This window comes from Elephantulus edwardii, unplaced genomic scaffold (genome assembly GCF_000299155.1).
Source record: "Elephantulus edwardii isolate Elephantulus edwardi_28Jun2011 unplaced genomic scaffold, EleEdw1.0 scaffold00006, whole genome shotgun sequence".
Lineage (NCBI taxonomy): Eukaryota > Metazoa > Chordata > Mammalia > Macroscelidea > Macroscelididae > Elephantulus > Elephantulus edwardii.
The window spans coordinates 30,589,254-30,660,476 of NW_006399756.1; the positions used below are offsets into that span (position 1 = coordinate 30,589,254).

Below are 71,223 nucleotides of genomic sequence, written 5' to 3' on the forward strand. Positions count from 1 at the left end.
CATTTCCTCAGGAGAGAAATGGGAAGTATCCTGTGTGGTTCACAGCCTTGAAAACCCACTGGAGAATCAGTTGTGAGTCAGTTGCAATTCTAAATAGCAATCAGTTGAGTTGAATTGAAAAATCCTAATTCTGTAGCTTCATGGGTTGTTTTGGAATTGATGTTTTAAACAAACTCTCAGGGCTAGAAAACACTGTTAAAAAGTATTTTGAGGTGAGATCAGTTAGATTGGGCAGCTTTTATTATATGGTGGAGGGATTTGGACAAGATGACACAGTAACTCATGAATTCAGTAAATATTTATGGAACACCTACTGTGTACCAGGGTCAGGCTGTAGTAGGGGTTGGGGATACAGCAATGCTTTGATTTGCCTTTAGGCAGCAGGGAGTTATTGTGGGTTTTTGAACAGCACAATGACATAATGAAGGGTGGGTCTTTAGGAAGATTAATCTGGGAGTAGTCACTGGAATGAATTGGAGAGAAGGGAACTGAAAGCAGGGAGGCTGCTGTGTCTGCAGTTGGCTGCCCAGTGCTACCTCTGCAGAGATAATCAATGTCCTGATGGTAGCTGGTGTGTTTGTGTGCACTGACACGAACCTTCCCTACCAAGCCCCAGGGGCTGTAGGCTGGAGAGGGCACGTAGGGCTGGTGTGAGCACTAACTTCACTTCAGGAGAGCAAGAAGCACAGTGTGGCTCTTCCATTTTTCAGTTCTGTAAGCACATCACCCTTTCTCCTCCCCTTGAGCTGTGTTCTCTGACAGCTGTTTGTTGGTAAAGTCAGCAGCCCCTAAAGCACGTCCCAGCCGTGTCTCCTCTGTGCTTTCCCCCACCGCTACTCCTGCACGCCTCATTTGCTAGGCCACTTTAGTGGTAGAACCATTAGAGGCTGAGTGACTTAAAGGAGATTGAGTCTGTCTCGACCCCGAGAGAGAGTGGGATGGATGGATGCATCACGTCATTTAGAAAGCTCTGACTCTCCCTCCCCCTCTGTCACGAACAGTGCAGGCACCACTTCTCTTTACTATTTAGGCTTTTTCTCTGCCTTGGGCTGAGTGGGGAAAGGAATGCTGCTCCAGCCATTCTAGCCCAGCTGGGTCTGACCATAGGCACGGCACGTACCTGTTTACCATGTGTGATTAACTTAGAGTGGGGTGAAGTCATGCACTGACTTCCATGTCTGTTCTTGCTGACCTGTGTTTTTTCCCTTAGGGGCCAAAGCAGTATCCTTATAACAATCTGTACCTGGAACGAGGCGGCGATCCCAACAAAGAGCCTGAGCCGGTGGTTCACTATGAGATCTGAGCAGGCTTCCTGGGCTCTTATGCCCCCTACCTAGGACTCTCTGATTCTTAGAGATTAACCTTAATGAAATCTCTAATAAAAGTTAGTGCTGTGGTGTCTGTGCTTCATTTACCCCAAAACACCTACTGCTGTGAGGAACCTCATCCCTTTTTTCTTTTCTGTCTACTGCCTGGGATCCCTCCCTTCTTTTCCTGTTCTGTGATTAAAAAGATAGGAGAGTGGGGGAAGGGTAAACACAGGCAATGATCAGTGGCTCTTTCTGGGGCTCTGAAGATGGCTGAGGGTTCGGTGGTGCAGCAGGTGGGAAAAGCAGTGCAGCCGAGCCAAGGTAAAAGGAAGACGTCTTCCTGACTTCTCCAGTGGGACGAGGTTTATTTCCCAGTAAGAATCTTAATAGCAATAGTCTTAAAACGTAGTTTAACATATTCCAATAACAGTATAGGGTAAATAGAGTTTCTTTCTGGACTGGCCTAGGGCTGTAACTGCCTCTCTTTTTATTTCTGTTATACGTATTCTTTATTCTGGAGCAACTTCTGAGTCACAGCTTCTTAATAAGTTTACATTACCTGTATTATTTGTGAACTAAAACACAGTTCGGCGAGTTACTACTGAATCCATGCATAGTTGTCGTTGCCTTGATTCATCTAGGTTCTAATAATGGCCTTATAAAGGACCCAACTAAAAACCCATTGCCCCTGCCTCAGAATGGAGTAGAACTGCCTCAGGGTTTCTGACTTGAAGGCAGTGAGAGCATCTTTACAGAAGCAGACTATCACATCTCCTGTGGAGTAGCCATAAACAAAAACTCATTGCTGTTGAGTTAAAGCTGCCCCAAAACTGACCTTCCAGAGGGTTTCAGAGACTAAATCCTATTGGGAAGAGAATGATATTTTTCTCCCTTGGAGCAGCTGGTGGATTCAAACTGCCTGTCTTTGAGTTGGCAGCACAGCTCCTTATAGTGGGTTCAAACTGCTAACCTCTGATTAGCAACTGAGCATTTAACCACTGTACCACCACCAGGGCTCCTTTAAAACAAAATCCTGTTATTGAGCATCTACTTAGCAGGATCTGTTTTAAAGTGACCCTTGTTCTCTGCCCAATTCCTTTAAAGATCTAATCGGAGGACCTGAAAACAATCTGCACTAATCCTGCATTCCCTATACCCTGCTGAAGTAGGTCCATTTAGGTTAGTATTCTTTAGTCATGATCCAGGGAGGGAAAGACATCTTGCTGAGATGTGCTGAGTGTCTCTCTTTGAAGTCCACAAGTCTTGAGTATATGACAATCATTTGTTAAACTGTGTGTCTAAAATATCTCAGACACTTGTAGGCCTGGGGGATAAACTTGACAAAAATAATTCAAGTAGTTAACAGGAGGCCAGCAGTTAGGAAGGATGATGTCAAATGGGATAAGTTGAGAATGTATTTTTTTTTTAAAAAACAACAAAACCCATGCTCTGTTTGAAATGGACTTTGGTTCAATTTTTTTTTTTCTTTTCCCTTTTGGAGCACTCCATCAGTGGTGGTTCTGCCTCATTTCATAAGGTGGTTTTCAGTCCTCTCAATATCCACTATTAATGGTTCTAAGTTCAAGAAATAGTTACTGGGTGTTTAAAAGATGAGAAGTGTGGGCCAGGCACTGATAATAGTCTAGATTGTCTTCTGACTTCAAACTTCCCCCTTGGGCTGTTAACACCATAAGATAAATGATGCCCCATCTTTGGAAGTTATCTCAAACAAGAATACAGTAGAATTAAATGAGTGTTTTGAATGAAATAACGAGTCTAAGAACTCCAGCTCCCTACAGGACATTTTTATTTATAGGACAATTCAACACAAGAACTATATGATCTTAACCACCACTTCCCACCTCAAATTTTCTAGTTCTATTAACACCATCATTTTTATAGTCTCACCGGGTCAAGGCCATAATAATTGAACTTCTTTTAATCAGTCCCAAGAGGCTCAGTTCTCTACAATCAGTGCCAACTATATTCCTCCAATCTTTCATCACCTGTTAACCTGATTTCTCTTGTCTCTAAATTCAAGCCCCTGCCTCCAGCTCTGCTATTAAGAGTTTCCATAGTGCAAGCTTCAAAATAACAGCCATGAGCGCATCCCTACTTAGGTGTTTCAGTCACTTCTAGTTATCGGAGATAAACTGGCTATTCTACAATCTGCAGCCAGCCCTTTCCTCTAACCGCAGCCTTTGATTCTTAGGCAGTGGGAGACATAAGGCCTAACCTACTGCCATAGAATGTAGTCCTGATTTATAGTGAACCTATAGGACGGAGTGATACGGCCCCGTATTGTCACAAAAGTTTATGGACGCAAGTTGCCATATATTTCTCCCTTATGGGGGCCAAGGCCCTTTATTAGCTGATCAGGTGCCCTCTGCCTCGCTGGAACGTGATCTGTCTTCTCGCAGCTCCAAGAAGTAACACCTGGCCCGTATGCCCGAAGCATTCCAGAAAATTCAGTAATTCTCGCCCTCCGCATACCTATAACCTTTAAGATCAGCCAAGTTTTAGGACATCAACCCTGAGCTTCAGGGTTACTCACTGCGGCTTATTTATGGCCTTAACTGTTTTTAACGTTTTCAAGCAAGATTCCACCGAGAGTTCCTGCGGCTTGGATGGAATCTTCTCACTCTTTAATAACTAGGTATTTTTAGTGTGCCCCACCTCCAAGACTAGTTTAAATAGAAGAGACCAGAGTTTACTGGGCGCAGGATCTGACCCACTGCAGTCCCGGGGCAGGTGAAGGAAGCTCTATGAAAAGCTGTTTTACGAAGACACATTCTTCTCTACGGTTCCGCGCTAGTCTTCGCTTATCCCGCGCGCGCGTGGGCAGCGGGACCCGGCCCGGCCGCTGTGGAACGGTTTTGACCCTCTGCAGCCGCCGTCCACAAGCGCCCCGCAGAACCCTAAAGCCCTTGGAAAGGGCGAGCTCCGGCTCACCGCCTTTGACCCCTGACCTGGGCTCTCCAAACAGGTTGGTGGTCATTGCCTGTCTGGGGGTCCTGAGCGGAGAGTTAGACACAGAGCGGGGAAGCCCGCGCTCCCCTTGGCTTGCAGAGTGCTGGGAGGAGTTCGCTCTGCTCTTTATCTAGACCCCTGCCTCGGTGTCCGCTCCAGCGCACCCTTGGGGCTCTCTAATTGGTGACCCCCTATATGCGCCTTTGCTTTGCATTTGACACCATGCCACCTGCTGTGCTAGGGTGCCCCCACTTGGCAGTAGCAACTGAGCGCTGCTTGAGTGTGCCTCCCGCGCTCCCACCCCGACCTGAACCGGGCCTGCAGTGGCCCGTCTGCGTCCTGGCCCGGCGGACAGGACGGTCAGTGCTGACAGTGGCGTGGCGCTAGAGGGAGAGGGCAGGTCGACAGAAACCGTGCAGACCCCTCTACCCACGGCCTGCACTGCTGGCGTTCACAGGCGCCCTCCCTGACTGCACGCGTCTGCTTGGCTCTTGGTTCTAGTTCCCAGGGCTGCTACTAAGGTCCACACGTTGCCTCTCCCTTGATTGACGTCGACAGAGCATTTTGAGGCACAAGTGCTTTTAAATAGAATTAAGGACCCATTTGCCCAATTCCCAGACTGTCAGGGATTTGATCACTTTATGGAGTTAAGTGTAATGGTTAAAAATATTGGCTTTGGGGGCTGATTGGGCGTCACAACCCCGCCTACGCAATTGCTTTAAAACTGGGATAATAGTAGTCACCTTGTAGAGCTGTAGTGAGAATTAAGTGACATTTTGCAAGTCGTAAGTACAGTGCAAATCGCAGCGTCCACTTTTATCTTTAAAAGGTTCTTTCCTCACTTGTAGTGCAGTGATTAAAGTGCGCAGCTGCCTACTAAAAGGTAAGCAGTTCGACTCCTTGGCAGTGGGTATATATATATGTATGTAATGTATATAATTCCCCCCAAATGCGAAAATGGCTGTGACCAGCAGGTGGCACTGGTGACCGAAGAGTGTAGTGTGCTTACACATCAGCATTTGTGATGTATCTTTACACCCGTCCTTAGAGGTCCAATGGGGAGATCTTGGCTTAATTAATAGCCCTAAATTTTCCACAGACTGGAAAGCGCCTTAGAGATTAACCCTTTCGTGACCGCTTTATTTTCCACTTAGAATTTCTTTTTGGTTTTTCATTAATGGTAAATCAAGAAGCGTTTCCGAAATCTGTTATATTTTCCATGAGGCACATGGGTTCCTCTGGACTCAGAGATATGATTGTGTGGGACACACTTGTTACCCAGGGCTTGAGAGAAGATCACATGGGACACCTGTGCCTCTCTGGAGTAGGATTGTTGTTATGTGTACCATTGAGTTGGAACAGATTCACAGCTGCCCCTCCAAAGGGTTTTCATTGGCAGTAAATCACATGGGAGGAGACTGCTCATCCTTAATGAATTGCTGGTGGATTTGAACCATGGGTTCAATCATTGGGTTGACAGCACAATTTCTTATCACTAAGCTACCAGCCCTTAGTAGGGTGCATTTGGTGGCCTAATGGGTAAGGAGTTGCACCCAGAGGCAGGTGATTTGAATCCATTAGCTCTTTTGAGGGAGAAAGATGAGCAATCTCCTCCCATTCAATTTGTAGTCTGTGATAAACCCAATGAAGGGTCAACCAGCAGTTAGAGGGTTGTTTGTTGTTGTTTTTTTTTTAAATGTCTCTCTTTTAAATGTCACCTCCCAATGAAAACCCTTTGGAGGGGCAGCTGTGAATCTTTTCCAACTCAATGGTACACATAACAATCCTACTCCAGAGAGGCACAGGTGTCCCATGTGATCTCTCAAGCCCTGGGTAACAGGTGTGTCCCACACAATCATATCTCTTGAGTCCAGAGGAACCCGTGTGCCTCATGGAAAATATAACAGATTTCGGACACTGAACAGGCTCCTAAGTTTAGGGTGCTTGAAAATGCAGTATTTGTGTTAACATAGAATCAATGTGAGAAAGTCAATTTTTTTAGTAACTGCATGTTACTGCTGTGTACTTTCAAGTTGGAAACAACTTATACCTGACTCTACTGTAGGATTTTAGAGGCAGTTAACCGCAGGGGAGGAAATTGCCCATTCTTTTCCTGTGGAGCAGCTGATGGATTTGAACTGTGTTTCTTCGGGATTGCAGCGTAGTTTCTTACACTTAGGCCACCAGAGGTCCTTATGAGTAATGCATAGGAACCTGGAAATGTACTTATAAAGTTTTATCTCTGAGTTTATTTTTTAAAAAAAGCTGAGAGAGACCAAAACTTGCAAAATCGGACCTCCAGGATGCATTACCTCATTCAATATCTTATAAAAACAGTAATTGTAGCACCTAGCCACTTCTTCCATTTCCCACAGTTGTAAAGGTTCTTTCCTGACAACTTTATGTGTGCCTGGAAAGTAGTTATGTGCTGTTGACTCCACTACAACTCATAGCAACCCTGCGAACAACTTCTCTGAATCTTGCCCTAGCCTGTGCTCAATAAACCCCAGAATGTTGTGAGAGGGTTGGGTAATACTAACTCCTATCTTTGTTAGTGAGATTGTCTTAACTCTGGTTTGCTCAAATAGTTCACAGGGGGTCCCACTCGAATGTAGTGTTTCCTACCCCCATACCCTTTCTGCCACTTTGCTAGATTATTGTAATTAGATCTTGAACACAGATTAGGTTGGAAATGGATGTCTCCATTCATTCATTGACTACCTACTGTATTTTATTGTTGTTGTGGTTGTGTATCATAAAGTTGGAACAGAGCCCATAGTTGACTCTTCAGTGAGTTTTCAGAAGCAGTTAATTGCAGGGAAGGAGATTGCCTATCTTTCTCCCCCATGGAGCAGCTGGTGTTTTTTGAACCATGTGCCTTTGGGTTAGTAGCACAATTCTTTACCGCTAAGCCACTAAAGGGAGCTTTGATGGCCTAATGGTAAGACACTTTGCAGCCCTCCAAAGGCATGCAGCTCGAGGTCACCAGCAGCTCCGTGGAAGAAGGGTGAGCAGTTTCCTTTGGGGTAATTAAAACCTCTGAAAACCCGCTGGAAGGTTAGCTATGAGTCAGTTCCAACTCCACGGTACTCAACCACAAGAATCTACCGAATTTCCTACTGTATTCTAGATGCTAGTTATAACATAGGGAACTTTGGTGGCCTAGAGTATGAAGAGTTGTGCTGCTGACCCAAAGATCGCATCTCTCTGGGCTTCACCTTGAACACAGTGCTAGCTCTCCAGAAACTTACATATTAGAAAGAAAAACATAATAGTATATGTTGTTGTTGTTGTTATGTGCCGTTGAGTCACCTGCGACTCATAGCGACCCTATGTACAACAGCCCTAAACTCCACTCTGTCCTGTGCCAATCGCACTGTCTCTGACACTCCCATCCCAATTATCCCAGTCACTGAATCAATCCACCTCATAGAGGGCCTTCCTCTCCTGCGCCGTCCCTCCACCCTCCCAAGCATGATGTCCCTCTCTAAGGACCGGTCTCTCCTCACAACATGTCCAAAGTAAGTTAGACGGAGCCTCAGAATCCTTGCCTCCAAGGAGCCACCCAGTTTAACCCTTTCCAGGGCAAATCTGTTTGTTTTCCTAGCAGTCCATGGTATTCTCAATACTCTTCTCCAGCACCACAGCTCAAAGGCATCAATTCTCCTTCTATCCTCCTTGGTCATTGTCCAACTCTCTGATGCATAACAGGTGATTGCGAAGACCATGGCCTGTATCAGATGCACCTTAGTCTCCAGAGAGACACCGCTGCTCTTCAGCACTTTGGAGAGGTCCCTAACAGCAGACTTTCCCATGGCAGTGCGCCTTTTAATTTCCTGGCTGCTGGTGCCAAGACTGCTGACTATGGAGCCAAGCAAACTAAAGCTGTGTACAATCTCAATCTCTTCACCATCCATCCTGATGCTGCCAATTGGTCCAGTGGTGAGAATCTTTGTCTTCTTGACATTGAGCCTCAATCCATATTGTAGGCTGCAGCCCTTGACACTCTGCAGCAGGCGCTTCAGGTCCTCCTCAGTTTCAGCAAGCAGGGTTGTGTCATCCGCATAACGCAGATTGTTGATAATTCGTCCACCCATCTTGACCCCACATTTCTCCTCATAGAGCCCATAGTATATACACAGTTATAAATTTCTGGGCACAAAAAGACCTCTAAGGTGGTGGGGTTTTTTTGTTTTGTTTGTTTTTATTATTATGTGCTGTTGAAGCATGCACTCTGAGGTTGATTTTTATTGGGTGGTCTGGAAAGGCCTCTGTGAAGGGGTGGAAAGTCCAGCCTAGTACAAGAGTGCCAGCCATGCAAGGAGTGAAAAAAATTGGGTGTGGGTACTCCATGAGGTGCTGCCAAGTGGGGTTTTAGCTTCTAGCAACCCCAGGTGAGAACACAAAACTTTTCTATTGGGTTTTCTGTCTTTTAATCTTGATTTTTTTGGTTTTTTTCCTCAGCTAGGTCTTTCTCCTACAGAGCTGCTAGGTGGGCTCAAACTGCCAACCTTTTAGTTAGCAGGCTAGTCTTAACTATTGTACCAACAGGGCTCCTTAGGGAGCGGCATTTGTAAAGGCTCTAAGGTGGGGAGGTAACCCAGGAGAAACCAAGTTCCTCCTTGGAGGCAAAGATTTTGAAGCTACATCTCAGATACTTTGGGCATATGGCCAGGAGGGATCAGTCCTTGGAGAAGGACATCATGTTTGGAAGGGTGGAGGGACAGTGCAGGAGAGGAAGAGGTGGGATGAGATGGATTGACACAGTGCCTGGGGTCATGGGGGTAAGAGAGTTGGAGTTAGTGAGACTGGCTCAGTATAGGGCAGGCTTCAGAGTTGTTGTACATAGGGTTGCTGTGAGTTGCAGGCAACTAGACAGCACATAGTACAGAGTGACCAGGGCAAAATGAGTAAGGCAGGGAAGTAGTACAAGATAAAGAGAATGATAGACTGGAACCTTTGGGCAGGGCAGGGTAAAGAGTTTTCATTTTATTTTGGATGTGGTAGAAGTCATTGACGATTTTCAATATGAGCACGCCGAAATCCCAGTACTCACTTTAAAAGCTTACTCCTGCTATGTAGAGAATGAATGAGGATGGCAGCATAAAGGGGAGACAACTGGTTAGAAGACTATTACAGTTTTCCAGGGAAGAGATGAAGACATCTTCAAATAGAGTAATGGCAAGAGAGGGAGCAAAAAGTAGATTAATATACATTTAGGAGATAAAATCAGAATAACTTAACCATTGATTGAAAAGAATTGGAGAGAAAGATGGCAAGGGTCACTTTCCAGTCTGAGAAATTGAGAGGTTTTATCAAGCTGAAGAAAACTGGAGGGTAAAGAAGGTATCTGTGGAAGAAGGCAGAAGGATAGAGAATTCATTGACTACAGTCCACATTTTTCGTTTCTTTGTTATGTAAAATTTCAGGTAGAAATACCTGATTAGGAGCTAGGAGCTCAGGAAGGAGATTTGTGTGGGCAATTTAAGTGTTTGAGACATTAGCACATAATTCATATTTAAAGCTAAGAGAATTGATGAGATCACTGATAAGTTACCTAATGATTGTCTCCCCACTGGACCTGTGGCAACCAGCATGGTTGGTTATCCTTTTGAGTTTAAAGTGTTCGATTTTTGTTAATGGGCTGTCCTTACAGATCTGCAAATTCTCATGTATCTGCCACCCTGTGTTGCCCTGAAATTCCCCATCCTGTGGTGGAGGGAAAGACACAGGATCCTGATCCACAGATGTTCTCTGAAAGTGGCCTTTAGCTTGCTGATTTCTGTTTCCAGTGAGCTGAGGGCCATGCCCATTTTCTGCCGCATACAGGACAGATCATGAAGCTGAAAGAACTCGAGCGACCAGCTGTGCAAGCATGGAGCCCAGCTAGCCAGTACCCTGTGTATCTGGCAACAGGTACAGGGCTACTGTGGGGGAGGATCCACCGGGGACCCTTACGTGATGTGGAACTTAGTACCCAGTGTTCCCACCAGGCACGAGGAAGCTTTTGGATCACAGACGGACAAGAGATAGCTTTCAGCAAAAGTCAGGGCATATCGAGTGTTTGGAGCACTTTGGGGTGACCTTGGAATATGACCCAAAGCTAGGCACCTCATGCTCCCTTGCTTTCTTCAGTTACCATCGAGAAAGAGTACATCTTCCAGTCTTCTCTTTTTTTTTCTATAATTATATTTTATTAATTTTCATAAACATTTACAGAGATTTTGGGCTTCCACTCATTCATTGTTGCATTATTCTCTCTACCCTCCTCCCAGTTTGTTCTTGTCCAAATGCCACAGTGCTTGTCAAAGCCAGTTCTGATTAATCTTCTTTGTCAGTGTATCCTTTGCCATTCCCTATCACTCCTCCCTGAGAGAGACTTCACCCTGAGTCATAAGGAAAAGGGGATGGCGTATTCTCTTAGCTACTTCCTGCTGAAAAGGGACGCTGTGGGTTTCAGGGTGAAGATCTTCTCTCACTACTCTAAAGGGCCCCTTTGGCAGTAGGAAACACATAGACTATTATGGAGATTGATTTTGGAATTCAGATGCACTCTTATTGATTGTGCTTGGCTGTACATGTACATATCCTTGAAGATGTATCATGGGGGTGTTGCAACCTAGAAGACACAAATTTGACTAACAAGTTATAAGTACATGAGTCCAAAAATTATGGAAAAGTAAAAGAAAAGATTCTTTCATTGTTTTACAAACCCTCCCCCAGGTCCCCTCCACCATGCAGCCCTCGCTCTAGTCTCCTGTGATGACAGAAATACCCAGTTACATCTCTCTTTTAAACGGTTCTCTCCCTCCTCTGTTTCAGTGCAGTATACATTATTGAACCCATCTTACTCAGTCTCTCCCCAACCCCAAGGACAGTCCCATTCTACAACAGTGGCATCATGTAATATTTGTCCTTTTGTGACTGGGATATTTCACTCAGCATAATGTTCTCCAGAGTCAACCATTTTGAATAATATTGCATGAGTTCCTTGTTTTTTAATGCAGCATAGTATTCCATTGTGCGAATATACCACAGCTTCTCTAGCCATTCGTTTGTTGATGGGCACTTAGGTTGTTTCCAACTCCTTGCTATTGTACATCTTCCAGTCTTCTCTTGTTCATCATCTTCCTCTCCACACCTTCACCCTTTTATACCTCAAATTCTCACACATGCATCCTTGCTTATGTGCTGTTTCTTGCCTTTTCTTATGCCCAGGAACATCCGCCCAGCAGCTAGATGCCTCTTTTAGCACCAACGGCACACTGGAAATCTTTGAGGTTGATTTCAAGGACCCCTCTCTGGACCTGAAATGCAAGGGAGTCCTTTCTGCTTCGAGCAGGTATTATGTATGAACTATTGATGGGTGGATAAGCAGGGCGTATCGTGATGTGGAGCCAGGGGAGGAGTGTGGCTTTTTTTAGAGCTTCCAGGAAGACAAGTGTGGGAAGAAGGAACTTTGCCAAGTTGTAGAAAAGTTAACTCTGGGTTAACTTTGTAAAATCGTCCTTAAAAATAGCCACCCACCTCTTTTTGGTCAGCCACAGCAGTTGCTGTGTCAGACATGTGATAGGAATGCCTCACACATGCCTGGACCCACGTGGACCTGATCACTCCTTGAACCCAGAGATTTGGCTTTCTTCCTTGGCTCTTGTGAAGATAACCACCTTACACAATATTTCCCTTGACTGCCAGTGAGGAGGACGAATGCCCCTTTCCTCATTGCTGGCAGGCACTGATTGGATGCTCATTAATTCTCTGGCTTTGCCAGATCTCTAAGACTCAGTACTGTTGTTTATTGAGAACAAATCTGCATGGCAGGTACTGTGCGAGGGGTGATATCTTACTCATTCTTCAAAGAATGAGTTAAGTACCTCTAGCCCTGTTTTCCCCAGGAGACAAATGCAACTCTAAGAAGTTGCAGTTTAAATCTAGGCCTGTCTGACTCCAAAGCTTACTTTTTTCCTATTCTTCAGTTGTTCATGAATAGGTTTTATGAAGGCAAGACAGAATTACTGTCTAGAGCAACAGTGTCGTAAGTTTTTATACCATTAGGGAGAATGTGAAATTCATAGTATCAAAGTTATATATTCAGTATGAATGATACACATATATGACTGTTTTTTGGAAGCATGAGTGGCATCCACTTCCTAAACAACATGCCTCCGGAAACTCAATGAACTTTGATAAATGTCAATGGTTGTAGAGGGGCTTTCAGGCCTTTTGTTCATAGGGTCACTGTGAGTCGTCCTGGACTCGAAGGCAATCAACAACAACAACAACATGACTGTTTTAATAAAGTTTCTGTCTTTTAAAAAGTATAACTAGAAATCCTTTTCTTGATGTATTTTCTTTCTTTCTTAGCTTTGCCAATGAGTTGTCAATTTTATCAGTCCTTTATTTTCCACTCAATTATATTTTAAAAAACTATTTTTTTAATTGTGATTTTACAAAAGTTTACAAAAAAGTTGGATTTTCATTCATTCACTGTTGCACATTTTTCTCCCTATCCACCCCAGTTCACTTAAAAAAAAAAAAATCATTCCTTGTTGTATAATTTCCTCCTCCCACCACCTCTCCCCTAGTCCACTTTGCTGTGCACTTCTTATTCTGGGCTGTTGTCATACAGATAATGCCTAATCATATACTCCTTTTAAACAGTTCTTTCCTTCATCTCTTCCAATGCAGTGTTCATTATTTATCTCCTCTTTTCTTAGTTTCCCCCCAACACTCATGTCAGTCCTGTTTTATAATAGTGGTATTATGCAGTATTTGTCTTTCTGTGACTGAGATATTTCACTTAGCATAATGTCCTCCAGGGTCATCCATGCTGTATAATTTTTTATGAGTTCCTTGTTTTTCAGCGATGTGTAGTATTCTATTGTGTGAATATACCATAGTTTTTCTTTTCATTCATTTGATGGGCACTTGGGTTGAGTCTGTCTCTTTGCACAGCAATAAAAAGCCTCTATCTGTTTGGGTGGCAGGTCTGGTTTTTTAAGGGTATAGTCCTAGGAGTGGAATTGCTGGGTCAAATGGTATTTCTATTTCCAACTTTTTAAGAAAGTTGCCATACCATCTTCCATCGTGCTTGCACCATTTAACACTCCCAACCTTGCCAGCGTTCAAAGAATCAACTCCTCATCTTGTGATAATACCATTTGTTTTTCTATTCCATTTAATAAATACTTTTCTTACATCTTGATGAATTATCTTATCTACTCACTTCTGAAATTACTTGGCCTAGACTACAACTATCCATCTGATGACCATTGACCTGCCTAGGCATTTTTCAGTCTATTTTAGGTAGCAGTTAAGACGTTTAGATAGAAGCGCTCTCTTCTTTCTTTTTCACAGTTTAACTTAAAAATTGGTTGCTATTCTTCTCCCTTTATTGAGCCCCTTATTTTAAGATACCCACCTCCATCTCGGTCAGCATATGTTGTTTAATGAGAGTATCTCATATTGCTTTGTGGTCCCAGCATCTGTGTCCCCTGGCCATTAGGCCCTAATGGATTTACCAGTACAGATGATCTATTCCTAACCACTTGCCCACTTCTAACCTGCAGGAACTTTGAAAGTAGACTAAATCATACAATTGACACTATTGATAATAATTCATGTCTACTTTCTCTTTCTACACTTTGTGTTCAAGAATTGATTCTCATTCCCAGAGACCTAAGAAATTCTCTCTGATGCACTTCGAGTAGGGCTGATCTGAAGCAATCATCTTGGACGCTCCAGGGTCTGAGACACCCATCTCTCTCTTTTTTTTTTTTTTTAGCCCAGGTTAGATCATTTCCTCAAAGGTTAGTCTCACAAACTATTGGCTGCAATTAGCAGTTAGTTATTATGCAGCCTCCTCTTTTTTTTTCCTGTGTGGTATAGTGGCAAGCACAATTGCTTTTCTATAACACTAATAAAGCTGTATGACTTTGGTTAACTTTAGTTACATGACTAATTTGATTTTCTCATTTATGTGAAAAAAAAAAGAGGTGGTACAGGTGGTTTCAAAAGACTTAAACCTTTAAGAGCTCTTTGGTGGCCTAATGGGTAGGAGCTGTGCTACCAACCCAAAAGCACATGATTTGAATCTTTAAGCTGCTCCACAGGAGAAAGATGGGCCATCTGCTCCTGTCTGATTTACTGCCTCTGAGGACCTGCTGGAGGGTCAGCTGTGCATCAGTGCCGATTTGAGGACGCATACCACCACCACTCTCAGTCCTTATGTTCAGCCTCCTCTTTCTTTTTCTTCTTTATGTCTCTTATTATTAACTTTTATTGTCATTTGTGATTCGAGCTAAACTTTACTGAGAAAACAGGTGTTTCATCCAACAATTCATACAGACATGTTGTTGTTGTTAAGTGCTGTTGAGTCACCTGCGACTCATAGCAACCCTACTACGTACAACAGCTCTGAAGCCTGCTGCCCTGTTCTGAGCCAGTCTCACTTGACTCTGACACACCTACCCCCATTGCCCCAATCACTGTATCAAATTGATTACAGTCTTCACATTGCAGTAACATTCTTTTCACTTCCTCCTTGGGTTTCCTTTTTCCTTTCACCTTTCTCTCCAATCCCTTCCCACCTTCTGAGCTTTATCCTCTGGAAATGCTGCCCTTTTGATTGTGTTTGGTTGATTGATTGTTCCAAGGAATGCGTTCCTTCCTGGTGATGCAGATCACTGTTTGGCTCTATTGTTTGAAAGTTGAGTCACGGGCATGATTTCGTTCAAGACCTGAAGGGTAACTAAAGACGATAGTCCAATAGTCCGGAGAGTGATCTTTATTTTCATTTGTGGTTTGAGGGAAAGTTTATAGAGCAAATTAGTTTTCCATTCAACCGAGTATTCACATTTTGTTTCATAACGTTAGTTGCAGTGCCTTCAATGTGACAGCCCCACTTCCTGCTTCCTCCTTGGATTCCCTCCTTCCATGCATCTGTCTTGCCTGCCTTCTGAACTTCGGTTTTGGACAAGCACTGCCCTTTTTGTTCTTGCATGGTTGATTATTTGAGGCACACCTTCCTCAGGAGTGTTTGTTTTTGTTGTTTATGTCTTTTGGCAGAGTGAGTTCAATGTGCGAAGGATGTGTGATGACCACAGTCTCAGGCTCTGTCAGATCAGTAAGTCTGGTCCTTGTTAAGATTTTGTTCTGCATTTTCCACCCATCCTGTCCAAGGCCTTCTGTGGTGCAGATCAGAGCAGCACGCAGTGGTAGCTGGACACTTGTCAGATTCTTCTGGCCTCAAGCTAGTGGAGACTGTATGGTTCGTGTGATTCATTAGGCCTTTGAACCAATTGTTTCATTGAGTCTTTTTTTCTCTTCTTCTGAATGAGGAGGTCTCAACAGTTACATCTTTGCCTCTTCATTACCAAGTTCATATATGCTTTAAAAATTCTCTTCCTTCCAGAGGGCAAAGGGGTAAAATGTGCAACAATGAATGAGTGGAAATCTAACTTATCTTTAAATGTTAGTTAAAATCACAATTAAAATTAAATTTTATTTTAAAAAATTATCTCCTTTCCTCTGACTGCCTTTCCCAGCAGATCTATTATCTTACGTAACTACTTTTGAATCTTGATGATCCTTTTACCTTCAGTCTATGTTACATCATAAAAATATTGTCTATCTACAAATGCCTGACTTAAACAAATGTTGTAACACCCAGTGTAGGTGGGGGAAAGCCACAGCTATAGATATACTTCAAGTACATGAGTAAATGACACTGAACTTGATCAGAATGAATCTGAATTACTGTGTGCTGAAGCAAGTCATATTTGCATTGTTAGTGAATCTGAGTCAAGAGTGAAGACTTAGGAGAGAATAATACACTGTTTATGTCATTGATTTTGGGACTGAGGACAAAGCCTCTGGGCCTCTTATAACCCAAGAGTCAGAGGCCAATGTGTGGTCTGCCACACACACTCAATAGCTTGACAGCATTCTTGTACTAGGCTGGTCAACAGGTCTGGTGTATCTAACACTGTAGTTCTCAAGCCTAGCTGCTCATTAGAATTGCCTTCAGAGTTCTTGTTAAAAATACAGATTTTTTTTTAAATTTTTTTTAATTTTATTATTTGTGTGTGTGTGTGTGTGTGTACCGTCAAATCAGATCTGACTGGTACAGGAGGAGATTGTCCCTCCTTCCTCAGCAGAGCATCTGGTGGATTCGAACTGTGCACCTCTGGGATTGCAGTGCAGCTTCTTGCCACTAAGCCACCAGAGCTCCCCAAAAATACAGATTTTTGAGGGCCTGTTTATGGAAATTCTACTTTATAGGTCTGGGTAGGAGTTAGAGAATCTGTTCTCTTTAGGTGTACCCCATCATTCTGCGATACCCCTTGTCTTTGTGAACCTGGGAACCTCTTTAGAACCTCTGTTCTTATATTTTGAAAATCCTCACCTTCCTGTGCAAACTTTTTTTCCAATGCCTTCTCCTTAAGCCTCTACTTTAGTAGCTCCTGTTTCCAGGTTTAAAGATAATAGTTTTTTTAAAAAAACTTTTTCACTTTGAAAAATTTCAACTTGTAGGAAAACTACAGAGTAGTATAATGAACACCCATGTGCCTTTTACTTAAATCCAACAGGTTGTTTGGGTTTTTTCCCCTCCCCTCTCTACTTTGTGTACCAACAGAGAGAGAGCATGTGTGTGAGTGAGATACAACAGGAACAGGAGAGTAAACTCTAGAGAGGAAGTGCACACAAGCTATTTTTTGCTCTCTGTTTAATTAAAGAGCAGAGGTGATTGACATTCTTTGAGACCATTTGGTAATCAACACAGCTTCCTTGTGTAGCTCTCACTGGCATCCCACTCACTCACGTGTTCGCGTTCAAGACTCACTCATGTACCAGCCTTCACTCTCATGTACCAGCTTTTACTCTCACTAGTAAAGTGGTTAACAATGGAAATGCACTCTCTCTATAAAGAAATTATTTAGCCACAACCTGTGCTGTGCATTTCAGATACGCTGAAGTTACTTTGCCATCTTCCCTAATCCTTTGGTGTCCAGATGCCATATTCTGATCTATATGTCATGTGCTCTGACCGTCCGGAAGTCACTGCAACTTCTATTATTCCCATGTGACCCACACCCGCTGACCATAGTCTCCTCTGCTTCCTGAGTGACCTCTTTGCTTCTCTGGCTACAATATTGACTTGCCTTCTGTCCATGTAAACTCTAGTTCATGGGTGGTGTGGCAGCCTCACAAGTCAGAGGGGAGAGCACATTTTTCTATGTATTTAAGATCAGTGTGGCCTTCGACAACATAGTCTACCTGTCAAGAGCTTTGGAGTAATTGTTTGTGTCAGCTCTGCTGGCCTGGCCTGCACTGGTGCTTACCCTCTCACTTCTTGTGATCTAATCACTGGAGATACAGTCTCCTACCCAGTGGCCCCACACAGTTTCTTTGCTGACTGTTCCCCGGGTGTGGGCACATTTCATTGCTTCTTGGTAGATAGCAGCTTGCAGGCAGGGATCTTGTGACATCATTTGGTGTGAAATTTGACTTCTCTGGAGGGATGTGGAAATGTCCTTGGCTAGCAGCTGTGAAGTAGGAGACAGATCACCCATGAAGCTTTCACAGGCTTTCCCTAAAGGCTTTTCAGGTGAACCCATCTTTTCTGCAGTGGCCCAAAGTCACTGCTTTGCTTTTTTTTTCCTTTTCACTTAATTTGAGATTCATCCATGTTGTGTAGTGTTTCATAAATTCTTTGTTTGTTTGTTTTTTTTGCAAGAGTTCTTTTTATTTATTTTTCATTTCAGTGAACATCTACAGAGATTTTGGAATTCCATTCATTCATTGTTGCACCCTTCTTCCCCCCCACCCGTTTGCTCCTCTCCTTGAAAAGCAAAAGAAAAACTCCCTCATTGGTACACAATCCCCCCCCAAACCCCCCAACCACACCCACAACCCCAAATATAATCCACTCTGCAACCCTCATTCCGTACTCTTACGATAAACATAATGTCCTAAAATATAATACTTTTAAACTATTCTCTCCCCCATAGACTTCAATGCCGTAAACATATTTCATCCAGTTTTTCTCAGTCTGCTTTTTTTTAAATGTAAGATACTGCAGAACCTTGCTGGTAACAGCTTCAGAATTGTAAGGGTGGGGAGGGAGTTTCCCTGCTGGGTCATTTAACCTTATGCCTCTGTCTCCCCTGTAGCTGTGTAGCAGTTCCCTGGGCCAGGCACATTGGAGGGACTTGAAGATGGAAGTCCTTGGGTCTTTTCTATCTTCCAGTTTGAGAGGAAAAAGGAAATGGCAATTGTAGATCTAAGACACTTAACGGTTCAGATCTTCCTCTGAGTAAGAAGTATTATAGAGTACTTAAAAGCTCAGGCTCTAAGACAATGTGGGCCTAGCTTCTTATTTGTGCTTCCGTTTCCTCGCTTGACAATGGAGAGAACAGTACTTATGTAATTGTTGAATATTATGTTAATATATGTAAAGCCCTTGAATAGGCCCCTGTTTGGTATAGGCAAGCATACAGTAAGTGTTACCTTGTTGCTTTATCACCAGCCTGTTTGACTTGTGAGGATTAAGTGAAATAATATATTTATAGTATTTGTCATAGGCCTGACTTCTAGAACTCCCCCATTAATTTGGGGGTCACAGTATCCAACATTGTATACAATGGATCCAGTTGTACCTTCCTACAAATAGGTGCATGATTCCATCTGCCCCCCATCAAAAGTGTGATGAGACCCATGTGAAATTGCTTACCATAGATTAGCAAGTAAACGTCATTAACCCCATGAGTACCTTGCTCAGTACAAGCTGGTGTGTGCTGTGATTACCAGCTCATCTTCTCCAGCTGGGATAATGCTAACTGGGTGAGTGGTGGTGGGGTGGGCCTTAATCATAGGATCACACAATTTGATGGGTGGAGGGGGAGGTGGGTAAACAAAAGGGGAAAGATCCAGTGTGAAAAAGAATGTAGACGAACTTTGTAAGCAAACCAGTATATATTAAAAAAAAAGTAGGGTAGGAAACACCCACCCATAATTGAGAGGCAGAGGCCTCCAAACTTGTGGTGCAGCAGAGGTACAGTATTCTTTTAGAGAAAGGATGGAGAACAGCTTCCCATGTCAGGGAGATGAGCTAGCGAGGGCCTAGCTAGGGTGGGGATGCCTGCGCGTTGGCAGAGGCTGAGAGACCCCCTCCCTGTGCTTCCTGACGTGGACCTGGGTCAATGCTGATGCCAGTTCCTTCTCTGTGTAGGTTTCACAAGCTGGTCTGGGGGACCTTTGGCAATGGGCTTCTGGAAGGCTCCGGGGTTCTCGCAGGTGGCGGTGATAATGGCATGCTTACTATCTACAACGTGACCCACATGCTGTCTTCAGAGAAGGAGCCTGTGATTGCCCAGCAACAGAAGCACACAGGGGCTGTCAGGGCCCTCGACTTCAATCCTTTCCAGGTATGCCATTTCAGTTGGTCAGACATGGCCTCGTCATGGTGTACCAGGTCTGAATGAAAGCATTCATTTCTGACCACGGTCTGTAATCCTGAGTCCTTCCCAGGATGTTACAGGGGAGGATTTGGATGGTCCCAAAGCTGAGCCCCTTTTTCCTTCTCTCATCTTTTCCTGACATGTTGTTGTTGTTAAGTGCTGTCGAGTCGCCTGCGACCCATAGTGACCCAGGAGCTCTGAACCCTCTCTTGTCCTGAGCTAGTCTCACTAATTCCTACATACCAACCCCCATCGCCCCAGTTACAGTATCAATCCATCTCATCTGAGGTCTTCCTCTCCTGCGCTGTCACTCCACCCTTCCGAGCATGATGTCCTTCTTTAAGGACTGGTCTCTCCTGGCCATGTGCCCAAAGTATGTAAGACAGAGCTGCAAAATTCTAGCCTTCAAGGAGAAACTTGGTTTCACCGTCTTCAGGACAAACCTATTTGTTTTCTTGATGGTCCATTGTATGTTCAAGACTCTTCTCCAGCACCACAATTCAAAGGCATCGATTCCTCTTCTGTCATCCTTATTCATTGTCCAGCTCTCTGATGCATTGTATGTAATGGTGAAGACCATGGCCTGGATTAGGGCGCACCTTAGTCTCTAGCCTGACATCGTTGTTTTCAGCACTCTGGAGGGGTCCCTGACAGCAGATTTTCCCAATGAAATTTCTCTTTTGATTTCCTGACTGCAGGAGCTAAGACTGTTGATTGTGGAGTTGAGCAAGCTTTAATTGCTAACAACTTCAATCTCTTCTCCACCTATCATGGCATAGCTGTCTCCAAAGGTCTATTTTTCTTGCAGGGAAATCTCTTGGCCTCGGGGGCCAGTGATTCTGAAATCTTCATTTGGGATTTAAATAACCTGAGTGTGCCAATGACAGCAGGCTCCAAATCACAGGTGAGGAGGCCCTCAGGGTCTTTAAATAAGTCTTGGGTTCTGGACCCAAGCAGAGCCCGGGAGGTTTCAGGCTTTACCACTAGGGGGCAGTAGAACTCCACAGACCTACGTGCTACTCTAGCCAGTTAAGCAAGATTGGAGGACTTTAGAAAAGTTGACTCCTGGTCATTAACTGTTTTCTTCTGGGAAGAAAATGAGTAACAGAAGGCAGTAAAAAGATGCTGCGGAAAGGCATAGGGATGCTAATTGGTTTGCATAGCTAAGGCAGGGTTAGGTGGGGCCCTAGGCTCAGCAGAGAGTAGGACACCCAGTTAATTTTTCCATTTTTTGGGTGGTTGTAGCTGTCAGCTTTGCCTCATTGCTCTGTCTGTAGCTGTGCTGTGTACTGGGGAGTCTGAGTGTGAGTTCTGTCTCTAAATGTGTCTTGTCATTCTGTAACTGGGCCCACCTTTTTGCTTGCTGGCTTTTCATGCATGCTTACAGTATCACGAGGTAAGTTGAACGTGCAATTGATAAAACCTCGTGCCTGAAAGAAGTGGAGGTTTCCCCATTTGCCTTCACTTTCTCTGGGAAGGTTGGATGTCTGGGCTCCTCCCTCCCTGGCTTTCCTCCTGCTCTTGCTTTCTTTGCCTTAGACCAAAGGTCTGTTTTAAAAAACTTTATTTTCTCAGAAGCATCGTGGGTCAGGGGCAAAACACAAGTATATACCTTCTATCCCCTCCATCTCTACCCCAATACCCGAAAAGGATACTCCCTGCAAAATGTAAATCCTAGCTTCTTGAGTCTGTCTTCATTTGGATAGCACTCTTGGGCTTTCTGTGGGTGGTTGGTCCCTAGGGGGTGAAAAGTTATCCTCTCCACCTCCGTCCTGCCTCAGCAGCCCCCTGAAGACATCAAGGCACTCTCTTGGAACCGGCAAGTCCAACATATTCTGTCTTCTGCTCATCCCAGTGGCAAGGCAGTTGTGTGGGATCTCAGGAAGAATGAACCTATCATCAAAGTCAGTGATCACAGCAACAGAGTGAGTAGCAGCGGCCACAGGCTTGAGTTCTGGCCTTCCTTTCCTGGGCAGTGGGAACTACTCTTTCATGGGCCAGCGTTGTACTTGCAGCTGCTGCATGTGCCAGTTAAGCCCCTGAGCAGAGAGGGAAAGTGTAGAGAAGCTAAACAGAGCTTATCTGGAAGCTTCTACTATCCCGTACTTAATCATGGCCATCACTAGGTCCTAATGCTGTGCTCTTCCCAATCACATAGAAGAAGACACTACCTTTCTTGAGAGTGGTCCTGATCACAGCCCCTAACCTAGGGTGTTAGGTTCCAGCACCCATTTGGATCTACTTTGTTCACAGATGCACTGCTCAGGCCTGGCCTGGCACCCAGACACGGCCACCCAGTTGGTGCTTTCCTCAGAGGATGATCGCCTCCCGGTGATCCAGCTGTGGGACTTGCGCTTTGCTTCCTCACCCCTGACGGTGCTGGAGAACCACAGCAGGTAGCCTTTCAATGTCCATGTCGTGCTTGTGGGATATGCTGACCTGAGGAAGAGGAGAGAACAGTAGGCCATGGCTACCAGCCATCCTCCCGGACTTCCAGGGCGTCCCGTCCTCAAGTTCCATCAGCCTTCAGAGAGGTGTCATGAGAAATACTCTTGATATGAAGATAATGCTCATTTCCTTAGGTGACTCCTTCAATTTGGCCCCTGTCTATTTTTCCCCCCTCATTTTGTTTGTTGTCATGCACCATTGAATCAGATCCGACTGGCACAGAAGAAGATTCAAACCATGTACCTTTGGGATTGCAGTGCAGCTTCTTGCCACTAAGCCACCAGAGCTCCCTATCCTGTTTTGTTAATGCTCCTTGTCCTGAAATGACAGCTGTTGGGCCCACAGCTTAGGAAGCAGCCTCACAGTCTGTTCTTTCTAACCAAAGGGCTGGGTTCTGCCTTTTTACCTTCTAGGGAAAGGAACTCAGTTGGCCCAGAGAGTTAAAGTGTTGCTCTGTTAACCTAAAGGTCAACTGGTTGAATCCACCAGCTGCTCTGTGGGCAAAAGATTCACAGGTTCAGAAAGGGGGAGGATCACAGGCAGTGGGCGGAGGAGATGTTTGAGAATTAGGTCCTCACTGCCTTCCCAGGCTGAAACCTCCATCGACTAGGTTAATCCGTAGGAATGGGGGTTGTCTGGTTCATACTGATTCATAACTCCCACTCTGCAATCAGGGAAAAAAGGAGGCGGCCATCTGGCAAGGACTTCTGGGAGGCAGACTGGTACAGCGCACGGGTGCTGGAGCTCAGCGTGGGGTCGAGTCCTCCCCAGGGCTGCTTTTAGGCTGTGCAGCTGGCTTTCTTTCATTTGTAAAATGTCACCAGACCACCCATTTATAAGGCTGAGATTTTTATCTAAAATGCGTATGTAAGGCATCCCACGCACAGGAGACATTCAATAAGTGTTATTTTCTCTTTCTTTTCTTCTTTGAGGGGAATCTTGTCAGTGTCCTGGAGCCAGGCTGATGCTGAACTATTACTCAGTAGCGCCAAAGACAACCAGCTCTTGTGCTGGAACCTGGGGAGCAGCGAGGTAGGCTTGCCCTTCTGTGGAGTGTTGGGAGGGGACAGGAGATGGCTAACTTTTCTGCCTGCTTTTGGGTTCCGTCAATGGCGTGGTCTCCAATGCTTGTGTTCCTTCACGTCAGGTGGTGTATAAGCTACCAGCACAGAGCAGCTGGTGCTTCGATGTGCAGTGGTGCCCTCGGAACCCTCCAGTGTTTGCTGCGGCCTCCTTTGATGGCTGGATCAGTCTGTACTCTGTGATGGGTGCAAGCCGGGAAGTCCAGCAGGCGAGACAGCCTAACAAGGTTTGAAGGGCTTGTTGCAGACCGCTGAGGGAAGGGTCTTTCTCTGTTGGAGGGAGAGAGGAGGGTGTATGACTGTGAAAAGATGGAGGCTGTTGAAGACTGGGGAGGCTAGATCCCTGGATTTGGGAGGGCTACATTTTTGCTCCCGTGCCTGCCTTCCTGGGAGATGTCAGTTTCCTGCCACTCCAAAAAAAGGCCTTCACCTTGACTCTGCTTCCTGGAATATTTTCAGGGACACTAGTCTCCGTGCTTGGGCCATTGTTTTGGGAGTTTCAACTGTCTTGCCTCCTTCTTTCCTGTAGACCTTTTTACATCACATTCCACTTGGACACAGTAGGTGACTAAGTCACATTGCCACACGGAGACCCATGCTCCCTGCAGACTTAACTCCTGTCCCATCCCCACCCACTGGAATATGGATACCTAACCTGCCTAGACCAGCTGGGTGTCCCAGTAGAATTTGTAGGTGGCATTTCAGCTGGTCCTCTGCTTCATGCTGGTGATACAGGTGACCTTTTGCCCTCAGATTTCCTGTTCCCTCAGCAAAGGACAGCCTCTCTGCCGTTGCAGGTGCCAGAGCAGGGGGCCCACGCAACCCTGACACCTTCCCTGAAAAAGCCTCCCAAGTGGATTAGAAGGCCGGCAGGTGTTTCATTGGCTGTAAGTGTGTGCGTGTGTATGTGCTGGTATGGGGGTATGAGTCTGTGCCTGTGAAGTCCATCACAGGCCCAGAAGGGAACTAAGTGCCACGGGGATTTTTTTTTCCTACCCTGTTGTCTGTGCCCAAGATCAGGTGTTATTTTATTTCTCAAGGAGAGAGTCATCATGCCTTCACCTCTACCCTTTCACCCAGCCCACACCCTGCTTACTCTGCCAGTTGTGTGTGAAAGAAATTATTCCTTTAGACACATTAATCGTGTTTAACACTCCACTTAATTTTTCTCTAATCCTTTCTTGCCTATACTGCTAATGAGGAAACAGGGGAAAGGAAATAATGTAGATTTCATCATTGTCTTTACCCTACTCAGAACATTGTACTCTTCTTATAGGATCAAGGTCAAATGCACACAGTCTATTTACATTTCCTGTTGGCGTTATTATCTTATTACCATATCTTCTCTGTGCTTCAGTTACATATGACTACTCTCTGTCCCATGAATTCCCTCAACTCTCCTCCACCTCTGCCTACCCTATACAATAGTTCTTCTTTGTGCCTCTCAGAGTCCTTCTACTGCCTTTGACAGCCCTGCTTAAGTACTACCACTACTTTAGTGATGACCCCTGTTGAAATTAACCTCATGTCTGTGATCGCACAGATTCTATTCCTATAATGATACAGTCTAACTGGACTAAAGCTACCCACACTGTTTGGACATTTTACTAAGCAGCATACTGCTTGAGGATAGGGAATGTGTCTTGTTTATTTTTGTTTCTCCTAAGCCATGCTTAAACTTGAGTGCCCGTGCATGTCCGTTGGGGTCTGGGGTATGATTTGCATCCTGGCCTGTTGGATCTGAGGAGTCATGAGGCTGACTGCCACAGCACTTACTCTTGGTGTAACTCCAGTCCTGTAAGTGCCAGGGTGAAGCTCTGCACCACAGGATTTTTAAAGACTGGTTTTTCATAGATTTCCAGGCCTTTCTTCCAGGGTGCCTATAAGTGGATCTAAACTGCTATCTTTGGGTAAGGCCCATGGTTTTAAAATTCCAACAAGTTCCCAGATGATGCCCTTGTTTCTAGTCTGAGGACTGCACTTTGAGCAACAAGGCCCTCAAGGACCTAAAAAAAATGCTTTAAATACTAGATTTAAGTGAGAAACATGTTTAAATGTCAGAAGGCTTGTTTTCATAACCAGCAGTTTTATTAGGGAGGCAAGGCCTAAATACAGGAACCCTGGTTGCACAGTGATTAAGCACTTGACTGCTGACACAAAGGTTAGCAGTTCAAACCCCTCCTGCCATTCTGCTCTGAGAGGTGGGGGTGGGGGTAGTGTGTGTTTCCATAGTGGTTTACAGTTTTGAGAGTTCCGTCCCATCCTATACAGTTGCTGAGAGTCAAGGTGCTCGTGTTTGTAAAATGAGGATAGTAATATCTGCCCAGTGTATGTTAGTGAATTGCTGTGCATTGCATATGAGAATTGAAACACTTGTAAAACTACTGTTGTTGTTGTTGTTATGTGCCTTCGAGTTGACCCATAGTGACTCTATGTACAGCAGCTCTGAACCCTGCCCTGTCCTGAGCCAGTCTTACTATAAAGCACTGTAAAAGGTTAAGATGCCTTTGCATAGCACTAATCTGTAGTGCAGATTTTGTGCTGTAAGAGTTGAAAGAAGAATTCTGTCTTGGAAAGGTCATTAAGGAGGTGGGTCTTGTGAAGGGATGTAATGAGTGACTAGGTAGTCAGCCCTGGCCTCAGACTGGAGTAATCTGAAGGACATTTAGAAATACTGATGGCTCCACTCTCTGGAGACTACCTGAAGTTTGGCCTGGTGACTTTAGATGTTCATGTTTGCGCCACGAATATCTGGGAAAAGCCCTCAAGGTGCTTTTAATGAGCAAGACTGAACACTGTTAGAGTGAAGGCGTGATGGCTCCTGTTATGTGCTAAGTGCTTTTTATAAAGTGTTGGGCTTGGTGAGAAAGCTGCTTCTAGCAGGGGATTGAGGGCCAAGGCATGGAAATGGGAACAATCTGAGCACTTTGGGGATGTGGCGAGGGCACTTCAAAGAGCAAGAGGAGAGCTGGGAGAGACAGGTTTTGGAGACCTTGACTTTGGAGGATTTTGAGCACTGGAGGCAGTGGAGCCTGAACTCCTTCCTGGAGTTTTGAGAAACCATTACAAGCTCGTGAGTAGTGCCAGGATAGCAGAGTTAAGGCTTGAATTAGAAGAAGTGAAAAAACCCAGAGGCCAGTAGCCGATTTTCGTAATCTAGGTGTTCTAGCCCTGGAAATGAAATAGAGGGGGACATGGAGACAGTGAACAAGAAGAAAAGGTTGTTGTTAAGTGCATTAGCAAGACTCATAGTGACCCTATGAACAGATTTAAACCCTGTCCCATCCTGTGCCAACCTCTCAATCTCTGACACACTCAAGCCCATAGCTGCAGTCGCTGTGTCAACCCACCTGGTTGAGGATCTTCCTCTCCTTCACTGTTCCTCTACCTTTCCAAGGGTGATGTCTTTCTCCAATGAATAACCCTCCTGGCAACATGCCCAAAGAATTGCTTGGTTCTAGTAGGTTTATAAAGATGTCATGATGCCCAAGTGACTGGGAGAATGGTGATAAGATGAGAATGACAGATAAGATGAATAACCTGTGAGGACATTTAAAATGCAGAGATGGTTTGGGCAAGGGAGCATGTTCAGTACTCAATCCGTGGCCCTGTTCTACCTTTAGGAGGTCTCCTGCTAGTGATTTTTCTATCCTGGGGTCAATAGCCTGCTCTGTGACCCTCACTTGGTGTTAGTTTTTGGAAAGTGTGACCTTTGCACTTCTTTTCCTTTTTTTTTTCCTTACTAGTTTGGGGGGAAGCTGGTTACCTTTGGCCTTCCCAGAAGCCCTGCCCATCAGGCACCACAGCCTTACCCCCGCCTAGTCTTCATCAGTCAAGTCACCACAGAATCGGAACTCCTGGTGCGCTCAGCTGAGCTGCAGGCAGCCCTGAGATCTGGAGACCTTCTGAATTACTGTCAGAACAAGATCCAGCGAACTTCCCCACAAAGTGAAAAGATGCTCTGGCAGTTTTTGAAGGTAGGAACCCTGAAGGCTGGCTGCTCAGAGGTATTTCTCAAAAGCCTGACACCCCAGGTCTGAGGCTCAAACCTGTGTCAAATCCAGGTCTCACAAAACCATCCTTTGATACAGATTACAGAAGCTTTAGTTGCTATTCAGGTGTGGGGGTTTTTCCCACCCCTAAATGTTACACATCCTTTGGACATATATTTGAAAAACTAAACTGCAATGGATGAAAAAAATACAATGGATGATTCCTTTGTTGCTGCAATAGTCGATGTCCTTTGTAGTTCGTCAGAGCCAAGGTGAAGTCTTTCCACAGTGTCATTGTAAAGTACGGGTAGGGTGGAAGGAAGGACAAGGAGAAAGGAAGGAAGGAAGAAAGCAAGCAAGCAAGTAAGTAAGTGCCAGGAGCAGGCTCTGAGTTTGTTTTCAAGAACCCAAAGTATGTCACTGTGGGCACTCAGGGTTCAGGGCCTAATACATAGTTGTATCAAAGGATTGGTTCCAGGACCTCCTGCTAATACCAAAATTAGAGGATACTCAAGTTCCTTATATAAAAATGCTGTGCTGTTTGCAAGTAACCTACACAAATCCTCCAGTATACTTTAAACCATCTGTCAATTACTTATAATACCCAGTACAGTGTAAATGTTATGTAAGTAGCACGTTACACTCCCTCTTAGCCTTCAAGGGATTGGCTTGAGCATACAGGTGCAGACAAGGTTTTTCACATTCTATCTACAGCCCAGGAGAAAATAGATCTGAGGAAGAAAATAGAGATGGACTTGTCTTCAGCAGGGCACTTAAGGTTGTACCAAGGACTAAATTTGAGGGTAGATGCTAACACTGGTACATATGCCCAGTTTAGTACATGGGGTAGGTCATTTACTTTGATCTAATGGAGACTTTTCTGTGTTCTGTAACTCCTTAGGTGACCTTAGAACAAGACTCCCGGATTAAATTCCTAAAACTTTTAGGATATAGTAAATATGAGTTGAAGAAGAAGGTAAGTTATCCTTCACGTTAGAAATTAGATGCAGAGAGTAAGAGAATCTTGTCAAAGAAAAGTTTCAGAATAGCTCTTCCTTGAGTTGATGCACATTCACTCACTGACCTGCTGGGGTTGGGATTTTTCCCAGGAAAATAACTCAAGGATCTTACAAAGTCCAGTTAGTGGAATATGGACAGAGAGAGAACATACTGGTTTGGTTTTATGCTGGAGAAGGTGGTACTCGAATGTCTGTTTCTGCAGGTGGACACATGGTTGAAGAAGGACTTGGAACAGAGTGGCAGCCCTCAGCCCAAGGGAAATGGCCTCAACAGTGCTAGACAACAGGCCTTCTGCAGCCAGGTGCGATGAGTCCAGCCAGACTGAGGCTAGTACAGGAGGCTGCTTATTACGGTACCTTCACTGTCCTAGGCCTTTACTTGGCTTTCAGTAAGCGCTCAGCTTTTGCAGAAGTCTTCAAGCCCGTCAGCTCTCTCTTGGAACCACAGTGAGACACACAGGAACGAGCAGGGCGGGAGAGGGGAGCAAAAATTAACAGTCAGGTGGAGTGAAAGGAAAATAAAATAAGAAAACAAAAAAGAAACAATTATTCGCCAAAGAAAAAGTGCTTGAGTATAGTCAGCAAAAAGATGTTCACCATGCCTCCTAAGGTATTGCACCATCCTTAAAAACAGAGGGACAGCGCTTGTAAGCCTTTGGACTGGGTTAGAGCTGTGTCTTAAACTATGAACTCTGACCTTTTCCAGAATAACCCTTGCTTGATTACTCTTTTAGCTCTACCGTAAGGACCAAATAGTAGAATTCCCAAAGATAGTCATTTAGCCAGCTGTCCCACTTCTGGGTTCAATTCCTATATAGTTGTCTCTGTCCTTCTATGAACAGGCCTCCAAACATACCACTGAAGAAGCCTCTGCTTCCTCAACTTTCTTTGATGACCTGGTCCCTCAGAACATGACTCCATGGGAGATTCCCATCACAGAAGGTACCCTGGCCCTGGGGAAGAGGAGCCCTCTGCTGGGGAGTAGGGGTGCCCAGCATTTCTAGATGTGAAGATAATTCTCTTATCTCCTGCCTCAGTCCCATGTTTGCAAATACTGGGAGGGCCTACTACTGGCCAGAGGTCTCTCTCTGATTGTGGGCTTTCATGGATGAGTTCCTCCTCTGGACACTTTTATCAAGACTTTTGTTTTGTTTTGTTTTTTCTATCCTTTTCTTAGTCTTATTTTCTAAAACACTGCAACCTTGCCTTTGCTGAGCATATATACATCATACCTATGCCACAGCTACATGGCCTGGGCCTTACTGAGTTACAGCTGGACCTGGGTATCCCTAGAACAAAACTCAGGGGGTGTGTTTGGGACAGGAGAAGCTGAGCACTCTAGAGATAATGGGAGGTGTGATGTGGACCCTGTAGGGGACAGGAGATGTTCTCATGGGAGGGCCTACCTCTGCGTACAGATGCTGACGGACTCCTGAGCCAGGCACTCCTCCTTGGGGAGCTGGGCCCTGCCGTGGACCTGTGTCTGAAGGAAGAACGCTTTGCTGATGCTATCATCCTGGCCCAGGCTGGTGGCGCAGACTTACTGAAGAAAACTCAGGAGCGCTACTTGGCCAAGAAGAAAACCAGAATTTCCTTGGTAACTGCCCACCATGAAGGAGAGGAGAGTAGGCGAGGGGATTACTGGGACCTTCCTGAGACTCTGTTCTTGGGAATCTCCTGACTCTTCCTACTCTCACCACATCATCCTTGCTCACCCTCAGTCCCTAGTCAGGGGTAGAAGAGGGAGCTTGCTCACGAGCTGCTCCTTTTAGCACCTTTCTGCTGCCTTTGCATATGGATGACTGATGGCCTCCTTCCCTCTTTGTCCATTCCAGCTTCTGGCCTGTGTTGTGCAGAGGAACTGGAAGGACATGGTATGTGCCTGTAGCCTGCAGAACTGGAGGGAGGCACTGGCCTTATTACTGACGTACTCAGGGCCAAAGGAATTCCCTGAGCTCTGTGGTAGGTGTGGCCCCACTGTCTCTCAGAGTCTTGGATGGAGTTATGTGTGCTCCTTTGTCAGTGAGCTCGGTGAAGGGGGGAGGCAGAGTAGAAGCCTGAACTCTGGGAGACCAGCCACATTGTCATGGCCAAGGAGGCAGAGATTGCAGTGCATGCCCATACCTTCACTAGAGGTCATTCATTGTCCTGTTTTATCTTTCCTTGTCACAACTGAACGCCAAGACCTTGCCCTTCAGTGTAGAGTGGGGCTAGCCTCAGTGTTGTCTCGCAGGGTCTGTAGCTGCTGGCTCACCTCTCATGCCCTTTGCCTGTCTTCAAACAGGAAGAGAAGAGCACAAGGAAGCTGTGCCTTTAAGAAAGTGTCCGTCTCTCTGCAGACATGCTGGGAACTCGCATGGAGCAAGAAGGGGGCAGGGCACTGTCATCTGAAGCCAGTCTCTGTTACATCTGCTCGGGGAGTGTGGAGCGGCTAGTGGAGTGTTGGGCAAAATACCACCAGGGCGCAGCCCCTCTGACGCTGCAGGTATCTCCGAGCGCTGGTCACTCCATACCAGATGTTTGGGAGAGGGTAGTGGTGGGGGTGTGCAGGGATGCCAGAGGCAACTCCCAGCATTTCTGGGAGAGCGGGGACCTCAGTGTTTGAGAACTTCTAAAGGTTAGGTAGATGGTGAAGAGATTGAGATTGTTAACAGCTTTAGTTTGCTTGGCTCCACAGTCAACAATCTTGGTACCAGCAGCCAGGAAAGCAAAAGATGAATTGCACTGGGAAAAGTCTGCTGTCAGGGACCTCTCTAGAGTACTGAAGAGCAATGACTTCAATCTGGAGACTAAGGTGTGCCTGATCTAGGCCATAGTCTTCACAATTGCTTGCTATGCATCAGAAAGCTGGACAATGACTAGGGATGATAGAAAGTGAATTGTTGCTTTTGAGCTGTGGTGTTGGAATATTGAATATACTATAGACTTCCAGGAGAACAAACAGGTTTGTCCTGGAGAGGGTAAAATCAGGTTGCTCTTTGGAGGCAAGGATTCTGAAGTTTCGTCTGACATACTTTGGGCATGTTGCAAGGAGGAACCAGTCCTTGGAGAGGAACGTCATGATTGGGAGGATGGAGGGATAGCGCATGAGAGGAAGACCTCAATGAGAAGGATTGATTCAATCACTGGGGTAATGAGGGTAGGTCTGCCAGAGACAGTAAGGTTGGCACAGGATAGAGCAGGTTTCAGGGCTATTGTACATACAGTCTCTGTGAATCACAAGGGACTTGATGGTACATAACAACAACAACAGTTAGATAATCATTTTTCTCTCCCTCTCTTTCATAGTCAGAAAAGATTGGGCAGCAACTACTTGGATATTAACCCTCATAGTTCCCCCACCCTGCATTCCAGATTTGATAATTCTTACTCACTCACTCCCATCAAGTCAATACCGACCATAGGGATCTTCTGTAGGGTTTTCAAGTCTCAGTAGGAGGGGACCGCCCATTTGAACCAGCAGCCCCTCCGTTAGCAGCCTGAAGCAGTACACAGTATGCCACTGGGGCTCCTAAGATGAGTCTGAGTTTGAGGACTTGTGAACTGGACCACCTTTCTATTAGCTGGTGTATCTATCTTGTACCAGGCACTTATTAGGTAACCAGAGACGTTAGAGACACTGGCTTATAGAGTGACAAAAGTCACACATGAAGCAACAGTGTAAGAGTCTGTAATTGGTGATACACTAGAAGAAAGGATGATGTTGTTGTTGTTGTTGGTTGCCTTCGAGTCGAACACGACTCATAGTGACCCTATGAACAAAAGGCCCGAAGCCCCTCTACAACTATCGACATTTCTCAAAGTTCATAGTTTCTGGAAGCAAGTTGTTTAGGAAGTGGATGCCAGTCAGAGAGAGCAAATAGAGGAGGCAGGAGAATGAGAACCTGAAATCCAGCCAGGTCCAGTGGTGCCCATTTTAGCTGGATTCCCAATCACTTGGTGAGGCTGTGTGGCCCTTCCTTTGCTGGCATGCCTCATCGATCATTGCCTGCTGCCTTTCCCTGGCTCTGGCTAAACAATTCTGCCGCTCATCCATGCTCATCGTGGAAAGCCCCTGGGGAAGCCGCCTGGGCTTAGAAGGCAGGGTGTGTGTGAAGGGGCTGACCACTCCCATCCTTGTCCCTCTAGGATCTGATGGAGAAGGTGATGGTCCTTAACAGAGGCTCGGAGCCATTCCTGTGTCCTAATGGGGTGAGCCCAGGCCCTGATGTAGCCCACAGCATCACGCAGTATGCCAGCCTCTTGGCATCCGAGGGCAGCCTGGCCATTGCCATGAGCTATCTGCCCAGTGACTGTGCTCAGGTAAGTTGGGCTCTGAGGAGAGAACACACCATTCAGTCACCCAGTCACCTCACACTGGCTGAGCACCTACCATGTGCTGAAGCTTCCAAGAGAAATGAGATTTAATGTCTCAGAAGGAGATGTACTGTTGGGGAAGATTAGATGTCCCTGATGAGTAGCTTGTCCAAACAGAAGCGTGTCCAAAACACTGAAACTTCAGGAAGGGGCTGAATTTGCCTGGAAGAATCAGAGAAGGCGTCTAGTGGTTAAACGAGTTGAGCTGGACCTTCAAAGAGAAGTAGCTTACCAGCAGATGCGGCCCATTCTAGGAAGATCAGACAGAAGGGACATGAGAAAGCACTTTCAGGGCTTAGGGGACTTTGAGTCATCCAAGGTAGCTACAGTGTCAGTGCTCAGCTCAAGTTTGCTATATGGGGCCAGACTCATAGGAGGATGTTTTGCTTCTTTCAATTTTCCTTAACACAATTCTTATTACAATTTTTGCAGGCGGTGGTTCAGCAGCTAAGAGATCGGCTTTTCCACGCCCTGGGCTCCGGTATCTTGGGCCAACAGTGTCCCCCTTTTCCTTTCCCCCGGGTTGTTGTGGGAGCTACCCCCCACTCTAAAGAGACATCACCTAGCAGATTAGGATACCAGCCTTCTCAGAAGGTAATGCTTGTTTGTTAATGTCAAGTATTTACTAGTGCCTACTGCCAGCCGGATTTTGTTGTAAGTGTGGAGATGTATCAGTGGTAAAGCCGATGAAAATTCCTCACTTTATAGCCGCACAGGTGAATTTCTTTTTCTAATCACGTCATTGAACACCATTAGATTCTTAGAACAGAAAAGGACACAAACTATAATCCTAACCCCTGAAGTAGTTCATACACATGCCAAAAGAGTCAGTCATGCAAACCAATATGATATAAAAAGACAGTTTAAAAAGTCAAAGTCCTTGCTGTGGAGTCAGAACCGACTCACAGTTGGTTGGCCCTCCAGTGGGTTTTCTGAGGCTGTAAGTCACGTGGGAAGAGATTGCCCATCTCTCTGCAGCGGAGTCACTGGTGAATTTGAACTGCCAGAGAAGCAGTACCTTTGGGCTGTAGCACCACTCCCTACGAACTGGGCCACCAGAGTTCACACTGTATAGGGCGCTTCTAGTGCAGTGGAAATATTGTGTTGTTGTGAACCATCGAGTCAGGACTGACTCATAGCTGAGCCTCCAGTGGATTTTCAGATTGCGTGGAAAAAGATTGCCCATGTTTCTCCAGCAGAGCCACAGCTGGCATCGTCCCGTGTGCCTTTGGGTTGGCAGTCCAAGTCCTTATCACTCCGCCACCGGAAAGATTGTTGTTGTTGTTATGTGCCGTCGAGTCGTTTGCGACTCATAGCGACCCTATGTACAACAGCCCTAAACCCTGCTCTATCCTGTGCCAATCGCACTGTCTCTGACACACCCATCCCGATTACCCCAGTCACCGAATCAATCCACCTCATAGAGGGTCTTCCCCTCCTGCGCTGTCCCTCTACTCTACCCAGCATGATGTCCCTCTCCAAGGACCTGTCCCTCCTTAAAACATGTTAATAAAGACAATTCAACCAGAAAAAAAACCCCAAAAACAAACAAACCATGTCCAAAGTATGTCAGACAAAGCCCCAGAATCCTTGTCTCCAAGGAGCAGCCTGGTAGACATGTAAAAAGTGACCACAGTAAAATCCATCAGGGTTTTTTTTTGGGGGTTTGTTGTTTGCTGGTTTTTTGTTTGGGTTTTTTTTTTTTAATTTTTGTTTTTTTTTTTTTACTTATGACAAGGTACCAAGAGATCACACACAACAGTAATTGACTGTGTATAGGAGCTATTCAGGGGTGGAAGGCAGTTCAGGGTATGTGCAAAATGGGGAAGATGTTAAATACATCGTTGAATTTTGTTAAAGTTTGGTGTGGGCATTTGTGTCTAAATTCAAGAGAGAAAAATGCTCTATTTGTCTGAATTTGGTATCAGGGTAATGCTGACTTCATAAATAAGATAAGGAGTATCTTAATCAGGGTTCTCTAGAGGAACAGAACCAGTAACACACACACACAGAGGAAGAAAGAAAAAGAAAGAGAGAGAGAGGTAGATTCTGATTGATTGGTTTTTAAGGAGTTGGATCATTGACTGTGAGGGTTGATTTTTTAAGGATTAGCAAATTTAAAACTCTGTAGGTCAGATAACAAGCTGGAGATTCCTTCAGTCTTACGTTCCAGAATCTGCAGATGAGGTGACAGGAATCAGAGTGGAGTTCTGGGCAAGATATCTACTCTGGAGGCAGAATGCACTGGGGGAACTCCCAGAGCAGATTAGATGAGACTCTCCCGCTTGTAGGAGGGTAAGATGCCTAAGGCCAACTGATTTAATCATGTTTAACTCCTTTGTCACCACGCCTCCCATTTGACCAAGCAATTGGCTGCTATAGGCTCTGGCAAGTTGACATACAACCATCCTAGGAAGAGTTTTTTTGGAAGGGATTGTTTAAAATCAGTATTCTTTTTATGGAAAAAGTGAAGCCATCTGTGCGTGAGAGTTTATCTGGTGATTTTTAAAATGACGAACTTAATTTATTTAAGGGTTACAGGACATAAGTTATCTCTTTGATTCAGGTTGGTTTTTAGTAGTTTGTGGGCTTTGGGAGCTTGCTGACTTTTTGAGTATAAAGTTGCTTGTTGTTGTTGTGTGCCTTCGAGTCAGAACCGACTCCTCGCTGACCCTCCTGTGGGTTTTCAGAAGCAGTGAATCACACAGGAGGAGATTGCTCGTCCTCCCACAGAGCAGCTGGTGCATTCGAACCTGTGCCTTTGGGATGGCAGTGCAATTTCTTAGCTCTGGGCCGTCCTTTTAATGACTGCTGGACTTGTTGTGATATCTCCTGTTTTATTGCTGATTGTTGATGACCTGTGTCTTTGTGGAGACTGTGTGGCACAGCGGTTAAGTGTTTGATGATTGTTTGAACCCACTGGTTGATTAGTCAGAGACTGGTGCCAGTCTGTCCCTGTAAGGATTATTGTGGAGCTGGAGCTGACCCATAGATGACCTTCCGGTGGGTTTTCAGAGGCACTAAATCGCATGGGAAGAGATTGTATCTTTCTCCTGTGGAACAACTGGCAGATTCAAACCACATACTTTTTCATTGGTAGTGCAAGTCTTTCCCACTCAGCCCCTAGAGTTCCCTCTTATAAAGATTACAGCCTTGGAAACTCTATTGAACAGTTCTACTGATGCCTTGGAGTGGTGGTGCTGGAGAAGAGAATTAACATCTGATAGAATGCCAAGAGAATAAGCAAATCTGCCCTGGAGAGGGTGAAGTCAGGTTGCTCCTTGAAGGCAAGAATTCGGAAGCTTTCTCACATACTTTGGGCATGTTGTGAGGAGGGCCCGTCCTTGTAGAAGCACAATATGCTTGGAAGGGCAGAGGGTCAGTGAAGAAGAGGAAGGCCCTGGCTGAAATGGTTGATAGAGTGACTGTGAACAAGGGGTCAGGTGTGTCAGAGATGGTGGGGTTGGCACAGGCCAGGGCAGGGTTCAGAACGTTGTTTATAAGGTCACTATGAGTCATGGTCAACTCAAGGACACAATAACCCTCTTCTGTGGGCTCACTGTGAGTTGGAATTGACTCAAAGTTTTGTTTTTCATTTTGATCTTTCTAGATGTTTATAAGTTTTATTTATTTCCCCACCCTATATTAAAGTAGCAGGCATTTCATGTCATTAATTTTCTCTGCTTTTCTATCTTCACCTAATTCCCTTTCTTTTTCTAAGAGCTGACCCTTTGTTATCTTCTCAGATCTCAACTTCGGCTCCAAGGCCAAGAATTTTCACTCCTCAGTCACCACCAGTGAGACCACCACCCTTGATACCTCCCCATCCCAGCCCTTACCAGGGTTTCAAAGCCCACAGTCTGGTTGACTCAAGAGCACCTGGGCCTCAGGCAGCTCAGCCTCTACCCCTGGGCTATGGGGCAAGGCCTGGTGAGTGAGTGCGGGATGAAAGATCTGACTGGGCAGAATACAGCATTCTCAGAAAGCATTTGGCATGACCTACAGGGCTCTGGAAGTAACATGTTATTCGAGTGAGAAGACCTTGGGAATTGAAGTCCGAATTCCCTACACTATTGCTAGTTTGTACTCATGGATGTCATAGTAATTATGTTTATTATTTCAACCCTCTAGAATTGTTTTGAGAGTCAAGTAGGTATACAGTTTTAAGGTATTTTGTAAATGGCAGATCACGATACACAAGAATGAATCTTTATTATTATTGCCCTGGCCCTCTCTCTAATGCTCTGGGTTTCTCTCAGTTTGAAGTTGAGTGGCACCTAAACGATTTCTACTCCCCTTCAGCTCTATCTCAGCCACAGCTTTTAGGAGGACAAAGGATTCAAGCCGCTAACCCTGTGGGACTCTCTGGAATGTGGCCACTTCCTGCCCCCCCTCCCCCTACGGCACCCCTAGACCTCGTACAGCCTGGCTCTGCTGCCCTGCCTGAGACACCTCGACTGCGCCCTCTGCCTCCCTTCAGACCACCTGCTCCCAGCCCAATGGGCTCCCAACCTGGAGCCCCTCCTTCCAACCTTCCTGTGGTGTACCCTCCAGGAGGGCCAGGTGTCCCAGGCTCCAGTGCCCTCCCAGGAGCTGGCATCTTGACGCCTCACCCAGGTCAGCCTGCCTTCAGTGGTTTCTCTCTCTGGGTCATTACCCCCGCCTTCCCCCACTAGCACCATGGGAGTCCCTCTTCTCAAGCCGATGAACTGGGGCTCCTTGGGTTGGGGTAAATTGGAAGGGAATGTGGCTAGAGGCAGACTGAAATTATTTTGACTTCAGACCCCAACTTTCTAATGTTTCTGACATGCCTAACAAGATTTCTATCTTTTTTCCCCTTCTTCTTCTTTTCTTTAATATACAGGGTCTCAAAATTCCTGGAAAGATGTGTCAGATCTCAGGGGAAATCTCCAGAAAAAAAAGGTTAGTGCATCTCCCTTACCTATCCCCCCTACTCACCCGCTGCCACCGCCCTCCTCCTCCCGCCCACCAGACCATCAGCACCTCCACCCCTACGTCACTATCCCCACCATCCTCATCTCCAACCCCATCACTACACCCACCATCCCCATCCCCACACATGAACCAGTGACCTATATTCTACTTCCATACAGAATTCAGCCCAGTCCTTCCTATTCTCAGGCACCTACCCTGTGCTTTCCCCCCACTTACTCTTCTCCCCCTTCCCTCTCCCTCCCACAATACGTCATACATCATACATCATGCATCGTACATCATACATCATATATACATTGATCTTCCTACCTCTCAGTTTCTCCTCATCATCCATTTTATTTTACACTCAAAATTCCTGTCACTTCCCTTCCACATAGACATATGTTCTTTTCTTTCTTTTTAGTTGCCAGAAACATTTATACCCCCTGCACCAATTACCGCTCCAGTTACGAACCTTATCCCTGAACCACGAAGGAGCCTTGCCTCACAGCCCCCTGTCCCTGGTGTGGGTCATGCTCCCCCCGGGGCTCCAGGAGAGCTCAGCCAGCAGGTGACACAGACTGTGTACCCCTTTTGCCTGAAATATCTTCTCCCTTTCTCAGTGTTGGGAAGTAGGAAGCGTAGGTAGATAAGCCTTATTCCTCAAGACAGAGGCTGTCTAAGCTGAAGGAGATGGGGGTCAGGCACCAGGTGTCTTTACTATAGAGAAAGGAAGGGTGACCCTCTCCCTAACTCTGCGTGAGAGCAATGTGACTCCTGAGTCACTGGACATTAGTCCTGAAGGAAGCTGCGAGGACAGTCTGCCTGACCATCTTACCTCCTTGCCCCTCTCATCAACAACTTCAGCAGCTGCCCCCTGAGAAACTGGAAAGGAAAGAGCTGCCCCTGGAGCATCAACCTTTGAAGACCAGCTTTGACACACTCCTACAGCGCTGCTCCCTGTCTGCCACTGACTCAGTAAGCCTCAGCTTACCCCACAATGCCCCCAGCAAACGCTCACTTGTTCCATGACCCCCCTCAGCTGTAGACCAGTTTCCTGTCTATGTGCTTCCCCTTGCTGCCTCTGGACATGTCTTATCTATCTACATCTTATACTTACTTGATGCCCATGAAGAATTGGGGAGTGGTTTGGAGTCCAGTCTGATGTCTTGTTTCTTGGAAGCAGGACCCAACAGCGTCCAAATTGACTCTTGAGAAGGTAGCAAAGTAAAAGTGTAGGGTGTAAGGAAGCCTGCTATTCATTCATTAGCTCTGCCAGATTGAGGAAATCACTTCCCTCTTTAGACTTCTATTTACTCCTCTGAGACATGGAGATGATAACTTTAAGCCTGTCCAGGCTGCTCCTTGGAGGCAAGGATTCTGGGGCTTTGTCTGACATACTTTGGATGTGTTGTAAGGAGAGACAGGTCTTTAGAGAGGGATGTCATGCTGGGTAGAGTAGAGGGACAGCGCAGGAGGGGAAGACCCTCTATGAGGTGGATTGATTCAGTGACTGGGGTAATCAGGATGGGTGTGTCAGAGGCAATGAGATTGGCACAAGATAGAGCAGGGTTTAGGGCTGTTGTACATAGGGTCGCTATGAGTCGCAAACGACTCGACGGCACATAACAACAACAACAACAGTTCTTAGCAGACCATCAGATAAAGCTATTTCTTGTCAAGTCGGAGCCAGCTCATAGCTGACCCCCCAGCAGGTTTCCAGAGGCTGTAAATCACAAAGGAGAAGATTGCCCATCTTATTCCTGAGAGCTGCTGAATTCCAGCCTACAGAGAGGTGTGGCCTTCAGTGGCCTCTGGGCCTGCTGTGCAGCTCTCTGTGGACTCTGGCACCAGGGCTCCCTCTTCAGGCTCTAACACCCTGTGATTCTTTATAGTTCTATGTAGTGTTAGACTTAAGGACCCGAGAGGTCAGAATCCATTTCCTTGCTTGCAGAAGACAAAACGGAAGTTGGATGAGGCAGCCCCACGTCTAGAGTGTCTATATGAGAAGCTCCGGGAGGGGACGGTAAGTGCACCTATTGTGCTAACTCTGCGTTTTCCCCTTCTCATTGCCCATCATCTAAGGGGCCCAGTCCTTTAAGTCTCAATGACCTGACTCATTGAATGTTTTTCCTAAAACACTTCTTGCTTGGACTGGGCTTTATAACCTGGTCCCTTCCTGTCCCTTTCGTGCCTCCAGGGAAGTGCTGGACTACCTACCTGACTTAACTATCAATGCCTCCACAGCTCTCGCCTCAGGTGCTGGCTGGGCTCCATGAACTGGCCCGCTGTGTGGATGTGGGAAGCTTTGAGCAGGCCCTGGCCGTGCACGCCCAGGTGGTGAGCTACAGCCGCTTCAGTGAGGTGTCCGGCTTCATGCCTATGCTCAAGGCCATCCTCACCATCGCTCAGAAGCTGCAGGTCTAAGCCGGGCAGCGTCTCCTGCCTACAGACCGCTCTGCTGTACTTAAATCTTCCCCTAAGAAAAGGGGCTTATGGAACAGATCCTGTTTGCTTTTCCCAACACTCTCCTTTGCTGCCAGCTGTATGATGCTCTATGCTGGCTCCAAATCAAGTGCCTGCCTTGCCTTAGATCCATTCATGCCTGGCCTTCTAACATCTGCCCAAGCCCCTCCCCTCCCCAGAGGCAAGGCCTCGGCTGGTCCTTCCCTTTCTCTAAGCTGCACTCTCACTGGACCTACCTAGGGCAGAGTGTTTTCAACCTCTAAGAGCTCCTGCTGCATTGACGCCTGAGAGGGCAAGCAGGAGTGTCATTTCCAAGTCTACCTCTGCGGTGCCCATCTTGTGAATCTTTTCTTTTTACTTTTCTGTGGGTTATGAGTCTGAATTTTTACCCTTTTCCTCTCTCTGAATTCCTATTTTCAAGCCTATATATCTCTATAGCCACAGGGGCTTGGAGTAGAAGTGACTTATCTGAACAAGTCATTAAATAAGACAGGAATAACAAGAAGTCAAGCTGAGCAGAGAGAACTTTTTCCTGGGGAACTGCTCCTCTGCTAGAATTAAGGGGGGGCCTAGGTCAGGTGGTAGGTGTAAGGGATGCGCTTTCCTGGGAGCTGCCTTAGGCTATAAGAGGTAAGAGCAGAGGAACCACAGCCTATCAGGACTGGGCCCTGGCCTAAGGCCCTGACCATTCGTTCTATTACTATAAACCTGGTGCTAGAACAGGAGCCCTATTAACAAAAGACTCTTCCAGCACCACTTCTCAAGTGGTGGGGCCCATCGCCTCCTTAGCTCCCCATATATCTCAGGATGACCTTCTCCAGATGCACGTTCATGATTGGACTCTGCATTTGATGTACCGATGTATTTAATGATACAATAAAGCTGCTATGATTTGGTTCTCCAGTCATCTTATTGGTTGTTGTCTCTTCTGGGTCTTATGTTACCGTTATCTTCCTACCGACCTCTGTTGTTCCTTGTGCTCTAAGAATTCAGGGGAGAATCTTGGGGAGAGATAGGAAGTGAAGAGACTTGAAGAAAGGAGGGAGTTCAAGCGAATTAGGCCACAAGTCTCTCTGCTTGCAGCATTTGTGGGCCCTCTACTGTGTGTGTGAGTGGATGTGTCAGTCAGTCGTGCAGGGTTTTCCCCACACCACTTCAGGGCAGAGCTCAGCTGCACAAAGGAGCTGGGTGTGAAGCCAGGGGGTAGCAGCCCTAATCCTGTTGTAGATCCCATCATGTCTGCAGGCTAGATGTGTATGTTTGGGAGGGAGGGATTGTTAGGCAGTATTTGTTTGTAAAGCCACTTGCTCTTCAGATAATACTTGCACTAACTTCTATTGATGAAGCAGTGTGAGCCCCAGCAAAGTCCTTTCCCAAAGTGTCTTTGAAGCCAAGAACCCATTGAAGGGAAGAATGGCCCGGAGAGGGGATTAGTTTGTTCAGCAGCTGTGAATTTCAGTGGGAGGTTGATGAACTCTGAAGTCTTTGTTTAAATTAAAGGGGGGGAGAAAAAAGCCGCTGCTGGAGCGAGAGCCCCACTTGGGGCCCTGAACTAACACAAGGAGAAGTGTGAGCTGCAGGGAGCTGTGTACTGACTGCGGAGACTTTTCCCAAACACTTTCGGAAAAGGTGTTGTGAGAAGACAAGGGGGCGGAGTGGGGGATTAGCATGTGAAATGAAGTTTTCATTGACTCCAGTGGGGGTAGAAGGCTATTTTAATGGCATTTTGTTCCCTCATTTTCTCTTCTTGAGCTCTTTAGAGATATTGTTTTGCTAAGGCAGGCTTTCTTCCCCTTCTTTCCAGTCTGAGGATTGCCTCTATGGGAGCCAACATAAATATTTCTCCTCCAGGAATGCGGGTTAATTAAAAGGAAATGAATGAGTGGAAGCATCCAATCCAGACCCACAATAGGCGGGTGCCCTGGCCTGCCCTCCCCTCCCACCAGCACTAGCACCACCAGCGCAGAGGACGACCCTGCCTCTGTCTTTGCCCTAACCTGCTGCTGAGGCCAGTTAGGGCTGGGATTCTTTTCAAGGAAAGAATGTCCTGCCTGTGTGTAAACTCACAGGCCAGGGCCAGGAAGGAGACAGTGTTTTCCCCAGCTCAACCAGGGTCCTTGTCACTTCTCAGGACCTCCCTCTGCCTCTGTTCTCTGGCTGCAATGATGGGCCCTTAAAGAGCACATGAGAAGTGGAAAGGGACCTGGGTTCCTACTAGTTGATGGGACAAGTTTGCCATTTTTCTTGCCATCGGTTTAAAATTGTAAAACAAAAGGTTTGACTAGCCGACCTCTGGGATGTGTTCCCAGCAAACCACTGTGGAGTTGTGCACATTTGTAAAGATGAATGCAGCCACCCAGCCAGCTACTGAGTATAAACTACAGCCTAGCTTTCACCACCATAGGAACTGTGCCCATGTGTCCTTCACCACTGTTTCCGTTCTGGTGTTTGTTGAATGAATAGCTAATAGAAAAGGGGGAAAATACAAAATAGATCGAATGTAGCTCAGTAGCATTTACTCTGGAACTCGAATGAATCTGGCATCGGTCATACCCATTTTGAGACATAAAACAATAAGCTGTTAAAGAACTTTCTAGTAACATGATATATTTGGAATACTGGCCTGACCTTCTAAAAATGGAACACAACAATTCCTCTGCTTTTATCCAGAGAGGCCTCCTGCTTTGCTTCGTAACACTGTACTGTTGTATTTTCTCACCTCTTGGCCAGACTGTCTTCCTGTACGCTATCAAGAAGCCATTCTGCCAAGTGGGACAGCGAGGTTAGTATTTACTGCTGCTTGAATAGGTAAGAAGGGCAAGTTGGATCCAGGAGGCCTGGGTAAAGCTGAAGGAAGGCATAAAAGGGCATTTTACTGATAGAGCTGGGAGTGAAGCACTAGGAGACTCTGAAGGGAGGTGAGTTCCCTGGAAGAAAGGGAAACTGTCCTAAGTGTTCATAGATCAGAAGATGAGGAGAGGCAGGACTGGAGTTTGCAGTCTGACTTGACTGTTGTCTCAGTTCAGGATCTAAGAGCCCTTCCACTCTTCCATGTTGGCCCTTAGAGCCTCAGCCCTTGTTACCAGCTTAGAGCCACCCCTCCCCTGTGCCTGCCCCTTCTCTGCATGAAGCAGAGGGGTGATCTGGTGTGTGACCAGTTCCACTCCAGCAGAGCTGCCCAGTGTCCAGAACTGGGACTGAAGTAGAGGAAGGGAGCTGCTGGGAAGCTCCTGGAGCTGCGGAAAGAGGGTCGGTCAGGGGCTGGCTTTTTCTCCCCTACAACCCTCTCAAGTCCCTGCTGTCGTGCTTGTCTCTGAGAACAGAAGTGAAAGACTCAAGCGCTGTCAGCAGCAAACTCTTGGCTACTCGGCACGTGTACCAGTGGAAGATTTAGGCAGATGATTTACTAATTGTTGGAGGCCGATTCAGCCTCAATCAAGTTAAGATTTTTACTGAGACCATCAGAAAAATGAAGCTGTAGAAAAGATGGTGGAAGGCGTGAAGAGAGGGTGAAAGGCCTCACCCTGATATCCTAGTACCTGGGAAAGCAGCTGTACATCCCAGTGATGGCAATAAATAAATATTCAAGATGCTGAACTTCCCTTTTAATGACAGCTTCACTGCGGGAAGTTTTACTTTCTGGAGGAAGGTATTCAATGCCCTGAATCCTATCTGAGAACTAAAGTAGTGAAAAGGAAGGGTCCCAGTTTCTCCTTTCATATGACCGTTTAAAAGCATAGATTTATTTATTGGCTTATTTAGCTCAGCTGTGGCTCACAGACACAAGGTCCTCTTGGGAAAGAGAAGTAAAGTTGATTGCACAGAGGAAATAGGTTACGGGCAGGGAGCTGTAATTTAAAGAGTAAAAAAAATGACTGGCAATCAGCTTTTATGGAGTTTTTAGACATTTGGATACATCTCTGGGGTATCTGGGTGATTAGGAAGAGGTTTGCCTCACTGGTCAAATCCATTGTTCGATTGGGTTAGAGAGGGTATCAGAACTTTAAATGTTGGCAACTTAAGACACTAGGGTTCCCACTTCCTCCATCTTCAACCCCTGCCTTTAGGAGCCAACCCCTAAAGACATACTTTTGCCTGGCTTAGTAGACTCTTCTGGGGGTAAAGGGGAGAGATAGCATTAAAAATTCCTAGGGCGTCTACCCAATGCTTAGAACCATCAGCTAACGGGCTCTGCAGAAGAACGATCCAGCAGCAGAAAAGGGTGAATGAGTGCCAAGCAAGAAAATGGGTGAAAGAGAAAAGCCATGCTTTTACCAGAGCCCTGCATACCCATGAAGAATCTGTAATTCCTCAGGCCTGATAGAACCATCTGGTGTGAAAGCAGCTAGCAAGAGGAGAAGGAACGCCTATCTCATCTAGTTCAAGGAAGAGCAACAGCTCAAAATCCTCTAAGAGTGAGTGCCCAGACCTCACGCCTCTGGGCATGAGAACAGCTGCAGGAGAGTCAACTGGCTGGAAAGTTGCCCAGAGATTGAAGAGCAGAGCCTCTCCGTGTAAGGACCCCTGGCCCTGGGAGTCCAGGTTCCCATCCCCCAAGTTCTTATAATACTGGGATCCCTAAAAGCCAAGGCCCAGTGGGGACGAAGAAGGGGGAAGACCCTCAGGGCTTCCTCCCAGGCTTGTGCACAGCGCCCCCCCGCGGCCGCTCCGCGCGGCTGCAGAAGTATTTGGTGACCCGCCGGCGGCACTGCTCGCAGCGGACTGCGCAGCACCAGTGGAACTTGCAGTTGCAGCTGGACACGGTCTCGGCGCGCCGCTCCTCCACCGCCAGCCCACAGTCCCCGCACAGCCGGCGGCAGCTGCGACGCTCCCAGCGGCCCAGGGCCCTGCCCCGCCGCAGGCACTCCCGGCCCTCGGTGCCCAGCAGCCCGAGCGTTTTGTTCTCCAGACAGTAGTCCGGGGAGTCCTCCAGGTGCACCAGCTCCCGGGTGGAGATGGAGCGGAAGGTGTCCGCGATGGCGCCGCGGCCGGCTGCGCTGTTGCCGGCCCCCTGCAGCAGGTCCACCTTGAGTGCCGCGTGGTACTTCTCCTTCAGGTGCGCGCCCACCTCGCGGAACTCGGGCAGCTGCAACCAGCAGGTCTGCGTGGTGCAGCTGCCGGACACCCCGTGGCACTTACACGTGCGTTTCATGGTGCCCTTCACCGCCTGGGGAGAGAGCGAGGAGTGAGCAGGCCGCGCCCTCGCAGTGCATACAAGGCGTCCAGCTGGTCGCTTGGCACCTCGGCTTGCCAGTATGTTAAACAAGCTGAAGTTTTAGTGCGTGGAGCGTGCTACCTAATCCCAGGGGATGCTGGGCTCACCTTGCGGCCGGCTTCGTTGTTGTGCAGGTTCATGGCTGCCCGGGCATCCTGTCCTGTCTCCAGGGCATCAACAAACTGCTTGGAAATTGCCTCACCGAAGCCTACGTTGTCACTGCAGCCTCCCCACAGCCAGCCTTGGCCCCCTGGAAAGTGCAGGAGAGCAAAGGCCACTGAACAGGCAGGCGCAGAGCCTGCGGGGCTGCTATTTCTAATTGGGTTTGGGGGAGCCAGGCTGGGGTGGATTGAAGTTGGATGAATGCCCTGTGTTTGGATTAGTTTGAGCCTAGAAGAGCTGCTCTTCCCTCCCCCCCCCCTTTACGCTCTCTTTCCCAGTCTTAGCTTTGCCAATCCCCTGTTCATAGCTCCCTGATGTAAATAGTAGGTAAGTGGATACCATGACCTTGGGGCCCCTCAGGTTAGTGTCTACCCCCTGTGCACGTGCCTGAATGGCATCTGAGTTCCAGACGAGAGGAAATGGACAAGTTGAGTGAGGTGCCACCATGGAATGGGGAGAAAAGATGACAACTGAAATAATATGGAACCTCAAGGCCGGAAGTGGAGTCCACCAACCCAGTGAGCTAGAGCCGGCAGGGGGGCGGGGCTTGGAAAGAAGCGAGGGAGGCTCCGAAGGCAGGAAATCTCCCAGTGGTTGCAAGGGCAGAGCGGATGGAGATAGCAGGGAGTGTTGCTCCTTTATTGTCATTTTGTTAAATTAAGGAAACCACTCAATGAGAGAACGCAGTTCCCTAGCTTTGCTTAGCCTGGTTTTCTCTGTAGGGTTTGGTTTCAAACTGGTCCCCCTCTTCCTCAGCATGATTTTCCTGAGATGACTTTTTTATTCTTCACCCCACAAACCTACCCACATAGTTAGCCGTGCTCTTGAGTGAGAGCTGGCCTGTCCCACCCATCCCAACATAACTACTCACCTAGTTGTCCATTGCGGGAGTCATCACAACCGCAGTTGTCAAAATCCCCAAGACTGCAGTTTCTGGTCAGGGTGTACATGACACCAGCAGAGCTGATGGCGTGCACAAATGCCGTCTCCCGATTAGCTGGCAGGAACCAAAAATTAGGGGTATTAGAGGGTTAAAGCCCACAAGAAAAGAATGCCAGTCATGTTACCTTCCTCTAAAGTCATCCTTTGATCCTTCTCAGTTCCAATCTGTGTCCCCATCTTTATGACATACCTCACCTTTAGGTTTCTCTCCAGCCCTGGCCTCAACCCTACGCTCTTTCAAGTCATATATTTTATAAGTAGGTGGCTAGATTCTTGTTGACATGTGGGGCTGTGAAAGATTTAGGTGAAAAAGAACCTGAGGAAGACGTGGGGAAGGAGAGGGCTGGATTGTAAAGAACGTATTCTTTACTCCTTCCTGGAACATGGAGCCTAAAAAGAAGACCTAACTTAGTCCTGACAAGAGGATGAGCCTTTTTATTTATTCTGGGGTCATGCCTTATCGATTTCCTGAGAATCTGGTCGCTAAGTCAGTTCTCACGTACAAGCATCTCTCTGCTGAGCCTGCTAAATATGGGGGAAGAGGCCCAAGACCACAAGGATTTATGATCCCTGCCTACATTTTTTTAGCCACAGAGAGGCCAGGGGTGGTATCAGATTAGGGATGGGGCAAAGTATATTCACTGAGCAGAGGGGGTGGTGGGGAGCAAAGAAAAAAAAATAGGCAAAAGGAAGATACCAAAGAGAAAGAAGACCTGAAAGAAGAGTAGGAGAAAAATACAGGTATAGAGGAAAGAGGCAGCCGTCCCTGGAGAGTGGGACTCTAACCTGTGGCCAGGGGGTCCAGGGAGCCAAGGCCGAGGCTTTCCTTACCACTGCGAAGTCCACCGTGGCTGGACAGCTGCAGGGCTCTCTCTGGGCAGTTCCAGCGATCCCAGGCAAACTGGTATTTGCATTCTTCAATCCCACTCTGAGCACCAGCTGCCACACTGCTGGAGTAGATCAAGTAAGCCTGCAGCAGACCATGGCCCAGAATTCAGACTTGCAGGAACTGAGCTTTCAGGCATTTGCTCTAAAGTAGTCAGTCAAACAGCTTTCTTCCTGTCCACTCACCCAAAGTAATCACAGAGGAAGCATTTAAAATGTGCTTTCTCATGTAACACACACAACTCTGGGAAATAGATACTATTTTATCAGGAGTCAAACATAAGGTGAAGCAATTTGCCAAAGCTCCCACAGCTAGCAAATGGCGTGAACATGGAATGAAATGCAGGTGTAGGAAACTCTACGACCCATGTCTTTACAGCAGTTTATCACCTCTCCCAAATGAGCCCAACTCACATATCTGATGGGATTTCAGCAGTTATCTTGCTATCACTATCTTTGAAAATTGTATTTTGGGGGGAAAAAAGGACCTTAGAGATCATATAAGACAATTCCAGCATTTTAAAAGTTGGAAACTGCTACATCTCACCACTGTACTAAGAACATTTGGTTTGTAGCAAGGCTCTTGACTTTTCTGCCTTTGCAAATTCCAGCCATAAATTCTGTTTCAGTACTCAGTAGTTCTTGTCTTGCCCTTGACCTTATCTTACTAGGCATTTTTGAGTGTGTCTCTAACCCTTTGTTTTGCCCCTGGGTTTTTGTTGTTGTTTCCCCCTACCTGTAGTATATACAGCATAAGAAAGGGTGAATAAACGGAAAGAAATGCATAGGCCACCGTCAACTAGCTAAAATTAGTGAAATCCAAAGGAATCAAAGATTCCCCGCACCTCTTACCTTCGGACCAGTCATCAGGAAATTATTCACTGACCTGGAAGAGAACCAAACCAAGAATAGAAATTAAATAAAAACACACCAACTCAATTCTGCGTCCAGTAAATATAAAGATGATTTGAAAAACAAATGCTGCTGATAGGTAGAAAGGGGAAAATGTTTTGGTTCTTTTTCCCCAAGGAAAAATTATGCATAATTAGTTTATTTAAAAGAATTTCTTTAGTAAAAAAAATCATGTGAACAAGGAATCATCGTTGTGTTCATTGAGTCAGAACTGACTCATAGATGATCCTCCAGTAAGTTTTCAGAGGCAGTAAATTGAATGGGAGGAGTTTGCCTGTCTTTCTCCCTCAGAGCAGCTGGTGGATTTGAACCATGTTCCTTGGATTGGCAAAGCAGTTTCTTACCACTGGGCCACAAGAGCTTCCCACAGAAGGAATAATGAGTATGAAATGTAAGAAGGTGCAAAAAGGAAAGACTTTAAGTTCTTATATACCGCCTAGAGATGGTCATGTAATTGAAGGAAAGACACTAACACAAATGGAGGACGTGGAATTTGTTTCACAGATGGGAGCAACTCCACAGAGCATTGCATAATCAATGAGCACCTAAAAGATGGTACTAAAAAATCCAAACCAAACCAACACTCCAAAGACTACATTTTGCTGTCAGATTGGAGCCAACTCACAGCTGACGCTCCAGCTTTTTTCTTTTTGATAGGCTATAAATCACACAGGAGGAGATTGCCCATCTTTCCCCCTCAGATTCAAACAAATTCAAACCTTGAGTTGAAACAATGGGAGATGCTATGTGCAAAATCTTGAGTGATCCAGGAAGTATCAAAAGAAAATGAAAGGATTAAAACAGACATTCGGGGGGCAGGGGGGGTGAGGGAAGAAGAACGAACTGGGGAGGAGGGTGGAGAAAACAGTGCAACAATGAATGAATGAAAACCCAAAATCTCTGTAAATGTTCATTTAAACGAATAAAATTTAATAATAATAAAAAAAGAAAATGAAAGGAATACACAGAAGCACTCAACTAAAAAGAACTGGTTGACACGGAAAGATTTTAGGAAATACCATATGAACAAGAGTAAGTGGTAATGAAGGAAGAAGCTGAAGCTGCACTGAAGGCATTCGTGAAAAATAAGGCACCAGGAATTGCTGGAATACCAGTTGGTATATTTCAAGTAACAGATGCAACCCTAGACATGCTCACTAATCTATGCTGGGAAATTTGGACAGCACTTGCTTGACCAACTGATTGGAAGAGATCCATATTTGTTCCCATTCCCAAGAACAGCAATTCAATGGAGGTGGAAATTATTGAACAATATCATGAATATTACATACAAGCAAAATATTGCTGAAGAATATATTTTTTTAAATGGCTAGAATAGTATATTTACAGAGAACTTCAAGAAGCTCAAGCAAGATTTAGAAGAAGCCACAGCACAAGGGATATCATGGCTGATATCAGGTGTATTCTGGCTAAAAGCAGAGACTATCAGGAAATAAATCCACCAGGGATGCATCCTGTCTCCATATCTTTTCAATCTATACACAGAACATATCATTCAGGAGGCTGGACTTGATGAGGAATGTGGTATCAAGATCAGAGAAAGACTCACCAACAACCTGTGCTATGCAGATGACATAATCTTTCTTGCTGAAACTGAGGAGGATCTGAAGCATTTGCTGAAGAACGTCTAAGATTGTAGTCTCCAACATGGATTGAAGCTCAACATCAAGAAAACAAAGATTCTTACCACTGGGCCAAATGGAAGTATCATGATAGATGGAGAAGAGATTGTTAACAATTTCAGTTTGCTCGGTTCCACCATCAACACTCTTGACACCAGCAGTCAGAAAATCAAAAGATGAATTGGATTAGGCCTCTCCAGAGTGCTGAAGAGCAATGATGTCAGTCTATAGACTAAGGTGTACCTGATGCAGGCTATGGTCTTCCCAGTTACTTGCTACACATCTGAAAGCTGGACAATGGCTAAGGTTTACAGAAGAAAAATTGATGCTTTTGAGTTGTGATGTTGGAGAAGAGTATTGAACATACTACGGACTGTCAAGAGATCAAACAAATCTGTCCTGGAGAGGGTAAAACCAAGCTTCCCCCTGGAAGCAAGGATTTTGAAACTCTGTCTCACATACTTTGGGCATGTTGCCAGGAGAGAAAAGCCTTTAGAGAAGACATTATACTTGGAAGGGTGGAGGGACAATGCAGGAGAGGAAGACCCCGAATGAGTTGGAGTAACACAGTACCTGGGGTTATGGTGGCAGGTTGGTCAGACAGGGAGATTGGATCAGGATAGGACAGGGTTCAGAGCTATTGTGATAAGGTTGCTATTAGTCGTAGGTGACTTGACAGCACTTAATAAGAACAATCAGAAGAATATCTATTTGTATTTTATTGACTATGCAAAAGCATTTGACTATAGATCATAACAAATTATATCTAACATTGAGATTAATGAGAATCTTAGAACACTTAATCATGCTCATACAAAACCTATACATAGACAAAAAAGCTATTGTCTGAATGCAGCAAGGGAACATTGCATGATTTAAAATCAGGAAGGTTGTATCCTTTCGCTCAAGGTTTTATCCAATATGTATTCCGAAGGAATAATTCGAGAAGCTGGATTCTATGAAATTTCAGCATCAGGATAGAAGGAAGAATCATCAACAACATAAAAATCAAAGACTGCAGCCTTCAATATGGATTGCATCTCAACATTAAGAAGACAAAAATTCTCTTCATGGGACTGATAAGCAACATCACAGTAGATGGTGAAAAGATTGAAATTGTCAATGATTTAATCCACAACAAACACTGTTGGTACCAGCAGTCAGGAAATCAGGAGATACATTGCATTGGGAAAGTCTGCTGTCAGAGACCTCTTCAAATTACCAAGGAGCAATGATGTCAGTTCAAAGCTTAAGGTGCAACTGATCCAGGACATGGTCTTTTCAATCACTTGCTTTGTATGCAAAAGCTGGACAATGAATGAGGATGACAGAAGAATTGATACCTTTGAGTTGGTGTTGGAGAAGAGTATTGAATATCCCATGGACTGCCAAAACAGCAGACATGTCTTGGAAAAAGTGCAGCCAGAGTGCTCCTTGGAGGCAAGGGTGATGAAGCTTCATCTCATATTCTTTGGGCATGTTGCTAGGACAGGGTATTCTTTGGAAAAGAACATCAAGGTAGGGTAAGAGAGGGAGGGGGAGATCTTCAACAAGATTAACTGACATGTTGATGAATGAGCTCAAGTGTGTCAGAAATGATGAGCATGGCACAATATAGAACAGGTTTCAGATCTGTTTTGCATAGGATCGCTATGAGTTGTACTTGACTTGATAGCACTTACCAACAACTATCAGCTCCCTTAGAGATACTGGTAGATTTGAATCATCAGAAGAGGTGAACTTTCCTATGGACTGCTCCACAAGACTCCCTAGAAAGAAGTAAAGGCTTCTCATTTCCAGACAGGTGCACACTTGCTAATGTACTACCCAGACTGGTGCCATTCAAAGGCATTGCCTTCTTGAACTCTCTTAAGTCTTAGCCCTTTTGTTACTTGCATGCCCAGTTACCTTCTTGACATCTCTTCTTCAGTGTTTAACAAGGTTATATAAACAAGCCAAAGATAGGATCTGTGTATTCCTTATGATAGACTGAAGTCTGCCATCGCCCAAACTTCATTGTTGCCAAACTAAAACATTTACAAATACATTTGTTTTAAAAATGCCTTATGTAAGCAGATTTTGCACCGCTTAGAGACACTTGCTTTGCATACCTCATGAAACAACATCTTGTATATACTAGCCATTTTTTACTGTTGTTAGGTCCCACTGAGTCAGTTGTGGGTCATACTGACCTTGTGCACACAGAATGAAACAGTGCACAGTAGTGCATTAGACTTCCTGATGTTATAAAGACCCCAGACTACAGCTGTCATCAGAGCTCTTTGCCCTAGAAACCCTGCCTTGCTGCTGAGGGATATTACTAAGCCCCACTCCACTCCCCCTTCTAGTGGCTTCCTGTATTATTTGGAGCGTTTCCTGCTGTGAATGTTTGCATACAAATGCATCAGCCCCAATAGATAGTTTGTTGTGTCACATGGCTATCTTGGGCCATACCTTTTTCCTTAATCAGTTCTAATATATGCTAGTTGCTGTTGTTATGTGCCATTGTGTTGCCTGTTACTCATAGTGACATTAAGTACATGAGCTCTGAACCCTGCCCTATGCTGAGCCAATATCACCATCTCTGACAGACCTAATCCCATTTCTTCAGTCACTGAGTCAATCCATCTCATCCTGAGTCTTTCTCTCCTTGGGTCTTCCTCCACCCTTCCCAGTATAATGTCATTCTCCAAGGACTGGTCCCTCCTGGCCACATGCCCGAAGTATGTGAGACTGAGCTTCAAAATACTTGCCTCCAGGGAGAAGCTTGGTTTTACCCTCTCCATGACAGACATGTTTGTTCTTCTGGAAGTCCATCGTATGTTCAACACTTCTCCAGCACCACAACTCAAAGGCATCAATTCTTCTATCATCCTTAGTTATTGTCCAGTTCTCTGATGCATGCTTAGGCTACTACAAATGTTGTTTTTATGTGCCACTGAGTTGAATAAAACCCATAGCAACCCTAAGAACAACAGATTTAAACCCTGTCCTATCCTGTGCCATCCCATCATCTCTGACACACTTGAGCCCACTGCTGCAACTGTTGTGTCAATCCATCTGGTTGAGGGTCTTTCTCCCCTTTGCCATCCCTCCACTTTTCCAAGCATGAGATCTCTCTCCAAGGAATAACTTCTCCTAACAACATGCTCAAAATATGTGAGATGAAGTTTTATCGTCTTTGCCTCCAAGGAACACTCTGGCTGCACCTTCTCCAAGATTTATCTGTTTGTTTGTTTTTTTATAAGTATCCCAAATTGAAGATTTCCAAAGTGGAACTCTTGGTCTACCCCTCAATACCCCAAATTTGCTCCTCTGTCGTCTTCCTTATCTAACAAAAGTATGAGTCTTCCTTCCAGTTACTCCAGCAAAAATCTTAGCATCATCTTTGACTCCTTTTTTTGTCTCACATCTTACATCTCACATCTATTTGTTAGCAGAATAAATCCAGAATCTGACCGGTCTCAACACCTTGACTCCAGTGATCCTGGTCTAAACTGTCACCTGCTTTTATAGAATGTTATAAATATAACAGCCATAGCTCTAAAACTTTTAGAAGAAAATGAAGGTGTAAATCTTTTGACCTTATATTAGGCAATTGTTTCTTCAATATGACACTAAAAACACAACCAACAAAGAAAAATAAATTGGACACCATTAAAATTCTCAACTCTTGTGCTTCAAAAAACATCATCAAAAAAGTCAGAAGGCAACCTTTGAAATGAGAGAATTAGTTGCAAATAATGTATGTGATAAGACTTGTATCCAGAACATAGAAGGCACACTTAGAATTCAGCAATAAAAGGGAAGTTAAAAATGGACAAAAGCCAAAGAGATATTTATCCAATGACAGTATGTAAATAACCAACAGGCACACGAAAAGATGCTAAACATTATTACTTATCAGGAAACTAGAAATAAATTCCACAGTGTGATACCACTCACTCAACACTAAATCAGATGCCTAGTAGGAATAAAAGACAGTTACAACTATTGACAAGGATGCAGAGAATTGGAAGTTTCATACATTTGTGGTAGGATTGTAAAATAACACAGTTACTGCAGGAAGTAGTCTGGCACTTCTTCAAAAGATGAAATACAGAGTTATCATATACCAAATATAACTTGAGCAATTCCATAGATAGGGTCTGAAAACATACATCCACAGAAAACTTGTGGATGAATGCTCTTAGCAACATCATTTACAGTAGCCAGTACATGAAAACAACCCAAATGCGTATCAACTGATCAATGGTTAAAAAAATGGTATGTTTACAAATGGGATATTACCCAACCACTAGAAAGCATGAAATACTCATACACACCACCACATTGATAAACTTTGAAAACATTATTCTGTGTGAAAGCAACACAGCCTAAAAGGCCACATACTGTGTTAATTCTATTTCTACAAAATGTTCAGAATAGGTAAGTGAATAGAAATCAGAAGTGGAAGAGTGGTGGACAGTGACTGAGGAGGGGGAATGTGGAAAGGCCTGAAAATTGGTGTGAAGTTTCATGTTGGGGCAATGAAAGTGCCATACAATTGATTATAGTGATGGTTGTTCAAGTCTATGAACAAACTAAAAGCCATTAATGGTACATTTTAAAATGGTGACTTTTTAAAAAATTTTTTTTTAAATTTTATTATTTTTGTGTGCGTGTACCGTCAAATCAGATCTGACTGGTACAGGAGGAGATTGTCCCTCCTTCCCCGGCAGAGCATCTGGTGGATTTGAACCGTGCGCCTCTGGGATTATAGTTGCAGTTCCTTACCACTAGGCCACCAGAGCTCCCCTAAAATGGTGACTTTTAAGGGATTTGAATGATATCTAAATAACTAAAAAACTCTAATTAATTGCCGCTAAACGGAACCAACCTATAGCTGATCTAGCTGGTTGTCTGAGGCTGAGTATGACGTAGGAGCAGATTGCCTATCTTTTTCTCTTAGAGTTGCTGGTGAATTTTAATCAGAGAGATGCCAGCTTTGTGTTAAGAGTCCAGCTCCCTATGGACTACACCACCAGAGCTCCTATATCTAAATAAATATGTTACTCAAATTTTTATTCTTATCTCTCTAGTTTGAAAACCACAACCAGATTTATTAGCTCCTTCTTTGGACCCCATGCCATTTTTTTTTCTGCCTCACGTCAAAGTGCTCCTTTATTCCCTTATACTGAAAGTCTGCTGCAAACTAGTGCTCCCACTAATTTTTTTAACAGTATGAGCAGATGACCATGCTGCTTCAGTAAATGATCCCATATAAGAGCAACAGACAATGAACAGGGAGCATATGTACACAGAGGTTAGAATTACAGCCAAACCTTTTAGCAAAATCAATCTGACCCACTTAATACGATGCATAATTGCTATTGTGCCTCACAGTAATTAGGCATAAGTGGCAAGCAATTTGCATAAATAACTGTAGTTAGTTTTGCTTTTATCTTACCAAATAAAAATTTTAAAATAGTTTCTTTTCCTTTTGCTAGTCTTCTAGCTTGTATGTGCACCCTGATACCATAGTTATTGTTATGTACTGTCGTGGTGGAACCAACTCATAGCTGACCTTCTGAGGGATTTTCAAAGGCAATAAATCATGTGGGAGGAGATTACCCATTTTTCTCCTGTGGAGCAGCTGGTAGATTTGAACCAGTTGCCTTTGGGTTTGCAGCAGAGCCACCAGAGCCACCAGAGCACAGATAACATAGAAAATGGAATTCTATTACATAACAACCACTGCTGTAGACTCATGGTGATCCAAATAGACAGATAGAATCACCCCACAGGGTCTCTAAGACCGTGAATCTTTACAAGAATAAACTCTCTCATCTTTCTCCTGTGGAGAAACTGGTGAATTCAAACCATTGACCTACCAACCAGTTAGCAGCCCCACAGGACACCTACTACACCACCACGGTTCCTCATGTGTTATTGTTACATGTGGTCCAGTCACTTGGGACTCATAGCAACCCTATGTACAATAGCTCTGAACTCTGCTCTATCTTGAGGCAATTTGATTTTCTCTGACACATCTATCCCCATTAGCCTAGCCACTGAGTCAGTCCATCTCATCCAGGGTCTTTCTCTCTTGCATTGGTCTTCCACCCTTCCAGCATGATGTCCTTCTCCAAGGAGCAGTCCTTCCTGGCAACATGCCCAAAGTATGTGGCACAGTGATTCAAATTTTGCCTCCAAGGAGCATCCCAGTTTCACTCTCTCCTGGACAAAACTATTTGTTCTCCTAGCAGTGCATGGTATATTCAGTACTCTTCTCCCGCACCATAGCTCAAAGGCATCGATTCTTCTTTTATCGTTTGGTTCTTGCACCTCCTCCAGCTCCCTCATTGGACTGAACCTGAGAGATGAACTGATAAATTCCGGTGACAAGCTTCATTGCTGGGTCTTCTCAATTAGCTTCCTTTTGAGTTAGAATTCTGTCCTGGGAAGACTCCATAGTCATTCATTTAGACAGGCTCCTGGGGCTTGCAGCCCTACCAATTTACTCCCTATGTCCACTGAATCCAAGTAGCGAACCCAGCCAGAAGCCTTTTCAAAGGGTACCATCTGTGCAAAGAAATGGGCCATTATTAAACAATATTAAGAGAGGAAGCTCTGGTAGCCTAGTGGAAAGAAGCTGCGCTGCAACCCTGAAGGTGTGCTGTTTGAGCCCACCAGAAGCTCTGCTGGAGAAGGAGGGGCAATCTCCTCCTGTGTCAGTTGGATCTGATTTGATGGTGATGGTACACAACAGGAAAAAAAAATAAAAATATTAAGAGGATTTTCTCTGAGGTTCTGTTGACACCCATCCTGGGCCCAGGCTTCAGGGACCCTGACTTCTTCATGCTACAGTGCCTTTGCCCACTTAGGAACTGCATGTCTCAGGCTTGGCACATTGGCTAGATTGATTCCCATCCTTGGCCTCTTCCACTCCTATAATGGTTCTCTGAAGATGAATGCTAATATTTGCTCTGACTCTGTTTTAGGTTCTAAAGCAAACATATGAGGATTAAGATCTAGCCAGATGAGCAGGATGACTCCTTACCTAGATCCTGTTCCTGTTCCCAGATGTCTGAAAAAGATGACTGTGGTGAGAGCCTCTCCCTTAGACCTGCCCCTGGCCTTATAGTACAGGGCCCACTTTAGCTTAGTAATAGATGAAATCTGCATATTTAACAGGTTCCTCAAATGACTGCATAGCAGCCAATCCTCAGATTTGACTTGGAAGAACACTGGTCTAGATGAAGAACAGGTAAGTACTTTTTTTCCGCATGAATAATTTTCCCTCCCAATTTATTGTGGAATGAGAATGGGTTTACCAAAAAGGAAGTCTTAAAAAAAGGAAATGAATGGTTTCTGGGGAATTTTAATAGTTCAGCGATTGGCTATAACATGGTGCTCTGTTGTTGTGTATTATAGAGTTGGAACTGACTCATAGCTGACTGTGAGAACAGGTAAGTACTTTAAGCATCTAATACTCATAATTATTTGAAGGCCTGAGAGATTACAATTATTGCTTCAACCTTATTGCTTCAAATGTCTGCTTAAACTTCAACACTAACAAACTGATGTTGTTCTTATTGTTGTTGTGTACCGTTGAGTCAGAACCGACCCATAGCTGATCCTCTGGTGGGTTTACAGAGGTGTTTAATCGCACGGGAAGAGATTGCCCATCCTTCTCCCGCAGAGCAGCTGATGGATTTGAACCATGTGCCTTCATGATTGCAATGCAACTTCTTAGCATTAGGCCACCAGAGCTCCTTACAAATTGATGGGCATTCTACTCTTAAGTCTTCAAAGGGCATATTTTTCATATGGGTCTGGATGGAGTAAGCCTCTTGTGATTTTGTGAGCTCTCAAAACTGCTCTGGGAGCTCTGATGGCCTAGTGGTAAAAAGCTCCCCTGCAATCTTGAAGGCTTGGTTTGAATCCACCACTAGCTGCTCCAAAGGAGAAGAATGAACTCAACAGTCTGCAACAAAAACAATATTGACTGGTCACTACCCTGAGGAGGTGGGCATTTTGTGGCTTTGAACATTTACAACTCTGTTATTTCTTTCCTTCTTTGTATCTCTTCTTGGCAACATGGAGTAATTTTCCTGACAATTACCACTGATCTTTTTGCCTGTCTTTCCTATACCAGGAATAAAATATCGGATTGGACTATAGCTTCAGTGATTCTTAGTCTTTTTCTAAAGGCCACCTGGCACCCGTTTTCTAGGAATGGAGCCACTTCCATCCAGGAAAGTCTAAATGCCATAGCAATGCAATTAGTGTAAATTCTGAGACCACCTCCACACTCTTCCCTCTCATTGATTCTGAAGTGAATCTTCAGCTCATTCTTTAGTATAGACTCTTTTCTACAAGTATCTAATGCCACTCCATCCATCTCTTGAGTTAATTTACCAACAGTGAGAATTTGAGACAGTGACCAGAGGTAAGTTTCTATCTTTCCTGTGTAGGTGCCCAGTCTGACCTTTTGCAGTAACCAAACCCAAATGCAAGCCTGCTGTCATCAAGTCGGTTCTGACTCATCCATCAGTTTCTGAGGCTGTAAATCTTGATGGCAGGGAACTGTCCATCTTTCTGCCACAGAGTGCCTGGTGTATTAGAACTGTTACCAATCCTATGTGTTATGAGACCAAGACCCCTTTTCTTACAGTGACATTTCCCTTTAAATAGTCCTGCTGTCCCTTGTTTCCATCCAGGCTGAGGAGCTTGTCCTTTTCACATCTTCTTGCATGGCCTTGCTAATACCAACCCTTATCTTGGGATCTTGCCCCCTTTTTAGTGTGTATCTAAATCCTGTCTTTCTCTTCATAACCAGATCTTTTCAACTGTTGTTAAACAGCCACCAATTGATACACATGCCTTAGTAGTTTTGTGATTGTGGGTAACTTTCAAGGACTTTTGTCATTTTCTCGTTGTTCCTATGTCCTTGTTTTGCAACATTTTATAGGTGGGATCTAACTAGAATTCAAACTTTTTAAAAACCAAAGGCGCTATCACTCCACTTTCAGCAGCTTTTCTCATGGGCTGTTGCCAGCGGACCTGCCTATTCCATATCCCGTCTGGTCACCCTTAAAGGAGCTGGACCAAGAGAAATTGTCAAGGTAAATGCAAGTGTGACAGCTTTTCTTTTAGCTTTTCAAATGCATTTTAGTTTTAGTTCTACTATGTAGAAGGACTCCAAGTGGGTGATTTTCAAATAGAACTTTTGGGCTTTACGTTACCATTTAGGAAGTCAGGTGTCTGAATTCAGGGCATTCATTCTAGGGGAAGTCTCTCTCCATCATCTCACAGGGCAAGATCTTTTTCCATTTTCATAGAATCTCTTGATTCCTTGGCATTCTTCCCAGTCTATGTAACTTCTCTTCAGTTTGTGCTTACCTCTCTGTGCCCAACACGCTCCTTTTATATCTCAAAAGGAAGTAGGCTGAAAACACACTCTACGCTGATATACCTCATTAGCATAACAGAGAAACTCCTATTCCCAAACTTCATTACATCCACAAGGATGTTGTTGTTTTTGTTATGTGCCATTGAGTCAGAACCAGCCCAAAGCTGACCCTTCAGTGGGTTTTCAGAGGCAGGAAATCACATGGGAAGAGACTGCCCATCTTTCTCCTATGGAGAAGCTGGTGGATTAGAACTGTGTGTCTTTGAGTTAGCAAGGCAGCAAGAATGCCTGCATTGAGCACCTTTTAAAAACCATCTCATAAAAAAATTATAATCAGATATTAAGACAAATTTTAAAAAAAAAACCCAAAATAAAACCATCTGTATGAGATAAAATTGACAATAGCTACAAGAAGGGTTAGGGAGCCCTAGTAACTTAGTGATAAGTAGTTGTGCTGCCAACCCAAACGCATGTGGTTCGAACCTACCAGCTACTCCATGGGAGAAAGATGGGAAGTTTCCTTCCATGTGATTTACTGCCTCTGAAAACCCACGGGAGGGTCAGCTATGAGGTAGTTCTGACTAGATGGCACCAAGAACAACAACAACTGGACAGGTTAGATAGGAAGTAGGACATTGACTTGCAGTATTGAATTTGCCTTAATGAGGGAGGAACAATTTGAAAAAGAAGTGTGAGAATGAATGATTGCTCAAATTGAAGACTGAAATCAACACCATTGAGATGTAGAATGCAATGTGGTCAGTATAATTTGGGATGATGGCTATGGGGCAGTGGGGAAAGAGTGACTAAATGTAGGCTGTACATCATTTCTTTCTGGAAATTTAGCACAGTGGAACTTCAGGGAAAAAGAGGTAAAAAAGTTCAGGAGAGGATCTAGAGTAAGAGAGATGACTGGAATAGTAGCTAGAATAAATTCAACTCTTTCTTAGAATGAGTTTCTGACTGTATTGGGTTTTTTTCTTTGTTTACTGTATTAAAGTTGCAAGGTGCCTTGGAGATCTCAAAGATGACCCTTCTGAGTGAGTTTACTTGTCATACTTTCACTTCTTAACATCTGACCCACAAAGTGCACATGTGCCAACATAGACACAATTACATAGAAGGCAGGCCATCTAACAGATTGCAAGGCTATATTAGTTTATTTCAGCATCTAAAAATGTATTGCACTCCCGTTCTTTGACAACTGTTGTGGTTTTGTATCATCCAGTTGGAACTGACCCATAGCTGACCCTCCAGTGGGTTTTCAGAGGCAGTAAGTCACACAGGTGATTGTCCCTCTTTCTTCCTCAAGCAGATGGTGGATTCCAACTGCATACATTTGTGTTAGCAGTGCAGTTCCTTACCAGTAAGCTGTCTCCTAAGGGTATTTAGGAACAACTCATTCTATGATTATAAGTTAAGCTTATAATATAATTATAATATAAGTTTGCCACCCCCGGGGGCAAACGGTGTGACCAATTCTTGTCCAGTCTGAAGTAGAAATACTTGCAAATGAAATTCTTTCCTATTTAGCTAAGGGAAGAGATTAGAAAGCGTAAGTAAGGCACAAGACAGCTAAAGTCTGGAAGAAAAGGAATCTTCAGAAATTCACAGAGATATTTCTCCTACGAAATAATTTCTCAGACGGGAACCACGGTGAAAGCAACAGAGAGCTCCATCGGAGCAGGTCCAGATCACAGAGAGTGGTAAGAAAATAATGACAGAAGCTAGTGGAGACTCAGTGGAGAACTCTAGCGTTGAAAAAGAGCAGGAGAAAGCAGAGACAAGGTTGTGGGAGAGCAAAGTGAATGCTTTTTCAGGATGAGTATAAAAGGGGGGGAACTCAATGTGCCCTTCCCCCCATCATGTCTCCATGTCCATTACATTCATTTAAACTCTATTTCTTGTTTTCAGAAAGAATTCAGTGATAAAGGATTCTAATACATACACACACACACACACACACACACACGCACACACACAAAGTGAATTTTCTATACTGCAATTCAGTGTCCTAAGATATAAGCGAGAAAACCCTTGTTAAACAGCTGACTGAAATAATCAAGTGTCAACACTAAAGGATGATAAAGAATTTGGGGAAATGCTGCACAACATTGGTGAGGCTGTTGGATGGATAGAGGACATTATACTGAATGACACAAGTGAAATAAGCAAGTGTCAACATGAAAGGATGATAAAGAATTTGGGAAACACTGCACAACATCATGCATGAGACTCCATGGATGGATAGAGGAAATGATGTTGAAAGACACAAGTGAATCACAAAAGGACAATTAGAATGTAAGACTGCCAAGGAAAGGTTTTCATACAGTTAGGATTACTCACAGATGGCTAGGTGAGGGAGGGAGACAGGGGTAAAAGTGAGTAAACAGATAAGTTGGGTGGAAGAAAAGATCAGACATTGTAGTTAGTGAATTACATTAGCAGATTGTAATCAATGTTATAAAAACAAAATGTGCATGAATTATTGGACTGGTTTGTCCATTTTAGAACTAGCCCTAATATTAAAGAAGTATGCTAATGTCCCACACTAGGGAGCTCTGATGGCCTTGTGGCAAGAAGCTGCCCTGCAATCCCAAAGGCATGCAGTTCAAGGCTACCAGCTGCTCCATGGGAGAAGGATGGGCAGTCTCCTTTAGTGCAATGAACTGCCTCTGAAAACTGGCTAGAGAGTAAACAAAAACAAATGTTCCACACCACCTCAAAGTCATCCCTTTTCAGAACAATTAATTATTAGCACAGTCCATACAATAGACATAAAGGGCAATGATGTACCATGGTTCTCTGCATAAGAGGCTAAGCCTGAAAGCTTCCCAAGCAAACCACTGAGTCTCAGGGGAGAATCTTTTCTCTGAACACTGACAATTTATCTTTATCCCAGGATGTTTTATAGAATGAGGCTGTCTTTCCTTGTCCTCATTTCCTTCCTGCTTTATGTATTGTAGCAAATGCTGAGAAATGCTGGACTGTGAAAAAGCACTTCAGCACTTAGCATTTCAATGAGGACGCTCTTGACTGGGAATCCCGTGCTCATTCTCTCCTGGGTCTCTAAGTGAAAGCTGCTGAGGAACAGCTCAAGCCACTGTTCCCAGGAAGCCTGGGAGATTACAGAACCTCTTCTTGTAGGATCATTATGGAGACAGCAGATTTTGCCTTGGTTTCTAATCTTGTCACCTTAGTCCCCACAATATAGACATTAGAAAATATTTGTAAATAACATTGATCACTGATCAATAATATACTAGTTTATTTCTGGGTCAAGAAGAGGTACATGGTAACTGTAAAGAAGTTGCCTATAAAATAATTCGATGGACAATTCAAAGAGCAAAATTGGCAGGTATGGGCACTTTAGTACTATGTTCAGTGCTTAACAGAACTAAATTTATATGGATGGTAAAAATGATCCCCTGTCAAGCTGGTCCAGCCATCAGATTCTGTTTGCTCTACTAGCTAGCCACAACTTAAACAGAAAGAAACTCAAACATGTATTTGAAATGATGATTCTTTTTAGCATTTGCTATTCTTGATTCCCCCCCGCCCCCAAGGATGGTCGTATGTGCATGATGTTCTCCAGATTCATCCTTATTAGTGACCCTTGACCTCTCAGACATACGAAATATGACTCCCTTTTCTGTGCTTTTGTTCCTTTTTTTTTTTTTAGCTGTGTGTATTTGGAGAGGAATTAGACTAAGAGAAGTAGTTGAAAAAGCTTCAGAAAGTATATAGATGAAACAAGATGGGCTAGGTAGGGGCTGGTAACTGTTGAAGGTGAGTGATCAAGATTATACTTACTGTTCTCTGCCTTTGTGAAACAATGAAATTGTAAAACCATGCAAATTTGGAAACAAATCGAGTATTCCAGAAGCGATATATATGCAATCTAATATCCACCAGATACTTTGGACTGAAGGTAAAAAAAAAAAAGGCAAACGGGGTGATCCGGCAAATCTACTGGCTCTTACGAATTATCCTGTATATTGGCAGATATCGGTCTTCCAAGGCTTTGCCACAGTGAAACTAAAGAACTCGTGTGGAGGAACAAGATTCAACTTTTTGGTTGCAAAACACAGTTTTAGTATTGAATGGGATGGGGAGGGGAGGAGAATGTCTATTTTAATTAGGGAGATTTTACTGTGGCCTGGAGAATATAAGAATGCTGTCTATGGGTTAAGAACAATAAAACCAAATTATGAGAAATCTTACTTAGAGAGTCTTAATAGAACATAACCTCATACATATTAGCTGTTATAGGGGACTACTGATGCTGGAAACAACCCATTTTTTAAAATGTGAATTTGGGTCTGATAACTTTGAATGGAAATAATCCCCTTTGGAGTGAGTTTCTCTTGGTCTAGAGGAAAAGAAGCCCTGGCCTAAAAGTCACACAGAGAAATTATATGATCAATAAAAGGAGTCTATAATAAAGGTCCAGAAAAACAAGCCATGAAAGTTTGACTTATAATGAAAATGGAGAATTTGTCCAAGGTGGATGGTGGTTTCTTTTGAGGGGCCCTCAGGTGTAAGCGTATTTCAATAGAAAGTGATGGGAAATGTTATTTATGTGAACCAAGCATCCCCAACTGTTAACCCAGCCTGGTCTTATACCTAATAAAAAAAAATCTTTCTAAAAAATAAGAGTTTTCTTAAGAAAAATTGTATTGACCTCACTCTCTAAACCATATGAATTTTCTCTGCCTTTCTGATGGAAATAGAAAGGAGTCAAGGGAGTCAAGGCTGTTTATTAACAACCCAATACAGAGGAGTATTAAGCCAATTGTCCTTGCAGGGGAAAGGAAGGGAAAGCATCACCCCTTTCTATGGATTAAAGTGTCTTTTATTCTAGGCCTTTTTAATCCCCATTTATCTCCATATAATATCACAGAAAGGAGACACTTCTTTGACATTACTAAACACACACACACACACACACACACACACACACACACACACACACACCAAGGAGTATCATTCTTATCATTTATGAGCTACTTTAATTAGAAAAATAGTAATGAAGTGTCTCTTTCCAGGCCTTCATAGTCACTTAAAAAAAATAATAATGTGAAAGTCAGGATGTGTGTGAGGCCAGAGAAGGGAAATATTTTCCACTAATAGAGAGTGTCAGAAAAGTGGTAAGACTGCATCCTGTCAAAGGCAGAAAACTTGTAAGACTCAGAAAAACAAGACAGGCCTATGAAGTTCCTACTCTCGTAGGTTTCACTGTAATAATTTCTTAAAGGCAAAAGAGAGACTGAAAGGAAACATCCAGGGTTTGGTAAGGAAATGACAAAATACGGAATTAGTTTCCTATTCACATCTACAGCCTTCAGAAGAGCTTCTGCTAACCCAGTCCTCTCTAGCATTACTCCATGAATCTCAAGCTTGCTTTAGGGACCAAACACACAGCTGCAGCATAGCTTTTAGACTGGCATGTTGCCTTCCAGAATCCGAAGAGCCTTACTTTTTGTTCAACTCCAGGAATTCCCAGCCTCTGTGAGGAGGATGATTATTCGTTCCTCACGTGGCAAAGTTTGGTAGAACCTCATTTAATTGTTAGTGTTCTTTTTTATGTTTATAAGCGGAGAAAATGCAAAACGACAAACCCAAAAAAAAACGCACCAAGCAAAGAGATTATAAATTCAATACTTTCTAAGTGAGCTCATACTTGTTGTTCATAATATACACATGAAAAATGAGTAGCACTTACATGAGGACAATTCTTATTTTGCCTAAAATAATGCTTGGTGGAAACATGGATTCAAAGCCGTATAGCTAGAAGAGTCCCTCTCTCATCAGAGATTCTGACAGGCATTGCCAATAACCGTTTGAAGAGCAGTGGAAAGGGGAACTCAGCAAACAGAAATGTAAAGAACTGAGAGAGAATTTTTCCCAACAAATTGAAAACCTGGAAAGTGATAATAATTTCTTTTAACTGAAAAAGAGAAAAATTAACTCTACCCATCCCTCCTTTGGGGACTTTGCAAAGAAGTAGAGGTAGTGGTCTCTGCTGAAGATTGGGAACAGCACTGCAGTTCCTGCGTGTCCTGTTGGATTGTTCTGCTTTGGTGGTTGAACTGAACAAAGATAGACTGTGACATGGGCAGAACTTGGCAAGACACAGCACCATCAGGAGACATCATTTGGGGAAAATCAGGCCAACAATTAAGGGAAAAGTATGTTCGAGGCCAATTCACTCTAGAGGAGTGCTGGGTGTTGCAAATGGTTAAATATCTGGCTATTTGTGGGAAGGTTGGTGGCTTGAATCCACCCAGTGGGATCGTGGAAGACAGGCCTGGCAATCTGCTTGCAAGAGGCCACAGCCTTGAAAAGGTCATGGAGCAGTTCTACACCATCTTCACACTTGAGGTCACCAAGAGTCAGAATCAACTAAATGGCAATTGATTTGATTTTAGCTTTTTCGCTCTAGATGTGTAAAGAGCATTGCTTGACTTGGAGAAATTGGAAGTGCACTCACATCCACGTGAAGTGTCAGATTGGTTCATCTCAGGCCACTCTTAAAGAATCATCATCCGCTTGACTGTGCCATCTAATTCCAGGCTTCTGTGAAGCCAATAAGATGAAGAAAAACTAATTCAAAGGGATCTTTTCTTCCAAGTTACGTAGGATAATTTTTCTCAGAAATGTCCTACTGTAAGGAGACTGTGACAAGTTTCCTACCCCCACCCCTTCTCCGTTGGTACTTATGTACCTAGGAAAATTGCATATTGAAGGAGAATGCCATTGGTCTTTCCTTTTCAAACACAGGAATTTCTATTGACAGAATCTTTAAGGCAGTTTTTCCAGGCATGCCTATAATCACATAGCCAGGCAGAAGTTGTAGTTCTCTATTTGTGATCTTGGGGTCCTTAGATAAGAGGTTAGTAATGAAACACATGTTAAGAGGTACACCTCAAAAGCTGCAGGAGGTCAAACTTTTGTGCATGTTGCAAAGGCAGAGAAGGCTGTAAGGCAAAACCCTAAGAGTTTCATTATCAGAAGAATCATGATTTAATGTTAAATTTGAAAATCCCTTTTTAAATGCTACCCAAACCAGACTCTTGACACCGTATAAATGTTGAATTCCAACTGAGGCTTAAAATCTAATTACATCATACAGGAGATTTTTACGTTTTTCTCTCAAAGTCAAGCAGAGTGAGAAGAGAGGGGCTTCGTAAAACCCCGTTTTTGAATTAGACCTTTCTTTCACATCTCTCTCTTTCTTTTTCCTTTTTTGAATCCAGACACTTGAATTTGGACAGACAAGCAACCCAGCCTTCGTTCAGTGTGGCTGTGTCAGTATCAGAATGAAATGAACATGACCCCCTCCAGCAGGGAAGGAGACACACAGTAAAGGTATTTTTTATAGAACAATCCTTCACACTGCCCTGGTGACTGGGGGAAGGAATCTCGTGTTTCTCTTTTGCTGATACTGAATCAGCTGAAGAATACCATGGACATCAGTGGAAATGCTCTGAAATAGTCTCTGCTCCCTTTTGTCTTTTTGTTCTCATGTGGAGGAGAGAAGAAAGGGTTTTTGTGTTGTTTTTTTTTTAAGAACCATAGATATTTTTAAAACATAAATATATTATTAAAATGCCAATTTAAAAAATCAACCAACTACCTGGCTTGTGTCTCTTCAGTATGTTATAAATTGTGCCATTTACTTGCAAATTGATGCATTAATTTGACATCTTTCTTTGTTGCTCTCTAAACAAGATGAGTGTACTCACTTATAAGAATACACTCTCTCTTAGCATAGGAGATGGATTTCAACAAAGAAATCCCTATTCCTGCTTCCTCAAGAGTTTAGGTGGCAATTGGATTCATGTTTTAGGGAAACAAATGGTCTGAGTGAGATCTCATGGAGAGCTTGAGCTATGTGAACTGGGAGTGAAGTCCCAATCCCCAGCAGCACACATCTCCCAACTTGTACGGAATGGGTTATTGTGCCCTTGCTTATTAAATTTACATGCGCTCTATGTGTGAAAACAGGCAGTCATGTTTTCCAAGAATTAAATGAGAATAAGATCATATCATTTGTGCAGTAGTGATAGTTTACAAAGTACATTCATTCACATTCATATTGTTTCTGGAGTACTTGGGGGACAAACTTGTAAATTAAGTTATTAAGTACATATGCCAAGAAGGTTTGATTTAAAAATATTTGATTTAAAAAATATTTGTTAGGCCAATGCCCCATCCAGTAGCTCATGTAAAATTTTAACATTGCAGTTGATGATACAGTTACTGAGACTGTTCAGAGAGAAGTAAATTTAAGTCAGAAGCTACAGAATAACATCTTGAAAAATTTTGCTTTCAGCTTTTACTTCAATGATGAAATTCAACTTATAATAGAACTTGCTTTGAACCCACCTTCCTCTTCCACAAATGAGGACCTCAAGATTTGGTAAGAAAAAACTACTTTCCATTCTCCCCAAATCACTTGAACTACTTGTGCGATACGAGTTTCCAAAAATACGAAAACTTTGAATCCATTCTTTTAATGATGAGGTACTGAAAATTTGCTGAAATCAGCCATAAAATTAGGGTGAGCCTGTCTGCTTATGACAATTCCCCCCAAGGAGGAATCCCAAGATTTCTTACATCTCTGGAAATGAAGACATTCTCTCTCCAACACAGTAAATACATTTTACCTATTCCTGGTTCCACAAGGAGTCCAAGGTACTTACCAGGTGTGGCTGAGTCGAAGGACACAGGTGAAAAGGAAGATGCTCGTCAAAGACTCCATAAGAAGCAATCCTCTGGAGGAACAGAGATAGAAACCTCTAAAAACTTGGGAGACAGACAAGAAAGATGGGAAAGTATTCTCCTCAGTGATAGGGGGATGGAATTCTCTTCAAACCCCAATTTCCTTGGTGGGTAAGTGATCCCAAACAGAGTTAAGGGGAGGTGAAATGGAGCTGCCAAACTTCCAAAGAAGAGATTATCTACTTAATTAAAGTTTTTTCTTCCCCCTAAGTCCTTTAGCCAATCAGAACTCAAGTGCCAGAGAAAGATTGAGTTGATCAAAAGAACACTCCAGGATCCTCCCAGACAAATGCAGAAGAAGGGGACGAGGGAAAGGGGGACAAAGAGAGGAACATGGAGAAAGAGGACAAAGAAAGAAAGGGGAGGGGAGGAAAAGAGATAGCAAATCCCCTCCACAGAATCCCTGCATGGCGTCTCCTTCCTCCATCTGCCCTGCCCCTCCCACCACTACCACAACCTCCCCAGCCTGCACCCTACTCACACTTTCAGACAGACACACACACACACACACACACACACACGGCCTAGTCCCCAAGAGGGATTTAGAAGGGACTGTGCTTTCCTGGTTGTCCTTTGTAACTTTGAGAGTTAATTTGCATTCAGGATAGCTCTCATCAGGGGGGGAAATCTACCATGTACTGGGTGAACCTCTGCTCTCTGATTTGAGAATGAGGAGATACAACCCAGTTGCTTCCTATATTCTATGTTAGAAAAAGGAAACTCCAGGGGGCCTGATGGTTTCTTCCTCTGTTTTCCTGTCACATGATTACTTATTGAACACATAGTACATACTCAGTTTTGTGTGAGACATGGTGGACATTTTTCCAAAGCAAAACAGGATTTCGGCCCTGAAGACATTTCCAATCTGTTAAGGTGATAATGCCTGGGTGCACAAATGAGTAAACACTTGACTTACTAGCCAAAAGACGCTTGGTTCAAACCCACCCAGAGCTACCTTGCAAGACAAACCAGTTGATCTGCTTCTGAAAAATCAGTCTTGAAAATTCAATAGAACAGTTTCAGTCTAAGTGCACACACACACACACACACACACACACACACACACACACACACAGAGTTACCATCAGTCAGAGTTGACTCAGTGGTCACTGTCAACAACATGAAGAAGGAAATAATGTAAAAATATAATTTAATCAAGTATTAAATGGTTACTCAGTGATTAGAGATCAGACAAGCTTATTTCACGGTCTCCCAAGAAAAGTAGAATTTGGGATTTAGAAAACAGTTGTGATTTCAATAGGCAGGCAAAAGTGATCTCAAAGCTCTCATCTTCTTCAAGTATGGGAAAGGAATGGTGAAGCTAATGGGACAACCAGAACCCTTGTTCACACTTCTCTGAGTTGCTGCAGCTCCTATTTCTCAAATAGGAAGTGATCGTCCACAGCGGAGGGGCTTCTCCAGAAGCCTCAACCACTGTCACCATTGCCACCACTGTGAGTTCTCCAGTGGATTCCGACTCGTGGGAACCCTATCTCTGTCAAAGCAGTACTGTGCTCTTTTTTTTTTTTTAATTTTTTTTTTTATCTTCCCCAAAAGATTGTTTCCTGCATGGTTTGTCTCCTCAGTCATTGTCCAGAGGACTCTGAGAAGCTGTAGGAATATGCAGGCAAAGCCTGGCTTAATCTCCAACGTTGTGGAAAGGGACTGTACTTCACCCGGCAGAGCCTGAAGCTCCCATATGCCTCCTGGACAAAGCCTGGGGAGAGTGACCTCCCAGGGATATCCACGTTGGGAGTACTGTGCTCTTAAGGTTTCCAATGGTGGATTCTTTTACAAGCAGATCGACAGACCTTTCTTTTGATGCACCTCTGGGTACACTTGAACTTCAGTTAGCATGTGACTGTTTTAAGTCTTCTTGGCACCATCCAGAGGCTCTACCGAGGGAAAAGGGATTACAAATCAGCGAAGCCACAGGGTACACTTGAAGAACAATACTGTGGGCACTGTGGCTGGAGCGTGTGTGGCATGGGTAAAGAAGGAAGACCAGCAGAATTGTAGAGGTGGTATAGTAGTACTATTCCTAGTGTAGCCCTGGACTAAGGAGTTTGCATTTTATCCTGAAGGCAAGTAAAAACCATCAAAGATTTTAAGCTATATGGCATAAAACTTGTGTCAGATTTTTTTTTGCATTGATAGACTATGGCTTAGATGAGACAGGTAATTCAGACCAGATGCAGAAATCTAGATGATAACAAATAAAGAATTGAAAAAATATAATATAAAGAATTGAGAAGAAGAGACTGAAAGATATTTGGCATGATGGAGACTACTATGATGAATATTTGTTTGGCACTTTGTACTTATTACATACTGAAGAGTTGTTTGTTAATATTTAATCAGTTATTCTCCAGGGTCCTTTTTACTAAAATCTATTCTTAAAGTTGATCTGAAGACAATTAATACCTAAGTGAAAGTATCATTTAAAATTTAACCAAGTATCATCCTTGGAAAGGGTTGGAAAGGACTGTCCTTTCCGCAAAACTCTGTGTCCAGGAAGGAAATCCTCAAGAAACCCTATGGATCCTGGAAGTGAGCACCTTTGTGATTAACAAAATATTAGTGTGCTATTTTGAGGTGAAATTAGGTAAGTGCTATAAAAGTAATGCCGTTTTTATAATTGAAAACATTCTGCAAACAAAATAAGATATTTGCCTGTAACTCTGGTGACACTTTTATAAAAGCTGTCTTAAAGCAAAACCAAACCAAAACAAAACAAAAAAAAAGTGTCAAAAGACCGTCAAGCTATAGACAAAACAGAATATAAGAAACTAGAAGCAATTTCATTATATATGTTAAAAAGTTAGATGTCTTTATAATGTATAAACAACAAATGCAGACCACTAGGATTGGAAAATATTAGCCCATTTAAAAAATATAATGTTCATATGGATAAAGCTGTCCAAAAACACAGAAATAAAAATATTCAGCATAAAAATATTCAGCTTTACTAAGTATAAAAAAGGTGAGAGGAGTAAGATTAAATAAATGAGCCAATACTTTGACTTATCAAGTTGTAAAATGTTTAAAAAATGGGATCCAATGAAAACTTAAGTATTGAAGGAACGTTGGTGACATGCACCGTATTGCACTGCTAACCAAGCATGACGTTATTGCATTTTGGGTAATGATGAAATGATACACTTCTGTCAGGAGAGTGAATGAATCCAAATTTTTAAATGCAGTTTGATAATATAAATACAAAACATTAAGCAACATACTT

At 44.2% G+C, this 71,223-nt stretch overlaps 3 protein-coding genes across 3 annotated transcripts in view; 2 read left to right on the forward strand and 1 right to left on the reverse strand.

The window, feature by feature from the left end:
• NDUFB8 (NADH dehydrogenase (ubiquinone) 1 beta subcomplex, 8, 19kDa) overlaps positions 1-1,410 on the forward strand; it is a 5,316-nt gene extending 3,906 nt beyond the window's left edge. Inside the window, exon 5 of the mRNA XM_006880025.1 lies at positions 1,211-1,410. Within this exon, the coding sequence (XP_006880087.1) occupies positions 1,211-1,303 (93 nt within the window). The 3' untranslated portion in view covers positions 1,304-1,410. The remainder of the gene's footprint in view (positions 1-1,210) is intronic.
• An 8,707-nt stretch (positions 1,411-10,117) lies between these two features.
• On the forward strand, positions 10,118-40,000 carry SEC31B (SEC31 homolog B (S. cerevisiae)). The gene is given in 26 exon segments (XM_006880026.1): positions 10,118-10,196; positions 11,499-11,622; positions 19,513-19,708; positions 20,550-20,645; positions 21,523-21,666; positions 21,995-22,137; positions 23,122-23,221; positions 23,337-23,498; positions 24,025-24,055; positions 24,058-24,158; positions 27,018-27,248; positions 28,165-28,239; positions 28,486-28,584; positions 29,125-29,224; positions 29,701-29,879; positions 30,118-30,244; positions 30,622-30,767; positions 32,411-32,584; positions 33,071-33,232; positions 36,385-36,568; positions 36,941-37,255; positions 37,503-37,561; positions 37,998-38,156; positions 38,444-38,551; positions 39,528-39,599; positions 39,821-40,000. Coding segments are annotated over 26 exon segments (3,546 nt in total).
• A 4,660-nt stretch (positions 40,001-44,660) lies between these two features.
• On the reverse strand, positions 44,661-48,124 carry WNT8B (wingless-type MMTV integration site family, member 8B). The gene is made up of 5 exons (XM_006880027.1): positions 48,096-48,124; positions 47,190-47,328; positions 46,288-46,413; positions 45,362-45,504; positions 44,661-45,206 (listed from the first exon to the last, which is right to left on the reverse strand). The coding sequence occupies exons 1-5, from the start codon at positions 48,108-48,110 to the stop codon at positions 44,661-44,663; spliced, it is 969 nt and encodes a 322-aa protein (XP_006880089.1). The 5' UTR covers positions 48,111-48,124.
• Between the last annotated feature and the right edge of the window lie 23,099 nt (positions 48,125-71,223).

What these genes read in the sequence shown, in the direction of transcription:
- WNT8B (XM_006880027.1), bottom strand. An exon ending in CCACGGTGGACTTCGCAGTG is followed by an intron (nt 46,414 to 47,189) that starts GTAAGGAAAGCC and finishes GGTTCCTGCCAG; the next exon opens with CTAATCGGGAGACGGCATTT. An exon ending in CTCCCGCAATGGACAACTAG is followed by an intron (nt 45,505 to 46,287) that starts GTGAGTAGTTAT and finishes TGCACTTTCCAG; the next exon opens with GGGGCCAAGGCTGGCTGTGG.